This window comes from Camelus bactrianus, chromosome 12 (assembly GCF_048773025.1).
Source record: "Camelus bactrianus isolate YW-2024 breed Bactrian camel chromosome 12, ASM4877302v1, whole genome shotgun sequence".
In the NCBI taxonomy this organism is placed as follows: Eukaryota; Metazoa; Chordata; class Mammalia; order Artiodactyla; family Camelidae; genus Camelus; species Camelus bactrianus.
In genome coordinates, this window is record NC_133550.1 from 52,467,839 (window position 1) to 52,539,927 (window position 72,089).

At 41.2% G+C, this 72,089-nt stretch overlaps 1 protein-coding gene across 1 annotated transcript; it reads left to right on the plus strand.

Annotated features, from left to right (window-relative positions):
- Positions 1–25,837: 25,837 nt before the first annotated feature.
- Positions 25,838–60,380, plus strand: E2F7 (E2F transcription factor 7). The gene is made up of 13 exons (XM_010958833.3): positions 25,838–26,080; positions 26,786–26,878; positions 34,367–34,642; positions 37,151–37,319; positions 41,398–41,688; positions 42,930–43,088; positions 44,563–44,697; positions 48,904–49,089; positions 49,612–49,684; positions 51,901–52,399; positions 53,620–53,875; positions 55,427–55,848; positions 57,373–60,380. The coding sequence occupies exons 2-13, from the start codon at positions 26,786–26,788 to the stop codon at positions 57,541–57,543; spliced, it is 2,730 nt and encodes a 909-aa protein (XP_010957135.2). The 5' UTR covers positions 25,838–26,080; the 3' UTR covers positions 57,544–60,380.
- The last annotated feature ends 11,709 nt before the right edge of the window (positions 60,381–72,089 follow it).

Below are 72,089 nucleotides of genomic sequence, written 5' to 3' on the forward strand. Positions count from 1 at the left end.
TGTATTTTCTATGGAGAAATGTCTCTTTAACTCTTCTGCCCCTTTTTTTAATGGGTTCTCTGGTTTTTGATATTGAACTGTATGAGTTGTTTGTATATTTTGGAAATTAATCAATCCCTTGTCAGTCTCATCATTTGCAAATATTTTCTCCCATTCTGTAGGTTGTCTTTTCATTTTATTTATGGTTTCCTTTGCCATGCAAAAGCTTTTAAGTTTAATTAGGTCTCATTTGTCTATTTTTGTTTTTATTTATGTTACTCTAGGAGTCAAATCCAAAAAAAACATCGCTGCAATTTATGCCAAAGAGTGTTCTGCCTATGTTTTCCTCTAGGAGTTTTGCAGTATGTGGTCTTACATTTAGGTCTTTAATCTATTTTGAGTTTATTTTTGTATACGGTGTTAGAGAATGTTCTAATTTCATTCTTTTACATGTATCTATCCAGTTTTCCCAGCAACACTTATTGAAGAGACTGTCTTTTCTCCATTGTACATTCTTACCTCCTTTGTCATAGATTACTTGACCATAAGTGTGTGGGTTTATTTCTGGGCTTTCTATCCTGTTCCATTGATCTATTTGTCTGTTTCTGTGCCAGTACCATACTGTTTTGAGTACTGTAGCTTTGTAGTATAGCCTGAAGTTAGGGATCATGACTCATTCAGCTCTGTTCTTCTTTCTCAAGATTGTTTTGGCTTTTCAGGGTCTTTTTTGTTTCCATACAAATTTTAAAACATTTTGTTCCAGTTCTGTGAAAAATACCACTGGTAATTGGATAGAGATTACACTGATCTGTTGATTGCCTTTGGTAGTATGGTCATTTTAACAATATTTATTCTTCCAATCCAAGAACATAGTATATTGTTCCATATGTTTGTATCATCTTTCATTTCTTTCATCAGTGTCTTAGAGTTTTTGAAGTACAGGTCTTTTGCCTCCTTAGGTAGGTTTATTCCTAAGTATTTTATTCTTTTTGATGCGATAGTAAATGGGATTTTTCCTTAATTTCTCTTTCTTCTTTTTCATTGCAGATGAGATGTAATTCATATAGGAGGGAATAGTTGTGACCACCCCCAGTTATAGGCTTACATCACCCCCATTTAGCAACCAAGAAGAACAGAACTTTTCCCACAGATGTGAATACAAAATTACAGGAGAGCACTCTGATGAACTCTACTTGGGTCACATGCCCCATCCTGGATCATTATATACAAGAATATATTACATATGGTTTAACAGGATTGGTTTACCTGTGACCAGGAATCAGTGTACTGTAATATCCCACTATCATAATTATCATATAACTGATGTGGGGGAGGAGCCACCTCCAAAGGAGGGAGTGGTACTGACTGATAAAAGAAAAATGAGAGAGAAAGATAGAGGGACAAACATAATTATTAGGCAAAGCAAACAAACAAACAAACAAACAAAACACAGTAGGTATTCACTCCCCTCCAAAATGGGCTCAGATCTAGAGAGGAATTAATCTTTGGCGACCTTTTTCAATTCCCTCCATGGTCATTGGTCCATTTGGGTTTTCCTAACTCCACTTGAGTAAATTTTGATAATTTATATTTTTATTAGAAAAATTACTTATTTCATCAGATTTTCAAATGTGTTGGCAAAAATTGAACAGGTTTTTCCACGTAATGTCCATCAGAAGGAAAGCCAATGGCACAATGCCAAAGGCAATGTCATAAAAGCAATCCTCTGGGGAACTAAATCAAAAGTATTTCAGGCTGCAGCTCTCTCTTTGTTTGGTTAATCCAAAGACAAAATTGAGTGTGTCTAGAGAATGGATGGACTGCATATCCTTCAGAGAATTCTCCAAATACATTACCTTTCACAATGGAGCTTTTGCTAGGTACTGGGCAGCACAGATTTCTAGGTTATAACCTCTGACAAGACCTGGGAGTACAAATTATTTTACAACGTTCAATTGCATGTTCCATTGGTCAGTAAAAATGAATAGAGTTGACACTCTCCTGAGAAAGTTGAGACATCTAAACAGAACACACGTCTGAAGAGAAGACTCTTCAGGACCACATAAAGGTAGGTCCACGGAATAAGTGCTTGTGGAAAAGGGCCAGGCTTTTCTCAGAGCAACTGAGCAGCTGAACAAAACATAAGACAGGACGACAGAAGCATTCTGTGAAAGCTCAGGAAAAGCCAGTGTGCTGCTGGCAGCGGGTGTGGGTACAGCAGGTGAAATGGAAAACATCAGATGGGTTTCATCGTGGGGGTGGGAGTCGGGGTGGGCACTGTAGGATGGGAGGGGCTTCAAAGGGCAGAAGGTAAGCAGAGGGGCAAGAGAGAACCTCATGAATAAGCATGTCACGTGAAACACACAGCTTTACCGTTCAGGAAATGGATGAAGGGATAGAACAAAGGTTGGTTGAAGAGATGAACCAAACTATTGTCCAGAAACTGTGATGTAAGGAGGTCCAAGCCAAACACTGGACGATGTGGAAAGAGGCCCTGAGAGACAGAGGGCCTTACATGTCCCAGTGGAATTCAGCCACAAGTGACCCTAGACAAAATCACAGGAAGCAGAGGAAAAGTACATCTGAGCCCAGCCTGAATTCAAACCAACACTGAGAAATAATAAACTGTTGTGGTTTGAAGCCATTACATTAGGGCATGGCTGGTCCTATTAGGTCAGGTCTGGAACTGCTTGCCCGGTCTTGTGCTGTCCTTAATGTGAGCAGTGGAGCGGTCAGCATTCTGAATCTAAACCATCCTTTACAAAGGGCCATGAATTTATTCTTCTCTGAGAAGCAGAAGTCCAGAGGTCCGTGGGAATTGAAGGAAAAAGTCAATCCAACACCAGTGTTGTTACTTATACTGTGCCTATTAACATTCACCTTGTGTGTGCTTTCTTTTGTCCCACACGATACAATGCTTCCTTTTATTATGATTTCAACAGTGCTTTGCATTACTGTCTAGATGTTCTAAATCCAAGGCTCTACATTTTTCCCATTAAGATGTACAAGATGACTGACACTTGCATGAATGACACATTCACGAGGGGTAATTTCAGGGGCTCTGAAAGGCCACCTCACTAGCTGTATAATCCTCTTGCCTCCGTTCTTCAGCTTTTTTCTACTTCTTTTTTTTATTGAAGTATAGTCAGTTTACAATGTTGTATTAATTTCTGGTGTACAACATGGTGATTCAGTTATACATATATAAAAAATGGATTCCTTTTCATATTCTTTTTCATTATAGGCTATTACAAGGTATTGAGTACAGTTCCCTCAGCTATACAGTAGGGCCTTGCTGTTTATCGATTTCATAGATAGTAGTTAATATCTGCAAATCCTGAACTCCCAGTATATTCCTCCACCTTCCCTTTCCCCCTGATAACCACAAATTTGTTTTCTATGTCTGTGGTTCTTTTTCTGTTTTGTAAGTAAGTTCATTTGTCTCATTTTTTTGGATTATACATACAAGTGCTGTCATATGATATTTGTCTTTCTCTGTCTGACTTACTTCACTTAGTATGACAATCTCCAGGTCCATCCTGGCTGCTGCAAATCTCCCTTAGTGCAGCCAGTTCGAAGGTGTTGATTTTGTGAAACATTCATGAAATATTGGTGGAAATCTAAAAAGCAATTTGAAAATACCATGGGAAGTTTGTTGGAATAACTTATACCTTGATTCAACTTTCCCCAACAATGGGAGAAAAAAATACCCTGATTCTTGGTTTACACAATTCGCCTCTAGTAAGCGGCCCTTCCTTCTCTTTCACTTTTAGTAAGTCAGCCTTTGATAGCCACTTGCTCTCTCTAATACTCTCTCAAAAGGCAGAATCAATTGTTCCTTCACAGCCTTTTAAATGTACTTCTATAACTGCATTTTATTAAAATCCTCCTGTATGTGTCTCTCACTGTGAGGACAGGTCCAGTTATCACCTTGACTCTTCCAGGTCCAGTATCAGCGTGCAGCAAATAGCAGACACTTGGTAATTCTTGGCAGAACTGAAATTAAATGTCAAAACTAAAAATGTGATCTGTTAAACAAATTGTGAAAAAACCTAAATGGAAGAAAATATTCTCATGATTCGTTTTGGCAAGACCTTTTTAGAAAGACATGATTTTGAAATAGTGGTGAATAAAAGAAAAAATCAGAACCAGAACAGCTCAAATAAACATGTAACAATTGTGATGAATTCTAAAAAATAATTAATAATGCAGTGATAGCTCAGTTGCTTTTTCAGCTTTTTAGTATCCTCTGTTATTTCTAGAACTTTATATCTGGTTTATAATTTGACCTTAGAAACAATTACTATATTCCAAGTCAGTATATTATCTAAGACTACATGGGGATCCTTCTATATCATTAACCTCAGGGCAAGGTCTTAAATAGCCAGAGAATGGAGAAAAGGGAAAACAAAAATGCTACCTTTCACTTATCTTTATGACCACAGAGGGAATAGAGATAAATCAGAGACTGGAGAAAACTATTATAAAATTCCAATTAGTATCGGCAGATAATTTGGGAGCTATTACATTCACTGAAACAAGAACAGATGTCAATAAAAAGAGCAATCAGAGACATTTCTGGAATGGAGTAGCTCCACCAGTAATTTCATAGCCTTCCTGACTGTCGCACACAAATCAGAAGCCACGTTTCCAGGAACGCACTCTGGAAGAGCAGAACAGCCCTGTTAAACTAAGCTGAGGAGACCTGACATTGATTTCTCTGCCACCCATCTCTTTAATTCACTTTATTGAAGTACAACTTACAAATGACAAACTGCATTTATTTTAAGTATGCTGTTCGAAGAGTTTTGACAATTTATAACTACCACAATTTGTAACCACCGCCATAATCCAGATACAGAATATTTCCTCACCCAAAAATGTTCACTGTGGCTCTTTGTGGTCACCCCATCTCACTCCCAGCCCTAGGGAACCACTTATCTGCCTTCTGTCCCAATGGGTTACATTTTGCATTTTGTAGAATTTCATGTAAACAGAATCACACAGAATGTACTCTTCTTTGACTTCTTTGCTGTGTGTAATAGTTTTGATATTCTTCCATGTTGTTGGGTTCCTTTCTCTTTACCACTGAGCAATATTCCTCTGTTTCCCTATACCACAATTTGTTTATTCCCTCACTTCTTGATGGACTTTTGCACTGTGTCCAGTTTGGTGCTACTATGAATAAAACTGTGATGAAGTTCATGAATAAGGCTTTGTGCTTACATACATTTTCATTTATCTTAGGTAAATACTCACGCATGAGAATGCTAGATAATATAACTGCTTGTTTAACATAAATTACAAAACTGTTTTCCTAAGTGTGTGTATCATTTTATATTCCTTCCAGCAATTTATGAGTTACAGATGCTCCATATCTTTGCCAACACTTGATGTTGTTACTTTTTTTCATTTTTTAGGGATTATAGGGAGTGAGTAGTGGTATATCACTGCAGTTTTACTTTGCATTATTCTGATGACTAATAATTCTGAGCATCTTTTTATGTGTTTGTTGGCCATATGCATATCATTTTTTGCCAAGTATCTGTTCAAATCGTTTGCTCACTTACTACTGGGTTGTTTGTTTCCTGATTTTTCAGTTGTGAGAGTTCTTTATGTATTCTGGATGCCAAAAAAACCAAAACAAAACAGAAAAAGGATACAAGTAACTTTTTCATATGTAAGTATTGAGTATAATTTCTCCAAGTCTGTGGTATGCCTTCATGCCTTTCATTTCCTTAATGGTTTCTTTCAAAGAACAAAAGGTTTTAAGTTTGATGAAGTCTAATTTTTCCTTTTTAAAAATTTTACAGTTTGTGCTATCTAAAAAATTATTGCCTACTCCAAAGTTACATAGATTGTCCCTTATAGTTTCTTCTAAAGTTCTGTAGTTTTGGCTCTTACATTTAGGTCTATGATTCATTTCAAGATAATCTTTGTGTAGAGGGTGAAATACATGCTGAGATTCATTTTACTCCATGTAGACATCAACTTACCCCGACACCCTTCACTGAAAATATTACCACTAGAGCCACTGACTTACCGTGAAATCTTGTCAAAACTCAGTGAATTTGTATTTTTTTTCTGGACTGGACTCCATTCCATTTACCTGTATGTCTATTCTGATTCATAATCTTAACTCCTACAATTTTATGACATCTTAAATTTATATAGTGTAAATTTTCCAACTTGATTCTTACTTTTCAAATTGTGTTGTATATTCTAGATCTTTTGCATTTCTGTATAAATTTGCCAATACTACAACGGGAAGGCTATAGGAATTTTGATTGGGATTATGTTGAATCAATAGAACAGCTGGGGGAGTTGTGAAATTTTAATAGCGCTGATTCTTCTAATCCATGAACCTAATATATACCCCTCTTTGCGCAGATCTTCTTCAATTTCCCTCAGCAATATATGGTAATGTTCTATGTGCAGATACTGAAAATATTTTTAAACTTATTTTTAGGTATTTTATTTTTATGCTATGTGAATAGTGTATGATTCTTTTACTTTGATTCTCCAGTTGTTTGTTGCTAGCATAAAAAATTCACTAGAGTTGTATGTTGAACTTGTACATTGTCATTTGGCAAAATTCACTTAGTTTTAGTAGTTTTTTTGCTGATTCATTGAGTTTTTTTTACATATACTGTCTTATCTTCTACAAATAGAAAGTTTTACTTCTTTCTTTCCCCATATGCTTGTTCATTGTTTTTCTTGCCTGTTGCAACACCTATGATCTCCGGGAATATGTTGAATAAAAGTAGTGAAAGCACATACTCTTGTCTGTTCTCAGTCTTAGAGGGAAGGCATGCAGTTTTCCACTATTAAATACGATTATTAGTTGCGGGCTCTTCAGACTCCCTTTATTAGGTTGAAGAAATGTTCTATTTCTAATTTTCCAAAGATTTTTTAAATCATTAATTAATGTTGAGTTTTTAAAAGTACTTTTATTGTACTTATGGAGATAATAATCTGGAGGGTTTTTTTCCCTTTTATTCATTTAATTAATTTGAATTACATCGATTGATTGTTGAATGCTAAGCCAAACTTGCATGTCTGGGATAAATTTAATTTGGTCATGAGGTGTTATCCTATTTATATATTGCTGAATTTGATTTGCAAATACTTTGTTAAGAATTTTTCTGTCTGTAATCCTAAGGAATAATGGTCTTATCTTTTAATACCTTTGTTATCAGGGAAATTCTGGCCTCATAAAATGACTTGGGAAGGGTTCCTCTCTCTTTTATTTTCTGCAAGCTTTTATGTATGATTCATATTATTCTTTCTTAAATTTTTGGTAGAAGTCACTAGTAAGTCCATCTGAGACTAGAGTTTTCTTTGTGGAAAGACTGTTAATTATAAATTCAAATTATTCAAAAGATATAATGCTATTCAGATTTTATGTATTTTTGCATCCATTTGATTACTTATGACTTTTATTTATGTCCATTTTCATTTATCTCAATTTTAGTAATGTATTTCTGTCAGTTATGTCTATTTTACCCAATGTAAACATGTAAAACTTTCTGTAGCACATATACTTAAATGTGAAATTTGGGGCTTTATTTATCCTCTCCGTTGTATCTTAATTTTCTGTTACGCTAATCTCTGTTCTTATTTTTATATTTTGTTTTCTTTTTCTTTTGGCTTATTCCATTTTTCTCCCTAACTGTACACTTTGCTTCTTGATTTTCAATCTACATTCCTTTTCTTTAAAAAAAGCATTTATTACTATAAATTTCCTTCTAAATACCTTTCCTGCCCATCGCTGAACTTTTAGTATTTTACATTATCATTGAGTTCTAAATATATTTTAGTGTTCATTAATATTCCTTTGACTTATTTAGAAACATACTTTTAAATGTTCAAAAGTATGAGGTTTTGCATTTTTTTTTTATATTTTTGTTATTTTGATTGTATACCATATTGCACTCTTGACAGGAAAGTTGAGCTATATGATATTTAAACTTCAAAATCTGTTGAGGCTTGTTTCATGGTCCAGCACATAGTCAGGTTTGTTTGTTTATTTGTTTGTTTGTTTTAATGTTCCTTATATTCTCCAGTAGAATATACATCCTTTAATCATTGGTTCTAGAAACAGAGTTCAATACATATCTATTAACTCAAGGTTGTTAAATATATGATTTGCCTTCCATATATTCATTAAATATTTGATCTATATGACCATCAATAATTGAGAGTCCTGTGGAAATATTCCATTTGTCCACTTCTCATACACTTTTTTTTAACCTTGTTTTTATTGAACTATAGTTGATTTACAATGTATTAGTTTCTGGTGTACAGTATATTGATTCATTTACAGACATATATATATTCTTTTCCATCACAGGTTATTATAGGTTATTGAATATAGTTCCTTGTGCTATACAGTAGGACCTTGTTGTTTATCTATTTTATATATTGTAGCTTGTATCTGCTAATCCCAAATTCCTAATTTATCCCTCCCCACCTTTCCCCTTTGGTAACCATAAGTCTGTTTTCTATGTCTGTGAGTCTCTTTCTGCTTTGTAAATAAGTTCATTTGTGTCATACTTTTAGATTCCACATATAAGTGATATCATGTATTTGTCTTCCTCTGTCTGATTTATCTCACTTAGTATTATAATCTCTAGGTCCATCCATGTTGCCGCAAATGGCATCATTTCATTCTTTCTTATGGCTGAGTAGTATTCCATTGTGTGTGTGTGTGTACCACATCTTCCTTATCCAGTCATATGTCAATGGAGATTCTTCAAAAAACTAAAAATGGACTTACCAAATGATTCACTTCTCATATACTTTTAATAATTTTGTTCTATATATTTTGAGGCTTTACAAAGTATATATTGTATTTTATACATTTTATTGAGTTCTATAAATTTAGAATCTGTATAACTTCTTGGTGAAATAAACCTTTTATTATTATGTTATGACTCCCTTATCCCTAACAAATTTTTGTCTTAAAGTCTACTTTAACGAATATTACTACAGAAAGCTGAACTTTTTTTGGCTAGTTTTTTCCTAGTATATCTTTTAAAATTCTTTTCCTTCACCTTTCTTAGTCCTTGTGTTTCAGGTGTGTATCTTATAAACATGCAAATGGATTTTGCATTTTCATATCTAACCATCTCTGTCTTTTAGCTGGTAAGTTCAGCTGATTTACAGATATTGATACCTGGACTTGTTCCTACCATCTTGCTTGTGCTTCTTCCCTTTATTGTACATTTTTAATGTTTCTTTACCCTTTCTTTGAGCAAACTATTGGTTTGCTGTCATCTTTAAAAAAAATTTTATAGTAAAACATATATATAAAACATAAGTTTGACATTTTAACCTTTTCTTCTTATTGAGACATAGCTGATTTATGAATGTTGTACTAGATTTTAACCATTTTTAAGTGTACAATTCAGTTGCATCAGTTACATTTACAATGTTGTACAACCATCACCATTATCTATTTCCAAAAGTTTTTCATCATCTCAAACAGAAACTCTATAACAATCAAGCAATAATTCCCTCATTCCTCCCTTCCCCCAGCCCCGGTAACCTTAATCTATTTCTGTCACTATGAATTTACCTATTCTTGATATTTCACATAAGTACACTCATATAATTTTTGTCCTTTTGTCTTTAGCTTATTTTAGGTAGCATAAAATTGTCAAGATTCATCCATGTTGTAGCATGTATCAGAAACTCAACCTTTTTGTGGTTGAATAATATTCCATTGTATGTATATACCACAATTTGCTTATCCAGTCATCTGTTGATGAATATTTGGGTTGTTTGCACCTTTTGGCTACTCTAAAGAACTGTGTAATGAAAATGGGTGTGCAAATATCTGCTCAAGTCCCTGCTTTCAACTAATTTGGGTATATATCTAGGAGTGAGATTGTATATACATAGCGTGGGAAGGAATCTCCACCACCTCCAGAGCAGGGAGCCTGCACAGCGGCTGCCCAGCTGGATTTCTCATTGCTATGAACCAATGACTGCGACGGATCTCCCGGTCTGCCCTTTTCCAAATACAAGTTTCTACTGTAGTTATCCTATACCTGGTTGATATTTTTTATCTGAGGTTTGTCAAGGGGAAGGAGGTGGTGGGCGGACAATTTGTTTTTTAATTCATAGGTCTCTGGACCAAAGGAACACATTATTTACAGTGCTTGGACTTTATCACAGATGAGGCGCCTAGGTGGAACTTTGGGTTGTTTCCTTTAGGCAGGAGGTCACGCAGATATTTGGTGGCCAGAAGGCAGTCAGTGGCAGAAACGGCTAGCTGTCCCAGGAGTCCTTCCTCCCTGTCCACAGTGTTAGCTTCTCACCAGGACATGCTACAGAACCAGCGATTATGATCACAGCTGCCTTTGAGTCCAGTGTGGCCGTATGACTAGCTATTCTTTCAAGAGAATGTGAGTACAAGTAATGTATGCCCTGTCCACAGTCTGATTTCCCTTCCACTATCTAGAAACAGAGGCCTCGGGAGCTCGGCTAAAGAGACTGCAAAGCCACAAAGGGAAGGAGCTTGCATCCCAGAGATGCCACTTACAGGAAAGCCACCTGCCGTCCTGGACCACCATTATCAGCCATTACAGGAGCAAGAGGTAAACTTCCGCTTTGTTAAAGGCACTGTAAATTTAAAGTTTCTTTGCTATGGAAGCTAGCAGCACCCTAATTAGCATGCTCCTGAAAGAAGTGAAGGAGAGAGAGGTACCCAGCTCTCTAGGTAAAAAGACAAGGAGCCTTTGGCACTACCTTAAAGATCTATCCAGAATCCAAACACTGCTTCCCACCTCCACCACCACCACCTGATTCCAAGTCACCTTGTGTCCCCTCTGAATTATTTTAAAAGGAAGCAATATAAACAGACACAAATAACTTTATTTTTGCTTTTAAACATGCGATTTGTAAGCTTAGTTTGAGCTATTCACAAGCAGAGGGAACAGTAAAGGCACAGCCCTCAGGCAGTAGAATAACAAGTGTTTCCAGGGATTAACAAAGAGTAGAGTGTGGCTGAAGCCCAGCAAACAGAGGGAAAAGTTGAAGGTGATAAGATCAGAGCTGTAAAAGGAGGCCAGATCTGTAAGACCTTGTTGGCCATTGTAACGACCTTGGCGTGTACTTTGAATGAGCTGGGGAGCCACTAGAGTGTTTGGAGAACAGGGAAGACGTGACCTGACATTTTAGTTTGGGTCACTGTTCCTGGTGCTTAGGAGCAAATTACAGAGGGACAACATATAGAGAGGCTTATGAAAACAATCCAGGGGAGACACAAGGTGGCTTGGAGTCAGGTGGTGGTGGAGGTGGGAAGCAGTGTTTGGATTCTGGATAGATCTTTAAGGCAGTGCCAAAGGCTCCTTGTCTGAAATTCAGGCATAACTGATATTTATGCTCTGGCTGGCTCATGTCAGAGAACTCTATGTGCATTGAGAACAGAAGTTGGCTCCCAGCTGCTCATAAAGTACTCGGTGTCTTCTGCAGCGGAAAGGGTGCTGCCAATGCATAACGGCATTATTGTTTCCTTATATGTATTAATAATTGATGTGTAAAAAGTAAACAAAACTAACTGAAGGGCTTATGAATGCTTTCTGAGCTACTCAGCAGCTAAATACTTTTCATTGAGATTTAATGCTATTAAAATACATTCACCCTCAATGCATTCATTAATATTAACCATGAGACTGCCATTGGCCTGAGAGACAAGATTGCTTTGGGTTCTTTCAAACAGCCAACTGTCATGGTTCCAAAACAAACAAAAATGGCAGGCTACCACTTTCAATAGGAAAACTATCAAGATGTCAGTTTCATAGCCATGAAATTGAGTGACTGCGTGGAGGGTTACCCTCTCTTACTTCTAACTGCAGATTTAACAAGGGAATCATTAGATAATGGTGAGAGTAAAATTAATTTCTTACTATGGTGCAAATTTTAATTCAACTCTTGCTTTTCCTTTTTGAAGTTTAGTCCTATAGTTACAACATGTGACGCTTCTCACTGGCAATATTGTCTGCTTCCCTCTTGTTATAAGAGATTCTCAGTTATGCGTCAGTTGAGTTTGTACATTTTTACTCCTTTAGAAGAGTCACTGGAGAAAAGATAATCCATTTAAATTGTATTGCTCTTCAACTAGCAACTTTGCCTGGTTTAGGGTGACACTGACTGAGGTGCAATCTTTTTTTTTAAATTTTTAGTCATTAAAAGAAATCACAAGGTTCCAAAAAGTTCAGGAAGAAAGCAAATACAAACCACCCTAAGTGGGTACTCAGGATCATGTCACTGTAATTGCAAACATCAATATAGTATTTAACCATGAAGCAAGTAAAGAAATCTGTAAAATGGGAATACAAATTCGATTAAATTTCAGCAAACATAAGAAAATAGTAGAAGTGACCACATGGGAATATAATCAAACAATAAGAAGTCCAGTAAAACTGTGGTGTTGGACACAGGAAGAAATTCTCCCTGAGTCAAAAAGATAAGCAGAATTTAACTTCATCAGCTAAAAAAATGTTGACTGAGTGAACCAAAGAGGAATTAGAGACAGAAACACACACACAAAGGATATCAAGTTTACTAAATACATATAAGGCCCAAGAGGGGAGAAATAAATGCAACAAAATATTAGACATTATTTGCAAAAACAAAAAGAGGAATAAGAAAATATTCTCACTTAAACTACATAAAGTACAAGATAAAATAAAGAAAACTATGCTCTCTTACGAATAAGGACCTGCAACTTTTAAAAACAACATGAAACAAAAGAAACCATTTTGGGGGGCACACCTTTGCCCAAAACACAATCACTCTTGATGGGACTTTTATAACAGACAACATCTGGAGAGGAGAGAAAGAAAATGTAACTAAAGTATGTCATTAAAAATGCAGACCAGGCAGACGGAGAAGATGGCGGAGTAGAAGGACGCTCGCAGGTCACCCTCTCCCACAAATACACCAAGACCCACATCTACAGACCCACTCAGCCAACCAGAGCACCTGTGGAACTCCGACAGAACATCGCCCTCTTCAAAAGATAAAGACGCCAAAAATCTGGTAGGAGAAAAGTAAAAAGAAAGAACAAAAGGCAAAGCAGCGCAGGACGGGTCCTGCGGGGAGGGAGCGGCAAAGGAGGACTGGCGCTCGCTGGCTGGGTCTCCCCTCTCCAACTGAGAGGCCAGCGGGACGGAGGGGGAGCCTCCGAGGCTCGGATCTGTATAGAGCAGCCCTTGACTAACAGAACTAAGTTAAACCGGCACAGAGCGTCCCCCCGACACCCAGCCTGAGACGCGGGCAGGCAGCGGCGGGCAGGGCCAGGCTGCACAAGCCGGGCGGAGGACGGAAGTGGCTGCACGGAGGCAGCCCCGGGGGAACGCAAGGGGCTGCGCCGTGGCTGTGGGTGCACAGGGCAGAACAACCTGGGCCCTCCATAAAACAGCAAGGTTGATGTGCTCTCGGGGGAAGGGTGCACACCCCCATCTCTGAAAACCCGCGGAAAGTTTTTGGGGGAAGAGAGGCGGGGCTCAGGCACAGCCGCCATATCCTCCTCGCTGAGCACCCAGGCGGGGGCGAGGGCGAAACCTGCATCCGCACCGAAGGGCTTAGCAGCCTCAAAGGCCAGACTGAGACTGGCCCGCAGCCCGGGGCAGATAGGACCCTTCCATCCTGGTCCCTCAGAGGACTTGCTCCACAAAGACAAACAAGGAGCTGGGTTTTGGCTCGGAGCAGGGACAGGGCTGTCCCTCGGTCTTCCCCGAGCCCACCCGCGGAGCGCCGACCAGGGCGGAGCGCGCAGCCGCACAGAGCAGCGGAGCTACCCGCGGCAGCGCAGGTAGAGGGAGAGCGGCCCCCCGCCTTTCGGGCAGGAACACAGCCCCTGACCGAGGTGCTGGGAGGGGGCACGACCTGCCCTCCTACCCGGCCAGTCTGCAACATCTGACTGCGGCATCCGGAGGGGCAGCGACCCGCCCGCCCACAGCAGAGAGCTGCACCTGACCCAGTGTTAGGAGGCGCGATCTGCTTGCCGACAGGTGCTGAGAGCATCACAGAAGAGGGCGCCGACGGAGGGCCTCTGAAAACAGCAAGCTGAGCTTCCAAAACAGGAGGAAGACAGAAAGACTTCACATTAAAAGCACACAGACTCCAGGAGAACACTGACAAACCCCCCCCCCCCTTTTTTTTTAATCTGTTTTTACCTGTTCTATTTTCTATTACTCTCTTAATCTTTACTTCTTAATTCATTTCTATTTCTCTTGGGTTTTGATATCCTCCTATTGATTAGACACAGGTTTCAAATACATCTATTCATCTCCCCCCCACCCCTTTTTTTGTAAAGGTTTCAAAAGGACGTCTCAACCCGATTAATACTCTGCTTCAACTCACTCTTCTATTATTCATTATACACTGTTTTCAAACCCTCTTTCTCCCTTCTTTTAAAATTCTTTCTCTCTCTCTCTTATTTTTCTTTCTTTTTTTCCTAAGTTCTATTCCTAAATAGGCATCAGGTAGATAAAATCCTTAAGGACCAAAATAAACAACTGATACTCCATAAACCACAGTGCCAAAGAGGTATGAGCAAGATGAAGAAGCAGAAAAACCTTTCCCAATTAAAAGAACAAGAGAAATCCCCTGAAAGAAAGATCAACGAAATAGACATCGATAGCCTACTAGATCAAGATTTCAAAAAAGGAGTGATCGAATTGCTGAAGGAATTAAAAGAGATAGTGTTTAGAGATATAAAATATGTCAAAAATGAAATTGAAGCTATAAAGAAGAGCCAAGTAGAATGGGTAAACTCATTGACAGACATGAGGAATGATCTAATAGCTGTGCAAAGCCGACTAGATAATGCAGAGGAACGAATTAGTGATCTAGAAGACAAGGCAATAGAAAGCACCCATTCAGAAGAACTACAAGAGAAGCAAATAAAAAATAATGAAAATAGCATAAGGGACCTATGGGATCATATAAAGCGTCCCAATCTTCGCATAATAGGGGTCCCAGAAGGAGAAGAAAGATCAAAGGGGATTAAAAAGGTTTTTGAAGAAATCATGACTGAAAACTTCCCAAACTTAAAGAAGGAATCAGATATCCAAGTACAGGAAGCTCAGAGGGTCCCAAACAGGAAGAACCCAAATAGACCCACACCAAGACATATCATAATCAAGATGGCCAGAGTCAAGGATAAAGAAATGATTCTAAAGGCAGCAAGAGAAAAGCAAAGAGTAAGTTACAAAGGAACCCCCATAAGGCTCTCAGCTGATTTCTCTACACAAACACTACAGGCCAGAAGGGAGTGGCAAGATATATTCAAAGCCCTGAATGAAAAAAAGATGCAGCCTAGGATCCTTTATCCAGCAAGGCTATCCTTGAGGATAGAAGGAGAAATTAAGAGTTTCACAGACAAAAAAAGCTGCAGGAGTTTAGCAACACTAAACCCAAGCTAAAAGAAATATTGAAAGGGCTATTCTAAATAGAAAAGCAGCAGGATGCTACAGAAATGAGAAACACACAACTGGAAAGGTGATAACTCATGAATTACAAATAAAGTAAACATGAAATTATAAAAGAAGACATTCAAATCACTGAGAGTGGGAGAGGGAGGCAGGGAAATATAGAATATTTTTTTCTTTCTTTTTTAAATTTTTTTAACAGTAGGATGGGTTTGAGATCATGTTACTATCAGTTTAATAAAAACAGTTATAGTAATGGGTTGATAGATTTACAAAAAAAGGGTAACCACAAGCCAAAAATTTACAAAGGAGTCACAAAAATTAAATAAAATCCATGGTAATACAAAGGAAAATTACCAAACCACAAAAGGAAGAAGAAAGGAACAAAGAGGATATACCAATTCAACTGCAAAGATAAGTTCAAAATGGCAATAAACACACATCTATCATTAATTACTGTAAATGTTAATGGACTAAATGCTCCAGTCAAAAGACACAGAGTGGCAGACTGGATAATAAAGCAAGAGCCTTCAATATGCTGCATACAAGAGACCCACTTTAGGGAGAAGGACACATATAGATTGAGAGTGAAAGGATGGAAAAGGATATTCCATGCAAATGGAAAAGCCAAAAAAGCAGGTGTTGCAGTACTGATTTCAGACAAAATAGACTTTAAAACAAAGGCCATAAAGAAAGATAAAGAAGGACATTTTATAATGATTAAAGGAGTGATACAAGATGAGGATATTACACTCGTTAATATATATGCACCCAATATAGGAGCACCTAAGTACATACAAGAATTACTAACAGAGATAAAGGGGGATATTGATGGGAATACAATCATAGTTGGAGATTTTAACACTGCATTAACATCACTAGACAGATCTTCCAGACAGAAAATAAACAAGGCAACAGAGAAATTAAATACTACAATAGAAAAACTAGATTTGGTGGATATTTTCAGAGCATTACACCCCCCAAAAATAGGATATACATTCTTTTCAAGTGCACATGGAACATTTTCCAGGATCGATCATGTACTTGGGCACAAAAGAAACCTCAACAATTTTAAGAAGATAGAAATTATCTCAAGCATCTTTACTGACCACAATGCCATGAAACTGGAAATCAACAACGGAGAAACAAAGGAGAAAAAAAGGAAAGCATGGAGATTAAACAATATGTTATTGAAAAAACAATGGATCAATGAGGAAATCAAAGCTGAAATTAAAAAATACCTTGAGACAAATGATAATGAAAGCACAACCACTCAAAACCTATGGGACACAGCAAAGGCAGTGCTAAGAGGGAAGTTTATAGTGATACAGGCCTTCCTCAAAAAAGAAGAACAATCTCAAAGAAACAATTTAACCCACCACCTGAATGAATTAGAAAAAGAAGAACAAAAAAGCCCCAAAAAACAGCAGAAGGAAGGAAATAATAAAGATCAGAGAGGAATTAAATACAATGGAGATTAACAAGACCATAGAAAAAATCAACCAAACCAAAAGCTGGTTTTTTGAAAAAGTAAATAAAATCGACAAACCTCTGGCCAAAGTCACAAAGAAGAAAAAAGAGAGAGCACAAATTAGCAAAATAAGAAAGGAAAATGGAGAAATTACAACAAACAAAATAGAAATACAGAATATCATACGAGAATATTATGAAAAACAATACGGAACCAAACTGGATAACCTAGAGGAGATGGACAAGTTTCTGGAAACATACTGTCCACCAAAACTGAATCAAGAAGAATCTGAACGCTTGAACAATCCGATCACTAGAAAGGAAATAGAAATAGCAATTAAAAACCTCCCTACAAATAAAAGTCCAGGACCGGACGGCTTCACCGGGGAATTCTACCAAACATACAAAGAAGAACTCATACCAGTCCTTCTCAAACTCTTCCAGACGATTGAAAAGGAGGGAATACTCCCAAACTCATTCTATGAAGCCACCATCACCCTGATACCAAAACCAGGCAAAGACACTACAAAAAAAGAGAATTATAGGCCAATATCACTGATGAACATAGACGCCAAAATCCTCACCAAAATTTTAGCAAATAGAATCCAACAACACATAAAAAAGATTATACATCATGACCAAGTGGGGTTCATCCCAGGGACACAAGGCTGGTTCAACATATGAAAATAAATCAGTGTAATACATCACATCAACAAGAGAAAGGACAAAAACCACATGATCACCTCAATCGATGCAGAAAAAGCATTTGATAAAATTCAACACCCATTTATGATAAAAACTCTCGCCAAAGTGGGTATAGAGGGAACATATCTCAACATAATAAAAGCTATATATGACAAACCTACAGCCAGCATAGTACTCGACGGTGAAAAACTCAAAAGCTTCCCACTAAAATCTGGGACAAGACAAGGATGCCCACTATCACCACTCCTATTCAACATAGTCCTGGAAGTCCTAGCCACAGCAGTCAGGCAAGAGAAAGAAATAAAAGGGATCCAAATTGGAAAAGAAGAGGTAAAAGTGTTATTATATGCTGATGACATATTACTATATATAGAAAACCCTAAAAGGTCCACACAAAAGCTACTAGAGCTGAGTGAAGAATTCAGCAAGGTAGCAGGTTACAAAATTAACGTTCAAAAATCAGTTGCATTTCTTTACACTAATGATAAATCAACAGAAGAAGAAAGTAAAGAAACAATCCCCTTTAAAATAGCACCCAAAGTAATAAAATATCTGGGAATAAATCTAACCAAGGAGGTGAAAGAATTATACACAGAAAACTATAAACCATTGATGAAGGAAATTAAAGAAGACTTTAAAAAATGGAAAGATATTCCATGCTCTTGGATTGGAAGAATCAATATTGTTAAAATGGTCACACTGCCCAAGGCAATCTACAGATTTAATGCAATCCCTATCCAATTACCCAGGACATATTTCACAGAACTAGAAAAAATCATAATAAAATTCATATGGAACCATCAAAGACCTAGAATTGCCAAAGCGTTACTGAAGAGAAAGAAAGAGGCTGGAGGAATAACTCTCCCAGACTTCAGACAATACTATAGAGCTACAGTCATCAAGACAGCATGGTATTGGTACCAAAACAGACATATAGACCAATGGAACAGAATAGAGAGCCCAGAAATGAACCCACAAACTTTTGGTCAACTCATCTTTGACAAAGGAGGCAAGAATATACATTGGAATAAAGACAGTCTCTTCAGCAAATGGTGTTGGGAAAACTGGACAGCAGCATGTAAAACAATGAAGCTAGAACACTCCCTTACACCATATACAAAAATCAACTCAAAATGGATTAAAGACTTAAACATAAGACAAGATACAATAAACCTCCTAGAGGAAAACATAGGCAAAACATTATCTGAGATACGTTTAAAAAATTTTCTCCTAGAAGAAATAAAAGCAAGAATAAACAAATGGGACCTAATGAAACTTACAAGCTTCTGCACAGCAAAGGAAACCAGAAATAAAACAAGAAGAAAACCTACGGAATGGGAGAAAATTTTTGCAAGTGAAACCGACAAAGGCTTGATCTCCAGAATATATAAGCAGCTCATATGACTCAATAAGAAGAAAATAAACAACCCAATCCAAAAATGGGCAGAAGACCTAAACAAGCAATTCTCCAAGGAAGACATACAAATGATCAAAAAGCACATGAAAAAATGCTCAATATCACTAATTATCAGAGAAATGCAAATCAAAACTACAATGAGGTTATCACCTCACACCAGTCAGAATGGCCGTCATTCAAAAATGCACAAATGACAAATGCTGGAGAGGCTGTGGAGAAAGGGGAACCCTCCTACACTGCTGGTGGGAATGCAGTTTGGTGCAGCCACTATGGAAAACAGTGTGGAGATTCCTCAAAAGACTAGGAATAGACTTACCATATGACCCAGGAATCCCACTCCTGGGCTTGTATCCAGAAGGAAATCTACTTCAGGATGACACCTGCACCCCAATGTTCATAGCCGCACTATTTACCATAGCCAAAACATGGAAACAGCCTAAATGTCCATCAACAGGTGACTGGGTAAAGAAGAGGTGGTATATTTATACAATGGAATACTACTCAGCGATAAAAACCGACAACATAATGCCATTTGCAGCAACATGGATGCTCCTGGAGAATGTCATTCTAAGTTAAGTAAGCCAGAAAGAGAAAGAAAAATACCATATGAGATCGCTCATATGTGGAATCTAAAAAACAAAAACAAAAACAAACAAACAAACAAAAACAAAGCATAAATAAAGGACAGAAATAGACTCACAGACAGAGAATACAGACTTGTGGTTACCAGGGTGGTGGAGGGTGGGAAGGGATAGACTGGGATTTCAAAACTGTAGAATAGACTACACTGTATAGCACAGGGAAATATACACAAAATGTTATGATAACTCACAGAGAAAAAAATGTGACAATGAGTGTGTATATGTCCATGAATAACTGGAAAATTGTGCTGAACACTGGAATTTGACACAACATTGTAAAATGATTATAAATCAATAAAAAATGTTAAAAAAAAATGCAGACCAAAGAACACATCCTCATTTGGAGGGCCTTGTGGGTCCGTCTGCTAGACGGTACCGTTCTTTACCACGGGTGCAGCCAAATACAAGAACAAAACAAGTCTGCTCTACCATCATGGAAATGGCAGTTGGATAAAGCCTAGACATTTTATCCACTGCAGATTTTATTCATATCTTTTAAATAATTCAGGGATCCCAAATAATTCTATCAAGTTGGTCTTGCAAGCCTCCATTTTCTCACACTCCTTTCTGAATCTGTCTCCCTTTATCAGGAGATTCTTTCTCTTCCTACCCACCTAGGAATGTGGAGTCATCTCCATTCAAGCTTTCCTACTGGAACAACTCCTGCCCTCAGTCTTACCTGGTTCCACTCAAGTCTGCCCCATTCAACTACACCTGCCCTGAGCTCTCTCTCCTCGGGGCCTGGTACCTTCCAGGCCCAGTTATCTACGGCCACAATGATAAACTTCTCCAAGGGTAGTGAGGCCCTCAGTACATGCCCAAGAAGTGGCGTCTCACTTTGCAACCAGAGGGGAGAGGAGCATTTTGGAAAATAATTCATCCAAAGAGACCAAAATGTGGTCCATTTACAATGGCTCAGCCACTGGAGGCGGGGACGAATCATGAGTATAGCACACTGTCTACTGCCCAGACTTGGCCCCCAGCCCAGGCCTCATGACTGAATGCTTAGCAGTAAGGATAAGAAGTAAAAATTAACCACCAACAGAGAACCAGAGATTTTTCTCTGACTATTTCAGCACAGAAAGGCACTGGCCTGATATGACATCACTGGAAGGTTGGGAGAAGGGCGCAAGATGGGGGCCAAGTCCATCTCCCATACTTCTGGCAGCAACACCAGCAAAATCCAGATCTCGCTTCATGAGATGGTGCCCTTGATGGAGGACATGACAGCATCACAGAGCATCCCTGATCTCCTGAGTGCCGACAGCTTCATCGGCAGGAGGCAGCCAGGCTGCGTGGAGATACCTGATGTCTTGCATCCCCAGTGGGGCAGAAAGAAACCATCATATGGCAGCGGAGGCCTTGGAGGGGTGTCAGAGAAAGCTGAAAGGACTTGTTTGAGAGTATGTGTGACTGGGGACACCCAGAATTCACTGGGGAGGCAGAAGTGAGTCGTTGAATGAGGCCAGAAGATCCAGTGTTTTACAGAAGGTATTACACAGAAACAATGTTTTGTACTTTAAGGTTAACCCATTTTCACTGCCAGGTGTGGTCTGAGGACAGCTGTCTCAAAGTGCTCCACGGGTGATGTTGGTTAAGTGATTACTCTTTCCAGGAAATGTTTGCATTTTAAAAGGGGCTTTTTGTAGACAATACCCTACCCTTTGTAAATCAACACTTCCCCTGACTGTTTAGTGAAGTCATGGGCTAATGTACCTCCACCTGAGCTCAATACTCTGCTTGTCCAGTTCTCCCAAGGCAGGAGGCCACTGCATGTGATGAGGTGGCTCTGGATTAGAAGGTAATATCTGAAGTATTTAAAGTTAAGTTTCCAGTCCCTGAGCCCCTAATCCCAAACTCATCTTTCCACTTCACTATGAAAACATTTTCATTTGGTCTTACAAAGTACTATAATAAATAAATGCTATTAAAATAATGCTATTAGGGAGGTATAAAAAGTGACATTCAGCCATTTAATTCTAAGCTCAGAAAAATGAAAGGTCACTCTTCGGCCTGATATTTTTGTAACATTCTCATTATTAATGTACGTACCTACGTAATATAATATGATGAGCAGAGATCTGTTCAGTTTCACCAAACATGGAAATAAAAAAGTGATTTCCGTGACATCCTTACATATCCACACTAAGTGACTAGGCCTCAGTAGCAAACAGTTTTAAGAGGCAAACCTAAGTGTCCAATAAATACTTAATTGGAAGGTTCTTCAGAGGTCGTCCAAATCAGACCTACCATTTTAAAGAGAAAACTGAGGGCAAGGTAAGCAATACCTTTTCTTCCAGGCCACCCAGCAAGTTCCTGGCCAAGCCTGATCTAGAACCTGTGTCTCTCCACCACTCAAAGTGAATGCCTTCCCTTCTGGGTAAGGGTCTGGAGATTAAGTGGAAGCTTGTTCCCCATTTTCTCCAGAATCTCAGTTACAGGGCAGCAGTCAATCTCCATTTTTACTCTTTATATATTGTGGTCCCTCCAAACAACCATGCCCAAACCTGCAGCATAAATGTGGCATCATGTAAAGGGGTGTCCCATTATATATTCTCCATTATCATATTATTCCCAGAAACACCTAACCCCGCTCAAAATCCATCCTATCTGCTATGGTCTTAAATGTTTGTTACAAACACTCCCTGCATCCTTGCCTAAAGCATGCCCACACAAGTGCACGCACACACACATACACACATGCACAAAACATACGCTGTCTTTTCATTGAGTGAGAATGCCAATTACACAACCCTTCAGGGAACCGACCTTGCCCCACAGTGCCAAGAATGACAAGGAGTCTGTGAAGATAAAAAATGAACTCCCTCTGCTCACTATGGGACACTCAGTCACAGCTTAGGCACCTCCCTTTGAATAGCTAGACATCTGGGTGTCATTTGAGATGGCAGCTGTAGCTGCCCTTTGGTATTAATATGATCTTTTTTGTTGTTGTGGCTAAGGCCATGCATAGGAACCAATCACGGACTTATTCTCCTTCTGACATTGTTTGTGGTCAGCCAAGAATAAATGTTCTGCCTCCTCTGAACTTGCAAGCAGTTAGAGAAGCAAATGTATCACATTCCCAGGTCTGGAACAGCTGAAGACAAGGGCCATTTTACATGGCAGACCCTCAGTTTAAGAAGAACCGTTAAACTGATCCACTCAAAGAGATCTGAGAATCGCTAGGATGTGAAGCCAAGGTCCCTCTGTTATCCAGGTGGTGAAAAATCAGTTTCTAATTCCCTTCTGTGACTGTACTTTTGCAAACAGATGCTATACTGAGATGACTGTGCTTGCAGCAGTGGAAGAAAAGGAAAATATCAGAGGAAGCTGATACATGAAGTGGACAACTCATACCAAAGACATGAATTGTATTTCACTACAGTATATTCTTTCTGTAAAGGGTGACAAATCTTGAGATGTGGAACCCCGAAAGGGCAAAAGACTATTTGCAAATTTGACAAGCTGGAGAGTAATAAGTCTTGTGTGTACAGAGCAACGTCAGACATCATCTGTGTACATTATCATATCACAACCCTTGCTGCATGTTCCTCTGATATACCTCCACCCTGCCCATCAGATTTCTCATTTACAACCTCAGCTCCTTCCAAAAACCAATGACATAGCCACAAGCCAGCAAGAGCCAGTCCTTTGAAACCTCTGCACATATTCCAGAGGGTAACATACCCCCCCAACTCTTCCTATCCTCATTGATGGGAACTGTGGGTCTGTTTCTGAAACCACTGAGTAAGAAGCATTCAAAGGAATCAATGAAAAACCATACCATTAGCCTGATGCTAAGGAACAAGACACTAGGCATCGAAAAAATACTTAATATCCAAGTTCAATTCCAGATCAAGCAAGCCAGAAATCTCTGAGTGTGCAGTTCAGGTATTGGTATCTAAAAAAAAAAAAAATTCTCTCCAGGTGACTTTAAAGCATAGACAGAGTTGAGGACCACGGGCTTAGCAAAATACAGAACCCTGAGGGCTGTTGCCCCCTAGGTAATATTATACCATTCCAAAATCCATGACCTTTCAGATTGAAATGTAAAATACTTCAAGTAGCATGAAACCTGGTGTGGCAATTTTTAAATATGGCCCCAAGTTCTTTAACACGTCTCCCACTGAGAAGTAGGGTGTATGTCCTCACCTCTTGAATATGAGTGGATCTTTGACTGCTTCATTTTGGAAAGTATAGCAGAAGTATAGCAAACAGGGGAGATTAAATAGACAGAAGAAGAAGAGGCAATGTGACCAGCCAGGCAGAGATGTGAGTGAGGAACCCACAGATACGTCAAGGATTGCTTACGACCACCAACCTCAGAAGCTGGAAGAGGCAAGGAAAAGACTCCCCAGAGCACCAGAGGGAGTGAGGCCCTGCCAACAGCCAACTTTTAGACTTTCAGCCTCCAGAATTGTGAGAGAATAAACCTCTGCTTTACCCACCAGTTCGTGTTAAACAGTTACAATAGTCACAGGAAATTAATAGAGTTGAAGAAAATTTTTTCTTCATCTAATTTTCTACTTTCACATAAGTGTAAAATTTAACAAATCACAATTTTACTTTTTATACTTATCTCCTTATGCTTCTACCTACAAGAGAGATTTCAGTTCAAAATATCTGGATTATTAACGTGTCAAATTTTTATTACTATTTTTCTTTATGTTTAATGTTTCCCGCGCTTTTTTTTTTTTTTTGTCTTTTTAATGTATGACCTAGCAGTGATTTTTAGGCTGTATCTATCATCAATCTTAATAGAGCACAGATGAAGCACTTGACTAAGTGTTCTCATTTTTGCAGTTTGTTTAAATATTAAATGTTAAATATATTTGGGAGGTGAGCATGGAGCACATGGTACAGAAATAAGAAGAAGAAGAATGATAGCCTTGGAATCAAGTATACTGTTTGTAGGGGAATGTCTGTAGACGTGCTTTAAAGAAAGTTGGCAAATTCCAATAACGAGACATCCTACAAAATAACTTACCAGGACTCCTCCACACTGTCGAGGTCATCAAAAATGAGGAAAGTCTGAGAAATTGTCACAGCCAAGAGGAGCCTAAGGAGACACAAGGACTCAATGTAATGCTGTTATCCTGGAACAGAAAAAAGGACAGTGTACAATAATCTCGGAAATCTGAATCAAGTAATGACTTTAATTCAGAATAATATATCGATATTAGTTCACTAACTTTAACCAACGTACTGTGCAAATATAAAGATGTTAATGAACAGGTGGAAACTGCGTGCCAGATACATGGATTCTGTCCTCTCTCTTCAATTTTTCTGTAACTTTAAAACTATTCTTAACATTTGTTAAACACACACACACAGGGCTGTCTCTATCAACATTTCATATTCTAAGTAAAAAACTAAGGTTGAAGGAAGTGAAACATTTAATACAAATCAGCAATGTTGAGGAAATTTTCTCGACTGTTTCCCAGAACGCTAGTCCACATTGCAGTTACTTAATAAGACTAATTACCGACGACGTTCTGAAAAGGGGACACCACAAATAAACTTTCCTGGACTTGCAAAGAAAGAAAAAACAGCTGGTCCTGCCTGCAAACTAGTTACCAGGGCTAACTGGCGTGCCATCTGCTCGCGGCATGGAGTGGTAACCATGGTTCACGTGTCACACCAGCGTTCGTGTGAGGAAGTCTGCCCCAACAAGCCCGGACAACTCCGCTTCCGCGCAGGTTGCTGGGCGGAGGGGGTGGCGGCAGCAGCATCCAGGCTGTGTATATCGTTTTTCCAAACTCCATCTGCTTTGCCCTCCCCTGACTGTGCCCGCGGTCTCCCCGCGCGGCAAGCCGAGGGGACGGGAGCGGGTCTTTTTCGCATAACAAAAGGGCCCTCCTTCTCGTCCTCCTCCTCCTCCTCCTCCTCCCGCCGCCCCACGCCGCCCCGCACCGCCCCCACCTTGGCTTCCCGCGGCCGCCCGGGCCCGCGTCCCCGGCAGGAATAGGCTCCCGGGCCCGAGGTTTCCAGGTACCCGGAAGGGGGAGGGGGCCGAGGCGGCAACAATTGGGCGGGTGAGGGCGAAACGCGCGCCCAGGAGCGCCAAGACTCCGAGGGGCGGCGAGCCCGGGCCGTGCCGCCGCGCGATTGGCCGGGGCCGCACCACCGGCCGCCGCTGATTGGTGGATTCTCAAATTCGGTCTCAAGGCGCCAGAGGAGGTGTTTTAGCGGGGACTGCGATCCGGGACTGCAGTCGCGCTCGGCGGGTCGGAGCGCTGGCGCTTCCCGGACGCCGCGGGGTCCCCGCCAGCGCAGGGCACTCGGAGCGGGGAACTGAGCGCCTCGCTTTCCCCGCCAGATGTCTCCGCCCGGCTGCTGATCACCTCTCCCAGCTGATCCCGCGCCGGTGTGGGATCGTGGAGGTCCCGGTGGAGGCAGGAAGCCTCCTTCGCAAAGCGGGAGTAAGTAGCGTGCGGCCCCAGCACCGGCGAGGAGGCGGGAATTGGGGGGAAAGGGCACCCTCCCGCCCCGGCTGCCAGCCTGCCACCCGTCCCCTCCCCGACTGGCGGGGAATCGAGGCTTTTCTGCCTCGAGACCCGGCGCGCGTGGGGTGTCTTGGCTCCAGCTCTCCCTCCAGCCGGGCAGTAGAGAGAACTTGCCGTTCTTCGGGATTTGGGGGTTTCACTGCAAGAGTTTATCCTTGGGGTCTGCTGGGAGGCCTGGGAAGGGGCTGCGCTAAGCGCTGGGTGGGTTTGGTCTAGCGATCAGATTTCCTTTCCCCCTGATTCAAAACCCCCTCAAAGCCGAATTCCTCCTAGTTCTTTGCGCCAAAATTAACTGACCTAGGAGACCCTGTACTTTCTGGCAGATTTGTCCCACACCTTCTTGACTTGGAACTTAATTTTGTCCTACTGCTTTTCATTAAAAAATTACTATTTTTGTCGAAGCTTTTTTTCTTCCCAAGTTTTCAGTAATTAATAAGCACACTTTAAGTGTTTGTGTTTGTTCATGTGCGTTTTAGAGAGCTAGGGCAGATACAAGCCTGGAAATTCCCAGGATGAGTTAGGGAGGGGAAGTTCATGTTCATGAGCGAGTAGTAGATATTTCTGTTGAAAGAGAAAATATCCAATTGTAAAATCATTTTCCCATATAATTATGCATTACAGATGGAGGTGAATTGTTTAACACTACACGATCTGATCAACCCCAGGCAGTCCAGACTAGATTTTGCAATTGAAGATGGGGAAAATGCACAAAAGGTAAGTGGACTTAAATACCTTAAGTCCTGTCATATTCAGGATGGTGATATCTATTTCAATTAAGTTTTCCAATGTGCCACTTGTATTTGTATTAATAATTAATTTTGGTGAACCTTATGAAACTATACTTTTTTTTCTAAAGGAAGAGGCATCCAACTGTTGTTGAATTTCTCAGTCATTGTGCAGTGGAAAGAGGCTACATTGGATGTAATGTTGAAACCAATTTATATGAATCAAAAATATGCTGGACACTGCAATCAAAAGTTTGTAATACTCGTAGTGTTTGTAGTTTGTAATACAGCCACTCATAGTTGTCAGGAGTAGAGCTAGCTAATGCTGGGCAGAAATGTTAAGCCTCAGTTCCCAAGAAAACAGACTCTTTTACTATAAAAGCGGGATTATTAAAGTGCAGTGAAATGTTCTTTGTACCAATGAACCAGCTCTTAGAGGCTGCTCCATTCTCCCAAGAGCATGACCACTGCCTTCCATATAGGGAGAGAAAGCGGCTGAGCCCACCAACAGACACTTTGAATATTGTACAGTGCTACTGCTGGTTTTGCACTGAGCGCTCCCTTGAGGTTTTACACGCCTTGTGATTAGTAAGACAGTGGTGGTGTCTTGAAGAAACATTACAGAGTCAACCAGCCATAGTGATACGTAAGCGTCACCACCATACCCACATGGGCACAATGCTCGCGCCAGCCAGCGCCCTGCTGAAAAGGTCCAAGAGCTTGTTAGTAGAGAACATCTAAGCATTTCTAGGCAGAGGCAAGTAGATATGACAAACCTGGATTGAGAAACTGACTGTCTGTCTGAGCATAGCAGCTTCCTTAGGCACTGAATTTCTCTAGGTTCCTGGGCTTAATTCTGGGCTTACCATCCAACTGCCTGGTTGCGAGGCACCTGTTATATGGGCCTTTGAAGATTACTTGGCAACCATTAATTTTGGATAGGTGTGAAATTGTATGCTTTTTCATGTAGGGTTTTTTTTCCCCCTAGCATTCAATTTTTTATTTTTTTAGGAAAAGAAGTATACCAAAACATTATCATTTTAAAGAGGACTTTTAAAGACTTCCCTATGCCACATGAGGGTGGCAATGTCCAGACTTTATATATTCAGAGTATTTTGTCTTTGGGAATTTCAGAGCAGAACTTTTTGTTTTCCTTTATAATTTGGGTGGGACAGCCTTGAAAGAATGGGTATACTTTTATATATAGGGCAAGTTGGTGTCCACCTCTTTTTTTCCAGGTCAATGACTTTTTAGCAGGTGCCTTCAACAAGGGTACTTCTCCTGCTCAGGTTAGCCCAGTGAGTGCTGTGCGCAGTTGAGTTTTTGTATTTTAGTGGGTACAGAGAAAACGGCTCTCATAGAGACTGGGAAAATGGTTAAAATGCCTGAAATAGAATACTTAAGCAGGGATTATTTCAGAGGTAGCCAGGGAAGAGAACAGTGTTCCTCACTAGGAGGGGCTTTTGCCTCTCTTTCCACGTTGTTGTGAAGTAAAGGAAGGGGGCTATCTAGGGATGGTGAGAGTGTGGAATTTGGAGTCAGAGAGATCTAGGTTTAATCTCCTGTTCTACCATTTATTAGCTATGTAACCTTGAATAAATAATATTTATTCAGTCTTTCAACAAATATTTATGTTCCAGGTGCTGGGAGTGTACACTGGTCTAATAAGTCTCCTAGCCTCTCTAAGCCTATTTTTTTCCTTCCATAAATTGGAAGTCATAAATAGCTCCTCCTGCTTGGGTGTCTGCAAAGCACCCAGCAACACATACTGCTCACAGCTTACTCAGTTGAACTGACAGCCCAAAGATGAATATGATGCAGGCCTGGCCCTTGGTTACCTGATAGACTTTCGGGGAGTCACATGTAAAGCTTACCAACTAGACTATGATTTAGTAAGTACTGCAGTAGGAATAGAACAGTGTCCCGGCAGAACAGAGAAGTAAGGAGGAAATGCATGGGGAGTCTAGAGAGAGTTGGCAAGCTTCACAGAGATGGTAATATCTGGACTCAAGATGTTCAACCTACAAGGAAACAGGAGAGAGCAAAATGGACATTGGAGGCAGAGGAATCAACATGAAGTGTGGACGTTCAAGACATGTTCAAAGTTTCCAGAGTGGCCAGAAGTCTGTGGTGCTTCTGGAAACCCTCTGGGGGGGTGGGGGGTGCCTGGAACCATGTCCTGTGAGTTAGCTGGTGTTTAGAGAACTTATCTTTCTGGACTGTCTACACATTGGTCAAGTTCTGTAGGTACTATATTAAGCATGCAGCTTCCTGCCACTTGCAGAGAAACTTCTCTTTAAAACAAAGGAGTTTTCAACTTCATTACCCAATCTTACCGCACCCAGTTGTCAGATTATAAGCAAGACTCTCCTCTTAAGATGTCTATAGCGCATTTAAGAATGATATAAGTAGGAAAAGGGTGGTTGGGGATGAAGAGGTGAACAATAAGCCTGAGCTGTCGGGAAGGGCTTGTGAAGGAGATAACGCCTGAGCTAGGGCTTAAAGGAATGACTGCTGGGACTTGGGCAAGTGGAGAGGAAGGGAACTAGTAAAGAAGTAGAAATGAGGTTGGGACAACGTCTAGACATGGTGGGCATGGGTTTTCTTTAAAGGCCATTCATCTTTGTGGAGTGGTGAAGAAAGATGGTTAAGTTCAGACTTGAAGCATATAGTTGTACCTGTGTGATCAGAGGTAAATAAATATGTGAAAGAGGCCGTTGGTGGTGGCCAGATTTGGGGATTCATGGAAGATCCTGGCTAGCAACAGACTTGGGAATTATCAACATACAGGGTGGCTCTAAAGCCTTGTATATGAGTGGGTGAGCTGCCCCAGAGAGCAACAGAGAGGCATGGAGGGCTGAGGTCTGTAAGATTGGAAAAGAGGAACCAGTGAAGGAGGCTGAGGAGGAACAGTCAGAAGTAGGAAGAGAACCGAGAGAGAAAGAGAGTGAGCTCAGAAGGACTGAGAGTTTTATGGAGCAAAGAGCAGTCAACAGTCTTAACCCCTGCAGTGAGGTCAAGTGGGACATTCTGCCATTGATTTGTCAACCGAGAGGTGACTTGTGTCAGAGCAGGCTGTGGTGGTGTGAGGGACCCCTGGAGGACGGGCAGGGGAAAGCCCTCAGGGTGGACTACTCATTTCTAGAAAGTGTGCTCTGGGGAGAAGGAGAGTGGTTAGTCAGTAGCTAGAAGGAGACGCTTCCTGACCTGCCTGTTCAGGTGTGATCCACTGCGGGGCAAGGCTGAAGAAAAGCGAGTGGACTGTTTGGGCAAAATGTGGGACCTGCAGGAGACGGAACTGGAAAAGAGGTCAGCACAGTATCACCAAGGGCCTTGAATAGACTGACGGCTATGTAGTATCTGAGGTGACAAGATCAAAGCTGTATCTAAGACAGAAGCAAGACTAGAACCAAGAGCTTTTAACCACGAAGCCCTTTCTGTGGCTGCTGGCAGCTTACAGCATAGTCCTAATGCTGATATAATTAATAGTAATAATAATGGTCATTTGTATAGCACTCACAGATTACAAACCGCTTCCTCTCATTATCTGAGCTGATGCACAGGTTACCTGCCACGGTGTGTTACTTCCATTTGTATACAGGAACCAGAGAAACTGTTTCCTGGGCACCTCTCCAGGCCCTCTCTAACTGAAGGGGTGATTTCCAGGGTGTTGCACTGGATTTCCTCGCAGGCAGATCTGATGGGGAGTTTGGCATGTGGGAGGTTTAGTTAGGAGTACCCTGGGGATCCCTGCCCGTTGAAGGGAAGGGAAGGCAGCAGAATTGGAGGGAGAGTCAGAGCTGCAGAAGTCTCAGTGGAAGTCTGCATTTACCTTGTGGGGAGATCTGGGATGACCCCTCGGAATAGTCCTGAGTCTGAGTCTGGGCGGGGGGGCTGGGCTTTTTACACGTCTGTGCTGCTTCCCCTAGCAGTTGGGGACAGTATCAGCCTCTCGGGAAGGGGCATCATCCGGCTGAGTCAGCCCTCTTCGGCCAAAGCATGAAGACGTGTACTGTTGGCCTTCCTTCTGGCAGCTGGGGGAATGAGTCAATCATTCCTGAAGAGAGCCAGGTGCATTCCAGTGTCCACCACACGGCTGGGCAGCCTTGCGGGAAAGCCTTATAGATACTTCCAACCTGAACCCCTTAGTTTATAGATCCAGAAACGTCAGCCCAGACAGAATGAACAATTTGCCCAGTACCAAAAAGATACAGAGCTGAGACCAAAACCAGGTTTCCGAATGCTCATTTGAATCCCCTTTCCACTGCCTTCTACAGTGTCAGGATAGCAGGATAGACAGATAGATGGAGCAGGGTGTGATTAGATTACAGCTGACTTTCTGCCCACCTGAGATCTCAGAAAACAATTTGCTTGGCACTTTTTTTCTTTTGATGTAGAGGTGTGATACAGTCATAAACCTACCACATGACCTAATTCCCCTCCTACTTTAAGTGTTACTTAGATTGTAGTGAAAATATATCAAAGTGGTGGGGGAGGGTATAGCTCAGTGGTAAAGCACATGCCTAGCATGCATGAGGTCCTAGGATCAATCCCCAGTACTTCCATTAAAAATTTTAAATATATATATTTATTTATTTATCAAAGTGCTAGAGGAAATAATCCATCTGAATTGCTCCTCTGGGGGAAAAAGTGGGAGCTCATTGTTCCTGGGAGGACAGGTACCACGGAGGCAGTAGAGAAGGGTGAATCTCTGCATCTTCTCAAACCTGGGCCACACACTCTACCATGGGAATATCGTTTGGAATAGATAATCAAGGCACAGTATTCCTTAAGACCCTGTGAGGGACAAGGCATTGTGCCAAAATTTGTGAGGGATGAGAGCTGTGGAACTCACTCCCTGACCTCCAGAAGTGCACAGTCTCTTAACAAGACAAGACACACGCCCAGGAAGTGAAATAGTGATATGATGTGCTGTGTTATGTTAGCTCCGAGTGCCAGGATGGATGGTAATAAAGAAGGGGAAGGGGAAGAGAACAGCTCAGTTTTATTGAGTGCGCACTGTATGCCAGGAACTCTTCTCATAACTCTTGAGGCTGGTGTTTTTATGAATTTCATTTTCAGTGGAGAGAATTAAAGCACAGTGCGGAGGAAGAAATTGCCCGCGCTCGCCCTGCGGCTAAGAAGCGGAGGCAGGTGAGCTGGCCCTCATGGCCTTCGTGCAGAGCCGCCTCGGCCCGCTGGGTACCTTTTGTTGGAACTGCGAGAAAGCTAACTTCCAATTCACACCCAGGACAAGCTTCTTGCTAGATGCAGAATTTCAGAAACTTCTGCTATCAGCTGTTTCTTGCATACCAATTGCTATTTTTTTTTAAGTTTCAATGTCATTTCTTACTGACGCATAGAGTCCGTTTACAATGTTGTGTCAATTTCTGGTGTACAACATAATGTTTCAGGCATACATATACAAACATATATTCCTTTTCATATTCTTTTTCATTATAGGTTATTACAAGATACCGAATATAGTTCCCTGTGCTATACAGTATGAACTTGTTGTTTATGTATTATATGTGTTAGTTAGCATCTGCAAATCTCGAACTCCTGATTTATCCCTTCCCACCCTCTTTCCCCCTTGGTGACTATGAGTTTCTTTTCTATGCCTGTGAGTCTGTTTCTGTTTTGTAAATTAGTTCATCTGTGTCTTTTTTTAATTTTTTTTTTTTTAGATTCCACATATGAGTGATATCATATAGTATTTTTCTACCAATGACTTTTATACTTAATGAGGTTGCATGTGACCTGAGGCAAGGCACCCTCCTTGGGCCTCAGTTTCTTTTTTTTTTTTTTTTTTTTTTGGTGGGAGGAGGTAATTAGGTTTATTCATTTATTTATTTTTAGAGGAAGTACTGGGGATTGAACCTAGGACCTCATGCATGCTAAGCATGCGCTCTATCACTTGAGCTAATCCTCCTGTACCTCAGTTTCTTCATCTGTAGGCTAGAAAAATAATTGGATGAAGAGTTAATAGGTGTAAAATACACAGAACAGGTACTATGTGTAGCACATGGTCAACACTCAGTACTTCCTCTTGTAGAAGACTTCATCAGAGTTGCACACTCGCAGGGACTTAAGAGACGTGAGCAGCTGCACTGCCCCAGGCGAGATGCCTACAGCTGCAGTGGCATGAGAAATTGTCACCCCCCAAATCTCCACTCCCTCCCTATTACGCCAGGACAGAACCTCACCGTGGCTGGCTGGCAGCTTTGGATCCACAAAACAAGAGTCAGCCTGCTAACACAAACTCCAGTTTCTCCCAAACAGTTCTTTTTCCCTCTTCACATCTTGCTCATTTGTAGGAAAGTACTTGTTTTAAACCACTGCTCAGCCAAAATCCAAGCATGCATAAGCTGTAGAGTGATACTATGTGTGCAGGAAAGGGAGTGACAAATATTTAACTCATCCACCTTCATAATTATGTAAGGCACTATTGCCTGGAGGTGAACTTAACTTTGGGAAGAGCAGAAGCTTTCTGGTTTTAAATGGCAAAAACTCATTTAAGGGGAAAGAAATTTGTTTTAGTAATTTAGTCATTCCAAATGTAAGGTCTGTATACTCAGTCCTTTTGGCTTAATGGATTAATGGACCCATCGTTAACTTTTCCTTACAATTATCTGAGACAGTCTACTCAAAGGGTGGTCAGGGGCAGGTGCTAGTCCACGAACTATTACCAAGCAGCAAAAAATTAAGAACAGAATTTGAGAGTTTAGCACTTAGAAACCTCTACAGAAATTTGACCTTCCCCCTGTGACATCTAAGCCTGCGATCAGTGGTCTCTTCTTGTCGAACAAGCTGTAGGTCAGGGTGAATGGCAAACTCAAGTTGAAAGTCACATGTGATTGGAGTTGCATGAGCCCTAGGAAGTAAGATCATGTATCAGTCTGTGGGAGTTTAGAAATAAAAAACCCTGGTCCTTCACCATGGATAGTTTGAGCAGCACTGCTCTGGGGGAGTGACATCCAACAGCTAGTTGGTTTGAAATCTGGCTTTTTGTTGGATACTCTTCCATTCATTGGTCCTGCTAATTCCTATATTAGCACTGGTGAACCTTGAACAAAAGCTTAATTGCTCTTCACTAGTTAGTGCAAACCTGTAAATAGCGCTTTAAAAAATACGTCACTCAGAAGCAATATGGACTCAATCCACATTTGCCCTTATTGTCATCCCCGACTAGTACAAGCATGCACCAGGGACAGATATCCTCGTGACTTCTTTCACAGAGATGCCATGAAAAATATGTTTCAAAGGAGTAGCACATCATAATTGTTTTCTCATTGGAGCCACGCTTTGATTCCCACGAATCCTTCTATTTTCATGAGTCCTATCCTGATATTTTTTCAGCCCTGAACATATGGTCTGTTTGTATTTTCACGTCTTAGTGAATGATGGGAACAAAGTGTACTCTTAGCTGATACCTGCCCTTCCTCGTTTTTGCTAAAAGGTCTTTTTATTTAAATAGGAAAACATATTTGTGGATCGCTCAAGGATGGCCCCCAAGACGCCAATAAAAAATGAACCAATTGACTTATCGAAGCAAAAGATCTTCACTCCAGAAAGAAATCCCATTACCCCAGTTAAGCTCGTGGACCGACAGCAGGCGGAACCGTGGACGCCCACAGCTAACCTGAAGATACTCATCAGTGCTGCCAGCCCGGACATCAGAGACCGAGAGAAGAAAAAGGGGCTGTTCAGGCCCATTGAGAACAAGGACGATGTGTTTACAGACTCCCTGCAGGTAAAGAGGCTGTGCTCCTAAGGCTGTTCATAGAATTTTAACATTTTTAGTTGACTATTAAAAACTCATACAATTCTCAACTTTTTGGTTACTATTGAGTCAAAAGCAGTACTCGACTTAATCTTTTTATTTATTTACAAGTGAAATGGAATTCTCATCCTCTGTTTCATTTTTCATAATGAATGCTCTCTTTTCTTCCATGTTGATACTCTCTTGACCAGCATACATTTTTAAATGATACATTTTTTTAAGCAATTATATTTAATAATTTTGATGTAACGAAAAATTTGGATTTTTTTAACTCTGCCATGAATTATAATTCTTGCTCCAATTTTAAGGGTAATAGTAACCTACAGATTTTTGAGTTGGGAAATTTTGTGATTCTCAAGTATGTTCAGTTCATTGGTTTGGGGCTTTATGGTTAAGTCATCTTTAAATTAGCTGTCCTGTAGGGAACCAGGCCTACTGAATAAGTAGCATATCTATACTTTTTTGTTTAAAAAATCAGTGGTCAATAATTTTCACTCCCCCATCGAACTCTTTCCCAGACTTGCTAACGAAAGTCACTCACAGATCAGAGTGTTGTCTCCCATTTTTTTCTCCTCTTGGCAGATTTTTTAAGCTATAAAAATGACCAAAATGAAGGAATTGGGAAGGAAGATTTAAAAAGTCCCAAATTACAACTTGAAATCAATAGAACAAAATGAACTGAATCTTCTACACACTTCATTGTGGTGATAGAACCAACAGACTCTTTCATGTAACTAAATACAAATCATAGTTTTAAGAGTAGTTCCTATGTGCTTAAAGCCAAAAATATTTCAGTTTGTCTTTTAAGTCTGGACTGTTCTTTGGCTTTTTGTCCATTTTATATTTGATGTGGAATGCATAAGGGGGCTTTGTTTCAGAGGCCCTGGGTTTAAATCACTACCCAGGTGAGTGGGGGGAATCACTGAAGGTCTCTGCACCTCAGTTTACTTATCTGGAAAAAGGGGTCGTGGTACCTGCCCTAGTTCCATGAGGGCAATAAGAATTACATAACATTAAGTATGCTTTTTGCATCAAAGGTATATAAATATTAGTTGTTTTTTTCACTTTCTTGACAAAATAACAAAGTGAATATCACGCAATAGGAATTGTTAGTGACTTCTTTCACGAGAGAACACTGTTGGTATCTTACTTTAATAGAACTAGTTGTTTATTTGCCCCTAAAACAAGTAAATTGTTGTTTTTCTACCCTAGATTTATTGGGAGATTTTTAACTGATCAGTCATTAGAATTGTTCCCTGGGACTGGGAAGTAAATGCCTAAAATTTGAGTGGCTTTAAAACAATGTTTTAATATCTTTTTTAAATGAATTCTTCATTACCTTTTGCTAGACTGGTCATATAAAATCTACTTATGTATGTAATATCTTTAATACTCTTGAATTTGCCCCCCAACCCAAAAACCAGAGTAATACTCAATTTATATTTACTTCTCCCACAAGGTAACCTCTCCACAATGTGTATTTATTATTTCATTGCCTACTACAATTTCCATTTTGTATAAGAGACTTAAGCATCCACAGATTGTGATGTCAATGGCAGGGGTGGTCCTGGAACCAATTTCTTGTGGATACTAAGGGATGACCATAGTATGTACTCTTCTGGGACTTGCCTTTTCAATCAACACACACCTTTAAGATGCATCTGTGTTCTTGCATGTAGCTATAGTTTTCTCATTTTCATTGCTGTATGATATTCTATTACATGAATATACCACGACTTTTTTATCCATTTTCCAGTTTGTAGCCATTTGGGTTGTTTCCAGTTTGGGCTAAGAAGAACTACAGTTGTGTTGAAGCTGTTGAGATAATCATGTTGCTTTTCTCCTTGAATATGTTCATGGAAAAATCTTTTACTTTCCTGGGGCTTGAATTGAGCTTTTTTTAAAAGTGGGCTAGTAAGACAAGGGTACTAGTTTAATGTACTTAGAATAAGAAAGAAAAAGGAATAATAAGATTTAGCCGCCCTTGTTCAGTTCCATCCACCCTTGGTCCATTGTGAAAAATAAGATTTTGGTGACACTGCAGGCTGGTACATCTCAGACTTCCATGTTAAGAGGACTTAACGCAGGATCTTAGGAAAAGATAGGCTCTGATACACCTGGTCTGAGATGAAGCCTGAGGTTTTACATCTCTTAACGTGCTCCCAGTGGTGCTGATCTCCAGTGTAATGAACACACTAGGAGCACAGGTGTAACAGCCTACAAATGACCGCATTGTTCATTCATTTTTTCATTTAACCCCTAGACTCGGCCTCAGATTGCCAAAGAGGAAAGGTTCAGTTCAGAGAAAGCAGTAGGTAAAATGTTAAGAAAATTGGATTAGGAAATGTATTTTTACCGGGATCTAGGACAGTACAGATGGGGATACTGCCCTCAACTCGCCAGTACCACCCACCGCAGTTTCTCCACTGGGATGTTAACAGTGACATCTCCCCCCTCCCTTCTGTCTGCTTTCTGTAGCTTGATGTCCTTGGGGACAGTGCTGTGGACGAATTTGAAAAGCAAAGGCCAAGCAGGAAACAGAAAAGCTTAGGACTCCTGTGCCAGAAGTTTCTAGCTCGCTATCCAAGTTATCCACTGTCAACTGAGAAAACTACCATCTCCTTAGATGAAGTTGCTGTCAGTCTCGGTATGTATCACCAGATCCCCTGGAGGCCTGTCTCCAGTTACAGCGGGAAACCGATTTCCTCTGGCAGGCCAAAGTCTCCAGATCGCCTCCTCTATTAAGTAAAGAGGGGCCCCCCTAAAAGAGTCAGGACAGAGGAGCAGGTAGAGCTTTCTTCTGTTATCATAATGTTTCTCATCATTATGCACAGAATTCCAGGGAGCCTTCTACGCCTGGAGGTCAGACAAAAGTTTGGTTTTCCTAACCTTGAAATTTTTTTTTACAAAAGACTCACATTACAATTGAATATCTAGTATCTTAATTCCACCCTATTTAAATAGACTAAAAGGACATTTAGAAATATCCTGCATTTTTTAAAAGCAAGATAGAGTTCAGAACTGGTGTTATTTCTGTTATAAAGCAAGGGCATTATATTTGAAGCCCTCCACTGTGATATTCACAGCAAGTCTGCCAAACTAGAAAGAGCACATCTGGATATAACTCAGACAACTAAGCCTTTTAACAAAGAGGAATACGTGGATTCACATGGATTCACATGGCGTGGGTGGGTGGAATGAGCAAGGGTGTCCAGGCTATAAATATGTAGACAGCTGATTCAGAACAGAGACCCCTGGTGGACACGGACTGCAATTGGTTTCAGGATGAACATACTGTTGACAATCAGTAAATAAGGAGAAATCATGATGATTTCAAGGTGACAGTGTCCCCTTAAGAAACAAGGAGGGTTTACATAAAGGGGAAAAAAAGTCTCGAAGAAATCAGCCCAATAGGCTTTGTGATAGATTACGTTTTTAGTTTGTTTATTAGTTCTGTATCTTCCCATAGCCCAGAGAATGTGACTCAGTAGATGACTGTCAACCTGAATTATTCAAACTGATGGCTAAAAAGATTTTATTTGCTGGAAATTGAAATAATGAGGATCTAATGTATTATGATAGGAAGACCACAGGCTGGACTTCGGGTCAGAGAGAGCTGGATTTGAAGCCCAGCTATCTAACTTATAAGCTTTAAAAAGTTATTAATCTTTTCTCATCCAGAGCATAGGGACTATAGCACCTACCGTACAGAAACTTAGCAAAACTGGGGACAATGTCCGTAACGTGCCCGACTCAGGGCCTGTCATGGGTAACTCTTCTGCTATGTGGCATGGTTTCTGCTCAGCTTTTATTAGAGGCACCCTCCCCCATCCCCATCCTGTCAACCTCTACAGCTAGGAAGAGGGAGCAGAGGGCTTGGACGGGGGAGCCGTTTTGGAACCCAGAAGTAGAATACAGCATTTTGTCATCGGTGGCAATGAAACAAGAAGGGGAAGCGAGCCAGCTGGACAGAGGCTTGGTATAGACACAGTGGAGGCACAGCGTCCTGGAAACTAGCCTTAAGAGGATGAAGGTGAAACGTCAGATCATATAATCTTTCTCATTGGGGTTTATGAAGCCAACTTCCTGCATATACGCAGCCTTCATCAAGAGGCCTTGCACTGATGTCAGTGCAGAAGACAGAAGATGAGATGCGGGAAGGCTACATTACAGGTCCCCGGGAGGGCAGGAGCCTATTCTCATATGGGCTGTAGATCCCCGCATTATAACCGCCCAGGGCAGAACTCCAAGGATTTTTGCAGCAGCTTCCTATCTCATGATTACCCAGAAATGCCAGGTGAACCTGCCATCTCTCTTCATGTAAGATCAAAAAACAAGCTATTTCAGGGGTGACTATCTCAGGATTAAGTCTGAACTCCCTGCTACATTTCAGGTCACAAGCTATAAGCCACATTTTAACCATGGCTGTGCAGAGCATTCAAATTGCACGTTTTCCAGCTTCTGGTCTCATGTAGATTTGATACTGATATTGTAGGTAAGAAGTTCAAAGAACTGGGAGTGACTTTAGTAAGTGGAAAATTACACAACCTAGGAAACTTATTGGGCTGAGATGTTCTTGGTAAGTTCAGTCGGGGCACAAGGGAAGCATGGTAACAAAGGCTCGTAGGTATAACTAACGCCATAACTAGGACTAACAGGATTGTGCTGAATACAAAAGAAAAAGAAGGCTGAATGCCAGGGAAAACCTTCCTGAGCAGGCAAGCCCCAGAGTAACCTACAGGTCACGAGACCTGTGAAATGGAACTTTTTAGTGCACCCAGCAGGTGGATGGTTATACTCAGTATGGTTATACTCAGTCCGGGTTGCAAAGGTGAGTGAGTGACTATTCAGGCCAATAGCTACACAGTGGCTGCTGCCAGCGCCGCCTACTAAACACCCATTGTGCATATCAGGCATCATCTTACTCTCCAAGTGGTCTGAATCTTCCTTTATTGCTTATCTGTTATTTCTTCCTTTCTTGGGGTGTCCAGCCACTAGATGGAGACTCAACAGCTTGTATCAAATACAAAATAGCACAACAGCCAGGCAGATGGCTGGCCCTGGGGTGTCTCAGTTGCATTCACATGACATTTCTAATGGGAAGGTTTATAGAATGTTACGCTCTAAACAAGACGTGTTAATATATGAAAACAGACTGGAATAAGGAACCAGGCGGATCTGGACAAGGGGCCGCTGACTGCTCCTGCCAGCACCTTCCAGCCGGCATTTGGCACCGCAAAAGCCTGAGCTTTTGAGGGTGAAGAGCCTTTCACGGTCATGAGCCGAAATGTCCTGATGGACTGCAAAATGCCCCTTCATGCATGTGACAGAACCTCCTCTCAGCTCCACAGTTTTCACTGTAATTTGGTCTATTTCTCATGTTAAATCTTTGAAGGGCCAAGAGCTGCCCTGATTATATAACAGCTCCTGGCAAATGAAGAGAAAGGAGGCATTTTTGTAGCTGGGCCAGTTTTCTGGGAGATGCCTGGAGGCTTCTGTTACAGATACTTAGACAAGAGCAAAAGGAGCCAGTGGGTTCCAAAAGCCTACAGGCCAGCCTGTTGCATAACAGGATGAGACACAGATGGGAGACCTTAAAAATCTGCTTCTACCGTCACCTCTTCTGTTAGTAGGGATTTTAGGTGTCCAATACCACGCAGGAAGTATCTAAAAATAATACACAAACAGTAGATAAATTAACACCTATCGTGAACCCTTATAAGTGTACGGTCACATGTAATCCTCATCACTTTATGAGATAAATACTAAGGCACCGAATGATTAAAGAACTTCGCAGGCTCACCCAACTGCTCAGGGATAATGCAGGAATTCAAATCCAGGCAGTCTGACCCTGAAGCCCCTACACTTAACCACTGTAAATATTTTTAGTAAATTAAATGGACTGCTCACAATCCTAGCTATTTGGGGAACGTTGGGAAAGTGGATAGGGAATTGATGAACTTGACGGTCGGCCTGTGATAGTTTCTCCGCGCTTTACCGGTGGGCTGTTTGGTGGGATGTGGTGGACGGGAGCCCAAGGTGACTTGTCAGTAGCTGTGATGAGCAGGGGGAGACTCGTCTGTGGCTCCAGCCCTGGAAATAGCTTCCTCCAGCAACTTGAGAAGCGGGTGCCCAAGCTCTTGACTCCTGAGTTTCCAGGGCAAAATCAGAAACAGTATTTACTATCTGTTTTCCTCACTGGCCATTAAGAGAATTAACAAGGTAATTTTTTTCACATCATTCAAACTCCAGGAAAGGCTAGGATTGTCCAATAACAAGATAACAGTTACTGGGCACAGTTTTAGATATAATTCCTGTGTAATTAGGAATACACGTCAGAATCAACCGTCCAGCATTCATCAGGCACTCATTCCTGTGATGTGTGTTGCTCAGTCCAGTCAGCTTTAGCACGCTGAAATGTTTATGTGGTTTGCCCAACGGATCCAAAGAAGAGTTGCCCTACTATTTATGTAATAGAGATGGACCTATCACTCATCTCAGGGTGGATGTTTATCCCAATCCTATCGAGAGTTGAATCCCAAGAAGGAAAAAGAAACACAATTTTTGTTGGCTTGCATTCTTACAGGGTGAATTTGTTGAGCATTCAGATGTGCTGGGCAAAGGATCCTACAAAATCGTTCACAGACAAGGCTTAGGCCCTCGAGAAACGTGGACTCAGACATGTTCATTGGCATGATGATGGCTGGCTTCTGTTTCTCAAACAGGCGTTGAAAGGAGGCGCATTTATGACATTGTCAACGTGCTGGAGTCTCTGCGTCTGGTCAGCCGGGTGGCCAAGAACCAGTATGGCTGGCACGGCCGGCACAGCCTGCCACGCACCCTGCGGGACCTCCAAAGACTAGGAGAGGAGCAGAAGTATGAAGAGCAGATGGCCCACCTCCAGCAGAAAGAGCTAGACCTGATGGATTATAAATTTGGAGAACAGAAGAAAGACGGCTGTCCAGACTCCCAAGACCATCAGTTACTGGACTTCTCTGAACCGGATTATCCCTCCTGTAAGTCCACTGTAGCCACCAGAGTAACGGCAGAGGGGGTGATGGTCTCTTCCGAGAGATTCCCTGGTGAGGGGGGAAGGGCCAGACCGACAACCCCGGAGGGAGGGGTCCTCTCATTCTGTCTGCTGAGGACAGGGAGGCAGACGGCTTCGCGCCTGGGCTGCCCACACGACCTCACTCAAAGCCCGTCTGGTGGCAGTTCACTTGGTACTGGGTGTGTGTGGACTGTCAGTCACCAACAGAGTTCCCAGGTCAGATTGACAGCCCCGTGCTGATGCCTACTTGTGGGCCTTTCGGGAAAATTTACTTGGAAAGAATGTGTCTTTTCCAAGGGTTCTATTTTTAAAATTATATATTGGAGTAGATGACTTAGAGAAGAACCCCATTAGCACAAAATGCTGATTAGAAAGATAGCCAACCTGCTTTCACTGGAGCAGATTTTTGTTTTTCGTTTATATCACATTGCTCTTCCCCTCTCAGCTCAGTCATGCTGTTTCTCCTTCAACCTCTGATCTTCATTCTCCCCCTGCTCCTCATTGCTAAGATGATAAAGAGCAAGTATCCCCCACATTTCACGTGCAAATGTTAAGAAACAGGAGAGGAATAGCTGGCTTGGTTTCCACTCCATTGACGGCCTTTTAATTCCACCCCGTGAACCAGCTCTCCTAATAACCAGAGGAGACAGTCATCTACCAGGGATGGTTTGCCATCTGTGGCAACACACATCTCGTCCGTGTCTCCTATTTCCTTATTGTTTATTTCTTCGCTTATTTCTGAAAAGCAGTGGAAGAGGTGGGCACTACTAGGTAGATAGACTCGGGTGCATTCTAGCTTTTGTGGGCTCAGAGAAACCAAATTGGGGTCCTTGCCTTGGAGGGAACAGTTGATGTTCTGGAAAAAGTTCCTGATCCCTACCCTACCCTTTTATCCTTCAACTTTAATCTTTTCCAAAAGTTGCTTCAGGAAAACTATCTCATCGATTCAAGTCTAAGAAGTATGAGTATAAGGCATTTCAGGACATATACCTACTATCAAGTAATTTTATGACCCACAAGAAAATCCGTCTTCTTTCTTTCTGAACCATCCTTTTGGGATGTTTGTCCAGTAGGCTTCTGCTGATCCCTGAAACAAGAGTCACCTTTCTGCCTGCTGGTAGAGTTAGGTGGTTCTGGCAAATGTTAAGAACAGTCTTTCTTGGGGTAAATTACATGTTTGATGCTTTGATTTCATTCCCTTTGTAGCATCTGCAAACAGTAGAAAGGACAAATCTCTTAGAATCATGAGCCAGAAGTTTGTCATGCTCTTCCTAGTCTCCAAAACGAAGATTGTTACTCTTGATGTGGCTGCCAAAATACTGATAGAGGAAAGCCAAGATACGCCGGACCACAGTAAATTTAAAAGTAAGCATCTTCACCTAAATCCATTTATCCGCACAGCAAGGGTGGAATTTCCCAGTTCACTATTTTCTGCCTCTGAGATTGAAAAAATTACTTTTTTTTGAGAAGTGCACTCCTTCCTACCTTCACAAGGGTTCCTGGAGCTGTGACAGGTAAGGCAGTCACATACTAGGATTCCTGTGAAAGTTTTGTGCGACGCCATTTCCTTGGCAGAGTGGATGGTGGATGCAGAACAGCGTCCCACGCACGCAGGTCAGGGAGGGTGTGCGAGGCTTTGCATTTCTCGTTAGTGTCACTGCATCCAAGACGGAATGTCTGAGTTTTCTTTCCCTTTTTTCCCTGCCCCCTGCATACTCTTCTGATGGGTGGACATGAAAGTTGTCTACAGGTAAGAACCAGAGGAATGCGCAGGGTAGGGTAGGGGTGGTGGGTCGCGGTTGCCGGACAAGGAGACTGCAAGTTTCATTCACACCCAGTGCATCTTCCTTTTCCATCAAGCCTGGGTCCTGAGCCAGGGGCCCTTGGCTGCTGGTAGCTCTTTCAAGCCCTGGGAAACCATCAGCTCAACATTCTCTAGCCTTTTTTTTGTTAGTTTCCAGCTAGCAGTGTAGCTGCTCTGTGGGAGAAATGACTGGGTAAAATCCAGCTGTATCAGGATTGGAAAAAATATTGCATGTGGGGTGAATGCTTCATGTTTCTGGATGAGACTCAAAGCCTTTTGCTTGATCTTAGCCCTGAGTTCAAGTTGGTATCCTACCTGTAAATTGATTTCTTGAATAGAAATTACTCTGTGGGTACCATCATGCCCATTTAATGTGTGACCAAACCTCTGGATTTCTCCTCCAATACATGCATGTTCAAATGTCTCTCCCCAAACATTTCAGGCTCAGGGAGTGCCCATCCCATCCCTTCCCCACTGGATGGTCCGAACACCAGGATTAAGGGGAAGGCGCTGTCTGTCTTTAGCACAGTCCTACCTTGTAACCTTGAGCCCTAGACAGACTGTGTGCCCAGCAGTGCAGCCTTGCAGGAAGCTCTGGGGAATCCCTGTCATTTTCACAGCCCAGCTGCCTGGAGAAGCTGGTGCCATCTCCTCCTGCTGGGAGAAACTCAGAGCAGCTTCTGACGTGCCACAGATCAGAAAGATATTTCCTAAGCCTTTAATTACAGCCCATTTCCCTCCCTCGGTGTTTTTGCAATCACAGCCTTCCCTGCGTGTCACCAGGTGCCTCTTGCAAGAAGTGTGAAGTTGTGGAAATGGAAGGACACACTGACCTTCCCTGAGTAGTGTCATCAGACACATAAATCCCTGGTGATTTCACGCCAGATCCATTGGTTTCCTCATCCGACACCCCTGCTTCCTGCTGGAGGTTTATGTGGTGGCTGAGAAAAGTGACCCGTCACAGAAACTAAAACGTAATGGTGTCGCGGACCAATCGATGTATAGTGTGACCACAATTGTTTTTGTGTCTTCAAGCAAAGGTACGACGCCTCTATGACATAGCCAACGTTCTGACCAGCTTGGCTCTGATAAAGAAAGTGCACGTAACAGAAGAGCGAGGCCGTAAACCCGCCTTCAAGTGGATCGGACCTGTGGACTTCAGCTCCAGCGGTAAGGCATGGCTTTGCTTGGGACCATTTTGTTTATAATCCCCAGGTCCTTTTCCACGTCACACATCTATACTACACAGTGAGTCTGATCTTCCCCTTCACTTCCCATCACCCACGTCACATCCAACATTAGACTCATGACATCACTCTTGGAACAACGAGACTTAGTCTGCAAATGCTTACGCTGGTCCAGTCACATACAGTAGGAAGGGAAATCCTGAGAGCTTAGAACCTGGCAGTTTCTGTAACTACTAAATCATAGCTCTTTCGCATTTTTTATTTTATTCCAAAGTTCCTGGAAGTTTGGGACTGAGGATTAAACATGACACTTCGGATGAACTCTGGTTGTTTCTGCATTAGCAGAATAAAACATTGTTTTTCCTTGAAATTCCAGGTAATGTAAAAATTATACCAGTTAGCATCACAAAACTAACATGTGGTAAGAGGGCGTCTAAATATAGTGTGGCCGTAAAGAGCACCTTTTTGCGATTTATTTAAAAGGTTGCAAATGTCATAATTTCACAAAGCCAGAGCAAACAGGGTATTATCTCCTGCTTCTTTCACAGGTAATATGTGAGCAGTTGGGACTGAATCCTTCTGCTGCCGACTGCTTTACATATAGCTATGCTGCCTGGAAAAAAAGCCATTAAAGTGATTTTTAAATTACCCTTCCAATTTTAGTCTTAGTAGTATAAATTCCTGCCACTTAACCCAGGCTTATAAAAGATACAGTTCTCCACCTCGCTTGTAACACATTATTCACTTAGGATCTAGATGAAACCACTAATAACCAAGTGTAATTAATTCAACCCAGCAGGTACTTACTGCATGGACTATGTGTGATTACTATGCAGACATACTTGGTTTTATTGCACTTTGCAGATAATGAGTTTTTTACAAACTGAACATTTTGGCAACCCTGTGTTGTCAGATTACGCTTAGCGTTTTTTTTTTAGCAATAAAGTGTTTTTAAGGTATGTGCATTGTTTGTTTAGATACAATGCCATTGCACACTACAATACAGTGTAAACATAACGTTTATATGTACTGGGAAACCAAAAAATTCGTGCAACTCGCTTCATTGCAGTGGTCTGGAACCAAACCTGCAATCTCTCTGAGGTCTGCCTATTCTCATGCCGTGAGAGATTCAAAGATGGCACACATTTGAAAATCAGAGAACTACTGAACACTGCACATGGTAGTACTGACTCTGTAGAAGTTCAGAGAAGAAATGGGTTAAGTGCTGATGGACTATTACGTTTTGGAGGAATGGGGAGGTTTTTGGTGGAAGGAACAGATACCTGAGAACATATCTGGTTTGTGTTGGAGAAAACAGCCACCCTGATTTAAGTGGAGGGCATAGGATAGGAATAATGAGAAATAAAATGTGATCACTTGGGACCACATTTTGGAAGTCCTCAAAAATTAAGCCCAGGAATTTGTAGCAGATGTAACAGGCACAAGCGACGAGGGGTCTTTAGATAAAAAGACTGAAAAAGAGGAGGAATTCAAAGGTGGTGGTATCGTCAAGGAGAATAAGATAATCAGAGGAATGAGCTGGCGTTGAGGAGCCATAACCAGTCTTTGGAAGAAGACGTTGTTCCACTGTCTTAAATCTTGCATTCTTTCTGACAAAGAATCTGTTGTTATCCTGTTCTTCTATATGTAATGTGTCTTTTTTCTCTGGTTACTTTCAATATTTTCTTTAAGACTGATTTTTAAAAAGCAATTTGATTATGTTAGCCTTGTTACAGTTTTCTTAATCTCATTTACTTGGTTTTGTTGAGCTTCTTGGATCTATGGATTTAAAATTTTCATCAGATTTGGCAAATCTTCAGTCATTATTTCTTCTGTCCCCTCCTGTCCTTTGGAGACCCTGGTTGCTTGGCTGCTTGACGTGGTCGCACAGCTCACTGACGTTTTGTTCATTTGTCTCTTTTTCTCTTAATGTATCCTTCTGGATAGGGTTTATTGCTTTTTCTTCAAGTTCACAATTTTTTTTTTTTGCAGCCATGAATTTTTTCCCTAATCTGCCATGAATTTCATCCACTGTGTTTTTCCATCTCCAACATTGTAGTTTTTATTGCTAGAAGTTTGACTTGAGTCTTTAGTTATGATGTCTTGACCTAACATGTTCAGTTTGTTGAATTTATAGAAGGTACTTATAACATCTATTTGAATGTGTGCTTGTCTACTAATTCTGTCATCTGTGTGTTACTTTTGGGTCCACTTCAGTTGATTTTTTTACTCCTCGTCATGGTTATATTTCCCTGCTTCTTTGTGTGTAAGGTAATCTTTAATTGTATGCCGGACACTGCGAATTATAAATTGTTAGGTGCTAGATAATTCTCTTTTCCTAAAAATGTTCTTGAGCTTTGTTCTGGGATGCAACAAAGTTCCTTGGAAACAGGTCTTGCTTTTAAGCTTTTGCAGGCAGGATGCTATCATACTTAGCCTTGAGTACATTGTCTCCCCTACTGAGGCAACACCCTTTTCAGCCTTCTAACCAGTGACCCGTGAGTTATGACATTTTTCCACTCTGACTGTCGGCAGTAGGCACTATTCTCAGACACTTTCCTCCTCCTCCTTGTGAGGGCTCCTTCCCTGGCCTTGGGCAGTGTCCTCACATGCATGAGTACTCCACTGAATACAGTCAGCCCTCCACATCTGTGGGTTCCACATATGGGGACTCAGCCCACCATGGATCAAAAATATTCAGTTCAGAAAATTTCAGATAGTTCCAAAAAGCATAAGTTAAATTTGCTGCACACCAGCAACTATTTACATAACATTTACATTGTATTAGTTATTGTAAATAATCTAGAGATGTTTTAGAGGATGTACATAGATTACATGAAAATACTGTGCCATTTTATATAAGGATCTTGAGCATCTGCAGATTTTGGTACCCATGGGGGGACCTGAAACCAATCTGCTGTGTATCAAGGGACAACTATACTCAAGGGGGGAGACCCTCTGCAGACGTCCAGCGTGCTTTCTGTGTGACTGCTCTTTGGTATTGCGCCCTTCAAACTCTAGCTGCCTTGGCTTTCCTGGACTCCCAGCTCCTGCCTCAACTTATGAAGACTTCTAGGCTCTGCCTAGGTCTCCCTCTCTGTCCCCTAACCTGAAAACATTTTCTAGGCAGGAAGCCGGGGCAATCACAGAGCTCTCCTCGTTTGATTCCTGTCTCTGAGGGATCCCTGTCCTTCAGGTCTTGGTGTCCAGTGTCCTGAGAGCCATTGCTTTATATATTTTGTCCAGTATTTTATTTGTTTCAGGAAAGAGGCTAAATACGATCCCTATCACTGTCTTGACCCATTTTCTTCTTTTTGATTCTATACGTTCCAATTTTCCAAACAGAGCAGTTGTTAGGTTTTTTTGTTATAAGGAAAAGAAAACCATAAAGGTGATTTTCTTTTTCAATTTTTCTGTATTTTAGAAAGTGTAAGTCTAGCTAGCTAGGCCTTTCATGCTTTGAACTTAGGGGAAAAAATAGCACAGATGAGCAGGGTAGGAATAACTATCTGAGCAATGGGGACTATTTCTCTATTAGAAATATAGACCTGGTTCTATATACGAATTTCTGTCCTAATTTCACACAGGCTCGTTTAGGCATAAAATGGGCCTCCAAGGCCCAGCCTCCTATTATCCTCATTGTTTCACATGAGGTTTCTGCTGACTTTATTCCTTTGGTCACTTAGCTCAGCCTCCTACTGCATAACAAAGAAATATTAAACCATAATAATAGAAAATAGAGATTCTTACTCTCATCGCCCTAGAGCTGCAGTGTAAGAGGCTGATCTCAATTAATGTGAAAATCTCTACATATGCACGTTGGGCTGAGTATGGCTGGGTTTTTCCTTTGATATCTCTGCCCAATGAAAGCATCTGAAATGTCAGGTCCATTCTAATTTGGGTTGAAGAACATCTTGTTCTACTTCTGTCGAAGTTTAGATAATTTTAGAATATGTATGGATGCAATTTACTTTAAAGTCACCCATTCCACTTTAAAAAAAAAATTAGTACCTCAAAAGAAATTGGGGTTTGAGACAAGGCTTATAAAATTCCTTTGATTTGTCTTAGTTTTTAATGTATACGGTAGATCCCCTACAATTATAGGTTCTCAAAGCCATATCTGAAAAAGGCTAAAATTACCCTGAATTATAGGTATATAACAACACTACCAGTTCTCTTATTTATTTAGATGAAGAACTAGTGGATGTTTCTGCGTCCGTCCTACCAGAATTGAAAAGAGAAACATATGGCCACATTCAGTTCTGTGCAAAACAGAAGCTCGCTCGGCATGGTTCTTTTAACTCAGTTCAGGCTTCTGAGAAGATCCAGAGGAAAGTGAACTCAGAGCCCAGCAGCCCTTACAGAGAAAAACAAGGTACCTGCCTCTACTCAATCCATGGAACCCATCAGTCACTATGTAACTGCAGCCCTCTCCGTGCACTGGCATTTTGAAATGAGCTGACTCTAGACTCTGCCTGTTTTGTTATTGTTTTTTGGGTTTTTTTTTCACTTACCTAAAGTGAAATGATTTGGGACGGGTAAAAGAGTTGGTGACTTCACGGGGTGTAAACATGGCCCCATGCCTGAAATTGATCATAGTCGGCCTTGAGGGTTGAAGATCAATTGGTTTGCCATCTTTGGCCTGTCTGATGCATCTCAGAAATTCATCAGACATACAAAGCAATACTTGTTTTGTTTTGTTTTCTTACTCATTCTTGATGAGACCTGAATTCACCATGAAGAGCTAGCTTCTGGGCGTGTCTCTCTTTGAATCAAAACCAGAATGGAGCTGAGGTAGTCTTATAATCCCTCAGCTGTGAATAATGAACCCCGCTGTGTATAACTGGTGTGGTTAAGTCCCTTGCTGTATTTGTCAGACTTTCATTTGCCTTTTTAGGACCAGGGGGCTACTCCTTAGAGATTGGAAGTCTGGCAGCTGTCTACAGGCAGAAAATAGGAGATAAGTCACAGTAAGTAGTCTTTTTAAAACACCAAGTGTGCTTTTTTCTATTTCCTAGTCTTAACTTTGACTAAATTGAAATGCCACCCATCAAAAAGTAAAATGTAGTGGTCTTGCCCAAGTCGGCCGTTTGTTTATAAAGAATTTTGTAAGTTCCCCCCTTATGCTCCACACTGTGCAGAATTTGGCATCAGGGACACAAAAGTATGAAAAATGTATCCCCTAGGCAATGAAAGCTTACAAAGAAAAAATAAAAAGACAAATACACTGAGGAAAGGCAGTTCACTGATGTGACGCTGAGAAATGGTGCATCATAGTCCCACGAAGCGCTTTGTCATCCTCGTAGCTAACTTTGTTTATGAACTACCAGGCACTGTTCCGAAAGTTCTACATGTATCTCATCTAATCATAACAGCCTTTTGAGGTTGGCCCTCTTGTCCTCATTTTACAGAGAGGAAACTGAAACCCAGAGAGGTTAAGTAACTGGCCCAAGGTCACAATGCTCATCAGTGACAGACTGAGATTTAAACCTAGGCTGTCTGAGTCACATTTGGGGTTTGATTTTGAAGGAAATCAAATTATCAGAGGAAGTGCTAAAGAGAACAGGAGAGGTTTATAATGACAGATGTGGGAAGAAGCAGGTTGTTGGGTCAGGGAGTATGTGGGAAATTGGCTGGCAAGTTTAGCCATAAAGATTTGTCCAAATAGGATAGTGCAAGGAAATAGTTATAAGAAGAGCTTGGGGTGTTGGGGGTAAGTAGGTCAAGCTGGCAAAAGGCTTTGAAAGCCAGGGAAGGGGGTAGGGTATAGCTCAAGTGGTAGAGCGCATGCTTAGCATGCACGAGGTCCTGGGTTCGATCCCCAGTAGTTCCTCTGAATAAAAATAAATAAGTAAACCTAATTACCTCCCCCTCATAAAACAAAGAAACAAACGAACAAACAAAGCAAAACATGAAAGCCAGGAAGAAGAGTTTGGATTTTTCAGACGCACGGTAGAGAGCTATCATAGGTTCACTGGAGGAGACTGTGGCTACTTTAAGCAGGTGGAATTGGAAGTCGAGAAGGGCTCCCAGATCAGGAGATCACAGAACATTCACAGTCTAAGCCATGTCCACTGAAGATGGAAAGAGATGAGGATCAGCGTAAGACTCACCGAAGTAGAAAGAGGCATCACCAAGAGCCCCTGGGTCTCAGGTGATGGTGATCTTATTGGTGGAGACGGGGAGGTTGAAGGTGAGGGGCCAGAGGGCAGGGGGTGGGCGCTACAGTCAGTGCGGGCACGTGGTTTCACAGAGCTGAGTGACGGCGCCTACTCATCCAGGGAGCCTGTGGTTGGAGAGATTTACTCATCTCTGCAGCCCCGTGCACTCCATTTACTCCCCACAGTGAGAGGACGAAACTGTGGGTAAAATTGCTCTCAGTGATTCCATCACAAAGGTTGAGAGAGATCCCTGACCTCTTTACTGATTCTCAAAGGACTCTTAAAGGATTTTCCTCATCAATTCCAGAAATATACTAAAAATAGAAACATGTTCTCTAGTATTTGGAAATGTTTCTATATAAAAGGCCCAGACATTGTTTATCTTGTATATTGATGGGACTTAATTTTGAACATGTGCTACATACAAATTCTGTAGTAATACGGAGCAGAATGGGACAGAATGACAGAAAATAATTTTGTGGATAAATTGATTTCCTCACGCACTGCCCACTTCATTTATCTCACAGTGGAGTTGAGACAAACTATATGTGTCCTTTAAACTGAAGTTTGGTCCAGTCTGTTATGAGCCAGGGCCTCTCACGGCGGCTGGGTGACCTTCTGTAGGTTGAGTAGCCTCGGAGCTTCAGTTTTCCTCCCAGCTGGGGGGAGCAAGCGTTATCATAATAATTACGTAAAATCACTGCAATATTATGCCAGTCATTATAGCATCTCTGTGCCTGGGAAGGGGTGCCTGCTGGGTGACATGACAATGGTTGGCTGTGGAAGGGACCGAGGAGGAGCCAGTATTAGCCCGCATCTGAGATACCCCTACCCCATCCCTAACCACCCATTCAGATGGCATGGTCGCCTCCCTCTGGGATTGGCTAACAGATGCTCAGGAGTGTGCTTTACTGTCGGCCTGAGCTGTCTGCTCTCACCCCTGCCTTGGTACCTCTCTAGGAAAGCAGAGAAGAGTTGGTAGAAGGTGGTAACTTGATGGGGCCCCTTTTGTATCTTTATTACAGGGGAGAATCTCTTGCCAGTCAGAGAGTGATGCCTCCATCAAGCTGCCTGGACACCTCCGCTCCTTTCCCCGGCCTCTCTGTTGACTCCGCATACCGTGTTAACCCTCTCGGCCACCAAGTAGTTTCTGTGGCTCCAATGGACATGCAGGCCTTCTCCGCACAGAATGGTGTCAGTGGACAAGGAGGGCTCCCCCTGGCTTCTGCGGCCTCAGATGCAGAGAGCTTGAAGCCGGCCCTGCTGGCCGGCCAGCCCTTGGTGTACGTGCCCTCCCCCTCGCTGTTCATGCTGTGCGGGAGCCTGCAGGAGGGACCGTCCCCGGGGCCGGGGGCAGAGAGAGACAGCAGAGGCCCGGAAGTCACAGTGGCGGAGCAGTCCACCCCACCCTCGGTTCAGAAGCGCCTCGGCGAGGAGAGGAAGCCCCAGGAGGAGGAGGAACCGGCCACGAAGAGACAAAGTAGGGACTGCGAGGACGGCCCCTTCTCCCTCGTCATGTCCAAGGTAGGGGAGCTTGGGCGGATGTGCTCACGGATGTCCATGAGCCCAGACTTCCTCCCTAAGAAACACACACAGGTCGACCAGTACGTCTCAGAAAGCAGAAGCACTGTCGTTACAGCCGTTTGGAGAGGTCGGCAAGGCACACTTCATGGAACCCAGTCCATGAATTAGGACCCTCCCTCCTCTGTTCCTTTCTCTTGCCGGAATGAATGTTTCTAATTCTGTATATAGCCTGGGGTCACAGAACAGCAGGGAAAGACTATAGTCCAGGACTTGCTTGCTCCAAAAATCCCACCATGAAGTAGTACTGTCATAAAAGTGATTTTTATAAAAGTCACACTTTGCATGAAGTGCTAAAAAATATAAAGACAAACAAAACAGACAAACATAATCCCAGCAGAGAGGCAATCACAGTTAACATGTTTGTATGTTCTTCCCCCGTCTTTATTGCTATACTGTTTTTTTTTTTTAACATGTTGATGACATAGTCATGCTAATCCAGGGAGCACCTCGGTTCCAGAGTCAGGCATGCTGGTGCCATTTGACAGCTCTCGGGTCTGCTCAGAGGGCCCATTTCCCCAACTACGAAATAAAAAGAACAAAAATCTGGCTTTTCTGTGTCTCCGCTTAGTAGCCATTCGGAGGTTAATGAGACATGACCAGTAAAAGTCTCAGAAAGCAGAAGCACTGTCGTTACAGCCATTTGGAGAGGGTCAGCAAGGCACATGGAACTCAGTCCATTAATTAGGACCCTTCCTCCTCTGTTCTTTTCTCTTGCCAGAATGAATTTTTCTAATTTTGTATATAGCCTGGGGTCACAGAACAGAAGGGAACGACTGACTGGTATACCTATATATATATATATATATGTGTCTCAGATAACCAAAACTCCTAAAAGCCTGTAGCATCAAAGCCCTTTATATGGTCTAGCTCAGAAATTTATCTCCCAGTCTTAACACCATGGCCAGTTTTCCATCATCAAAATCTCCATAAAATTTCTATGCCTGAGAATCATAAGCCTGCAGAAGCATATGACATGACACTGACCTTCAGACCATCCCTATAATGTGACAGGAACAAGTGACATATACAAGTCAGGGTGGCGCACAGCTGTGTCTGACCTTTTTGTGTGTGTGTGAGCTATTTTGAGAGAGCTGTTACTGCAATTTCCTGCCAGGATTTTGACTTGCCTTTCTTCTGGCCCCTGGTTGGGTTGTGCATAGAAACCCTCCGATTCCACAGACGTGGCTGCTCCCAAGGCTGTGGGTAACAGGGGATCCGCACCCCACGAAGACATTCACGTGGATGGCCAACTTCCTGCTGCAAAGGAGGTTTCGGGAAAGGCTACCGCACCCTGCCTCATTTCTTCTGAGTGGGGAAATACTTCAAGAAATACAGAGATCGAAAAGCCTGTGAAAGAAAACGAAAGCGCCAAAGAGCCGTCTTTGCTGCAGTATCTTTATGTGCAGTCGCCAGCCGGTAAGGGATGTCATCACATCTTCCAGTCCCTGGGGGCGGTCGGGTCATAAAGCGGGTTTTTAAATTTTTGTTCACGTCACCTGACCCAGCTGGTGCACTTAGGAGCTGCTTCTGAGCCATTTCACCCCGGCCCCGTTGCTTTCTCCGTTGATGAAATGTAGTTAGGGGCTGTTTTCACTTTCCCCCATCTCAAGGACAATGAGAAAGTAACTAGGGCGGGGAATTTATTTTTAATGCGTTCAACTTTACTTGGTGGAAAAGCACTACACACTCCAAAGGCGATTCTGTTTTTATCGTTCAGCTGAATCTGGCGTTGGTGCCATTTAACGACAGGAACCTACTGGCCATGTGCGGGTAGCGTGCTGATCTCATAAACACCCGCAAGTGTGACATGTCGTTGTGGTCAAGTGCCAGGTCTGGAGTGAGAGGGCTGGACCTTCAAACCACTCATGATCTGCGTGAACTTAAGTATTCAGCCCTCCTCATTGGTAAAACGAATAATAATAGCGCCTGCTTCATAGGGGTGCTGTGAAAATTGCATTAAATTTAATAAGATAATACATCTGAAGCACTTAGGATAATAGTGCCTGACACCTGGTAAGACTCAGTAAATGCTAAACTTGTTGGAAATAAAACTGAAATATAACAGATACCTAATTTTTAAAATATGCACTATGTACACGGAGTGGCTCTCCATGCAAAGAGACAAGGAGATTTTCTTCAATTCCTTGTTTGCTTCATAGGTTAGGTAGGTATTTGTCATCATTTATCTAGAAAACATCCTTTATTCCTTCAGCAAATATTTTGGGAGGGCTCAATCTAAGAATGATACTCAGTGTTGCGGATACATTGATTAACAAAAAACAGACTTGGCTTCTTCAGAATGAAAATGACAGCCCAGCACAGGCCATGGACCCTTGGACCATGATGAAGCCTGTGGAATCCTCCTCAGAATGTTTACAAATGCACAGAATTAAATACATAGGATTATACAGGAAGCCATTTATATTGAAATACAGTTAGAAAATGAATTTTTTAAATTATAGTAATAAAAGGATCTGACAGCATGTCCAGTCCTCTCATAACTTCAAAGTTGTGGTGAGCTTAACACTCTCTTAAGAAACCTGCCGTCACTGTAATGTTACATGAATACACCCAGGCCTTTTACTTGTGATAAAGTCAAGGTCCTGTTATGCTGTTGTGATTTGTGGCTGGTGATGTTAACTGAGGGAAATAGAAATTTCAGTTAGAAGTTTGTAAAAAGAAACATTATTTTCCCCATCCAAATTCACTTTCCTCAACTTGGATTCAGTGGAGCTCATATTAATAAACTCCCTCAGGAGACACGCGCATCCACCCAGCTGTCATACAGGTGGATGTGGGATTTCAGTCATGGCCAGTGCTGCAGAGAGTGGTGTAAGGCTGGGAGGGCGCGGAGAGGGCTGGCCTGCCCTGGGCGGGGCGGGGATTTGGTTTATTGTGGGTTCCCGTTGAAAGGACCCTGAAGGATGGAAGCTCGTTGACTTTCACCTTGTTCTGCTTCTGTTTCAGGATTAAATGGCTTCAATGTGCTCTTACCTGGCACTCAGACCCCCCATGCTGTGGGACCACCTTCAGGCCAGCTGCCCCCGCTCGGTGTCCCATGCATGGTCTTACCATCGCCGACACTGGGCCCTTTCCCTGTTCTCTATTCTCCCACGATGCCCGGGCCAGTTTCCTCCGCTCCCAGCGCTCTCCCAAGCACGGGACCTGTGAATTTTGGCTTGCCTGGCCTTGGATCAACAGCTCATCTTCTCATCGGCCCTCCCACCATGGTTAACCCCAAATCGTCGGCACTCCCCTCCGCAGATCCTCAGCTTCACGGTCCGTGCTCACTTAACCTGAGTCCAGTGATGTCTAGATCACACAGCGTCATCCAGCCTGAATCCCCCGTTTATGGAGGACATTCGGTCTCTGTGGTAAAATTACAACAGGTGAGCCCTGAAGTTTCATTTCAGTTCAGCACAAGAAGGCACATCACTCCCGGATGAGATTTGCCTGCATTTAATCAGATTTCAGTCAAACAACATAGGACAAGGGCTCTAGGTCAGATTCTGCCAGGCTTCCATTGTAGACCCAGAGTTATCTGCTTGTTTTAAAAGCACTGAGACCTCAGGCGGGAAAGCGTATGCTTTAAAGGCAAAGATAGTTTTAGTTGTCAGTCTGTTTCTTACAATCAGAAGGGACTTACAGCACAGTTCAGGGGGATTTTGGATGAATGCTGAATATTCAGATGATTTCTTCAGGCTTTCATTTGATTAGGTCAGTAAAGGAAACCACCCTGAATTTTAATTGTGCAGCTATAGAAACAATCAAGGGAAACAAAAGTCTTGATACTAGCTCAAAGTATTTTTAGCATCTATCATTTCTTAAAATGTAGTGTTTAAAAGGCCGTGGATATATATCCAGTTTACCTTGATGTGTATGTATGTGTGTGTGTGTACACACTCACATGAAATATTTACAAATGGACATATATAAGTGTATAGAATCAATATAAATTAATCAGCACTATATTTGTTCCCTAAACTCCATCTGTAGTTCAGTCAATAAGCATTTGTTGAATTCTGATTATGTATTAGACATTGTTCAGGAGTAATTACTTTCACTCCCAGAAAAAGTTATGTTATAGCCAAAACTACTTTTGACAAATAATTCAAAGTCTCAAAGATTTGCTAGACATTGAAATAAACATGTTAGTTTTTAAACAAGGCAATTATAACATAAGCTTTTTGATCACCACTTAAGAGCCAGGCACTGATCTAGGCAGTAAAAATATAACAGTAAACAGGATGATACCTGCCCTTTTAGGGCACATTAAGGGAATAAATATATAACATAAGAGGGGGGCAGGTGCTCAATGGTAGTGCACATGTCTAGCATGCGTGAGGTCCTGGCTTTAATCCCCAGTTCCTCCATTAAGAATAAATAAATAAACCTAATTACCTCTCCCCCGAAAAAAATTAAAATTAAAAAAAGTAATAACATGAGAGGATAAATATTAGCAAGTAAACAAAAAGAGCAAAGACACATATACTTACACTTTGCCCAGCATAATCTAAAGCACTTAATAGATATCTCATTTAATTCTTACAGCCCTGTGAAGTTTTATCATCCCATTGTACAATGCAGAAACTGAGGGACAGACTGGTTAAGTAATTTGCCCGAGGTCACACAGCTAGTTTGGCAAAGCCCAGACCCTGGCTCCAGGCGCCAGTGCCACACGTGTACCCTCTTCACGAGGCTGCCTTTCTGTACACAAAATAAGTCAGTTTCCAACTGTGCTAAATGTTTTGAAGGAGATAAATCAGATGAGTGTGACAGAAAAGCAAAGAGGATGGAACACCTGCAGAGGGGTCACAAGGACATAGGTTAAGAAGGGGCTTCCAGTTCAGAGATTGGGAACAATTTGACTTCACTTCTGTTTTTATTTACTTTTTTTTTCCCTCTAATTTCAGTCACCAGTTCCAGTGACCCCCAAGAGCACGCGACGCACACATCGAGAGACGTTTTTCAAGACACCTGGCAGCCTCGGGGACCCCGTCCTTAGGAGAAGAGAAAGGAATCAGTCACGAAACACCAGCTCAGCGCAGAGGAGACTCGAGATACCCAGCGGTGGGGCCGACTGACCTGACGCTTTGCCCGGCGGGGGTGGGACAGAGCCCCCTGAATGTCCTCTGTGTTGCAGGTCACGTCCTAATGCAGAACAGAAACCAGGATGCAAACCACCCGGACTTCAGCACGCATCCTTCCTCTCTCCCACATCACCGCTTCCAATGTTATCTCCCTGTCATCATGAAGCATCTGTTTTCCTGAAAATCATTGTTATTAATCATGCATTTAATACCAGTGCGAGTCCAGACTCTGTGCATGGTGTCACCGTGAAAGCACCAACTGACTTTTGTGGTTTTGATTCAAGATTCACCTTATTGCTGGAAGTCGATCAGAACAACCTCCTGAACCCTTGTGGGTTTTGTAAAGGTGGCAGGGGCAGGGTGCGTCTAGCACTTAACTAGGGTGAGCGTTCTGGGCACATATTTCCCCTCACCGAGTAGATGTGTGGTGAGAGGAGCTTCCTCTCTGCAGTTTAAGAAAGCTACTGCTTCCTTTGGCTTCATCAGGAAGCCAACTTCAGTTGTGAATCCTATGGTATTATTTATTTTGTTCCTGAAATGGGATCGAGTGCAAAAAAGTTTACAACTACAGCAAAAAAACACATGTGTTTCAGGGTGTGACGACATGAATGTTGATACTTTTTTCCTGTAATTTGCCCTGCACTTATTTTACAACCTAGTAATAATGTGGATAAATGTCTACACATGACCAATGTCAAGACCAAAATACCTGTGAAGGATACACTTTGCTCTAATATAATGAACTGTGCTCACCCTCTCTGGGCATGAGACCACGACGAACTCTAGCAGCCAGATAGCTGCTTCTCATTAACTATGTGAGTGGTGAAGTCTTACTGTTCATTTGTAAAACTCCGACGATGATCAGTTTCCTTCACTACGTGCCCCTGTGGGTTTTTTATTTAAATGTTAACTGTAGAGTATCGGGTATGGGGTGCCTTCTAACAGTTGTTTATTGAATTAATCAGGATGGTAGAAAGGAATTATCTGGAAAATTGGAACCTGGTCGAGACTTCTGGGTAGGATTGTCAAGAGTGACGATGTAGAAAATGCTATAGGGTGATAGGTGACATTTTAATTTTTTTTCTTTTACTTTTTTTCTTCCTGTTCGGAAGGGTAAGAGGGAAGATGGACATGTTATGTTCAGTATCCAAGAGTGGTATTCAAACTAGAGTTATTTTTCAGAGTACTTCTACAAAATAAGAACCAGGAGTGCAGGGGTTCATTGTTCTAGCATGAATACAGTTCTGCAGACTTACGCAATACCCCTCTGTTAAACTGTGTGACTTTAGGGTTTCATGAAGTTGCCAGATTAGATCTTTGTGTCCCTAGATGTACTGCTGTGTTCTTCATTGTCTCTTCAGAGCAAATGGCTTCCTCCCTCCCTCTCTCCCTTCCTGGTTTCCTTCTTTCCTTCACGCTTTCCTTTCTTTATGCCTTTCTCCTTTTTTAAACTTCTTAGATGTGGAATCTCAGTGCAGGATTTTATTTTATTTTTATTTGGGGACCCAATAAAATGTTCTATGAAAGAATGAAAATATTAATTTAAGAGACTCCGGGAGTCTGAGTAAAGTAGCTTTATATTAACTACAGGATAATATTAGCCTTATTACCCCCACAAGGTTTTTTTGAAGACTTGAGGTAGGTAGCCAGATTAAATAAATTTGCTATTATATACAATGTTTATCAACACTAAACTTTTAAAGTTTACAAGATGGTATTTTTTTCTCCCTTTTTCACAGTCTTCTCTAGAGTTAAACAGATAAAAAGGGTGATTCTTATTATCAGCTAATCTAATCTAACTGCATGATAAAGATTACCCTGAAATGATATGATGGGTTCCCGATCAAAACAAAGACATGCCTTTTTCAAGTAGATTATAAGACATGCAGCGTGTAAATCTACACAGGGTATGTGCATTTTAAATGTATCATGCTTAAGCCCTTCCACAAAATATTTTCACTTGAGAGGTCTACATTTAGATGAAAACAGATTGATTTTCTCCTCACTGTCATGGGAAGCCCACCGATTTAACTTCTCTGCTGTCTTTTTTTTTTTTAAACTCGGTTCGCAATATGACCACATAAACCTCAGAGAATTCACAGTTCTTGAGGGGTGTTAAGAGGCAAACCCATAAACGAGACTATGATTCTGCGAGCAATAGAAAACCAAGAACAAATTCCTTTTGTATTCAGTCCTTACTTCTTCATGTGGCTCTGTGATGTGTGAAAATAAAATCGTAATGTAGTGGCTGTTTCCGTCAGGAAAGTCAGTCTGTTTGTTACAGAGCAACTGACGGTACTGGAGCAGTTAAGCTAGATTTGGATATTGGGGTAGTGAAGAAGCCGTGGCAATCTTCAGTCCGTTGCTGTACAATTTAGTAAAAGAAAAAGAAAAAAAAAAAGATTGTTGGTGATTGTGCTAAGGAAATGCAGCTTTGAGTTAGCACTGAGGGAGGCGTGGGTGCCCCACACCGTCCAGGGTTTTTGAAACCCTTTCATTCTGGTACAAGAGTTGGGGGTGTAACTTTTATACTTGAACCTACCTACCAAGTTTACATTTCTCAATCCCTTTTTGTAAGGTGCTATTTCTGTATTTAAATAATTTTTTCCCCTAATGTAAAGCTGCTTTCTGCTTTATCTTATTGCACTGCTAGTTTTATGTAGGTATTAATTTTATTGCTGCTTACTGCTTTTTTCACATTACTCAGCTCTGCTATTTCTTCTAATGGCTATATTATCTACATAATTTTTCTTTTAGAAGAATTGTTTTTCTTTTAGAAAAGTATTAAGCTTTATAAAATAGCAATAAAAGTTAATTCTTTTCACAAGTGATGTTGGTTGCATTTGTTGGTCGGCTTTCTGTGGGGACCAATTTCAGTAAAACCATTCATAGTTGCAACACAGCTAGCCAAGCCTTCATAAATCCAAGTCAGAATTTTTTTGCTGAGAACTTCCGGTGGTTCCCAAACGCCAAAACTTACTGTATCAGAATCACGTGAGAGCTTGGGAGGGTTGAGAGTTTATGCTATTGAGCTTCAGATTTCTACTGGAGTTAGAATCACTGGAGGTTTGGTGCTTCCAAATGATCCTGATGCGATTCCAACATGAGAATCACAGGTGAATGCAGACCACCACCCTGACTTCCCATCATATCTGCAACGTTAAATGCTTCTCAGTCTAGCAAATGCCCACGTTTAGTTCAAAGCCAGATTCTGCTGTTAACCCTCACTTAAATAAACCTCCAGGCCGACTTAGTCTGACTTTCCTTAGCTCGCTGTTATCTCCAGAGTCAGTCAGATTGCACAGTTGTCAGTCTCCCCTGCTAAATTGTGAAGTGCTGGGGAAGATAACAGCTTTGAAACCCCGGTATCAAGCCCGAAGCTTGAGACTCAGTAAATGAACCCAAAATGATGCATGGAGGCACCATAGGACACCCACCCCCGCCAACAGAGCTTACCCCTTCGCCAGCCTCCAGCGGGCTTTCCGTGGGTACCAGTTTCAGCTAAAAGATGCACAAGCCTTCCTCATTCTGTGACCTCTTTCTCCCATCACATCACTTCTTGTCCCAGTCTTCAGCCTTCATCTTAAGATGTATATAAAATAACCCAAGGTAAATTTGCTGCTGCACATACACCAGGATTAGGATTTTACCAGCAAATATTTAGTGGCATGTTGTAACGGCCCAGCTGTATTGCAGGCATCCACCATTATCTTCTCACACATGCCTGTCTTTGTTGTCTTTTAACGGTGTAAGCGGCACATTGAACAAACAGGAAACAGGACCCATGGAGTAACTGTGAAAGCAACTTGGTTTTGTCTCCCAGTGTCCCTTGAAATCTGGTCAACGAGGGTAACCCACTCACCCTTGTAAAACAGTAGGTCAGGTGCTGTGACCTCCCTGTTACTGTAAATAATAGAAGATCTATAGTCGTTTTAAATTACTAGGACGGTCCTGGTTCATTACGCAGAATAAGCATGTAAAACTTCTTCCGCTAGGGCTTTCTACAGCCTGGTCACTGCTGATGGCCCTTTGTCTCTTCTCTGCTGGGCGTCTCTCCTCTCGCAGTGTGCTGGCCTAGACTTCTGTGCCCAGCAAGGTCAAAGCAGGGGCGGTGGGAGAGGTGAAGACAGCGGGACATCAATGGTTTAACTGGCACTGTTGTAAGCAGGCTTCCATACAGTGGGACTTGGCAGATGTTGGAGTTGTTTTGTGCGGACAGATCCTCAGAAGCCTCAGCCTGGGGACACTTGCCTGAACTTCCTTGGATGCAAGCAACACATTTCCTCCAGCTGCTCTTCCCCCCGCCATCTCTGGTTTTCCTGCCATCCACTCCACATAGCCAGCTGATGGGGCAGGATTTAGAATGGTGCCAGGCTGGCTCTATCTGCCATTAGCCTCCATCCAATGCCCTTTGACTTGATTCTTGGAGAGAAGGCCCAGCCAAACTCACTGTAGCTTCTCCCTTCTCCCTTCTCCCTCCCTGCCACAGCTGCTACCCACCCAGATCCGCCAGCCAGAGTCATTCATGGGAACACGTCTCCAACTGCAGGCGAGAGGTGAGGCAGGCAACACCCCACACCTCCTCTTAGTGGCTCTAGGGGGACAAAGATGAGGAACCACAGCAAAACTGTCCAAAGAATCTCTACCAAGCAACAAGGTCCTACTGTATAGCACAGGGAACTATATTCAATACCTTATAATAGTCTATAATGAAAAAGGTATATATATGTATTTATATAACTGAATCATTATGCCGTACACCAGAAATTAACACATTATAAACTGACTATACTTCAATTAAAAAAAAAATTTCACCAAATCCATTTCTATTTCCATTTGTTCAACCCTTTCAAGGCTCTTTCAAGGCCTTGTGGGTGAAGGAGTTCCATAGTGTGTAACTGGCTTGCAAAAACCTCCTCTGTCCATTTTTTGGAATATTTACTGTAATCCACTGCTGCAGCCAAGCTCACCATTTAACATCCTGTTAAACTAGTTATAAACTTCCACTGTCCAAGATTTGCATTTTCCTAGATGACTGTTATGGCACTTAATATCTCACCCTGCAGAAATTAATTCTGGATAGCTGTTAATTTGTTTTTTTGTATTAAGATCAGTTTGATTAGTTCAATGTCCTTTCTGCCATGAAAATGCTTCTGAAATGAGGAAGTCCTGTTCAAAGCTCAAATATTTTTCTTCTTTTCATTCTCTCGTATTGATGAGTCACTGAAGAAGACACCACCAAATGGTCAGAGATCACATTCTGGTGAAATGGAAGAATTATAATTGTCAAAGTGTCTGTTCTGCCCAAGGCACTGTATCCAAATCTTTGTTGGTAAATAGCACCATGGTAGTCTTCAATTTGGGACCCTCTTCTATACCAGCAGCCAATCTCTCCCCAACTGTGCCCCGAAGAACTAAACTATTGAGATACTAGGAGTCAAATAAAGGTGGGCAATTATGGTAAAACAAAATTAAACGGTTAACTTTTTTTAACTACAGGATTTGTTAGGGCCTTAAATTTGCGAGAGGAAATACAGTAGATAAACAAATTCTTTAAAATGGGTTTGAGAGAGGGATGCTTTTTTTTTTTTCCTTAGAGCACCTTACAAGAATAAGGTTCAGCAGAAGTTACTTTGAGAAGCAATGAATTAATCTACCACATAACCCTCTAAAACTTTCTTAGTCTTCACTGAAAAGAAAAAGGATATTAGCTTCTTAGAGACCATAGATACTTCATATCTGTAACCACAATGCCTGCTACAAAATGTGCACAGAGTAAAAAACTGGGGGGAGGCACACTGGATGGATGAGTTAACACAACTGCCATGGACCTGTGAATCAGCTGGACAACAAGCATGCCGACCCCCGACACAGCTGAAAATTCACATATAACTTAGGGTCCGCCCCTTACACTCAGTTGCTCCGTATTTGAAGTTCCTCCACATCCTGGTTCTGCATCCACATATTCAATTGATCCCAGATTGTGTAGCAGTACTGTAGTGTCTATTATTAAAAAAAGAAAATAATGTGTGTCTAAGTGAATCCACACAGTTCAAGCCTGTGTTGTTCAAGGGTCAACCATACATAATATTTTTAAAAACCCTTAAAGGACTTTCTCACTGCATGATTCTACGTACATAACAGTTATTTAATAAATCATTGTGGTATAGCTTGTTTTTTGTTTTTAGTTTAGACGAATGACCTCCACTGTGCCATCAACACATATAAAAATGGATGGAATTGTGACAATCCTGCTTCTAAACCTCCAGTGAAATTCCAGGCAGCATCTCCCTGACTCTTAGCATCCCTTCCCGTTCCTTTCACAGTCTGGTCCCAACTCGCCTCCCCAGCTGTGCTAGATATTGTCTACTGACAGCAGCCTTTTCCATTCCCCTTCTGAGTCCTTCATCACAGGATGTGGAAGCCTGGGAACCACTTTTCCAATTCCCCTGGCTATCAGGTTCTAGATGAGCTTCCGTCAGTTAAATGCACTCATTGGAGATTTGGTATAGAGAAAGGAAGCTAAAGCTCTTCTTCCTCTTCCCCTGGAGCAACTCATGAACAGATCGCAGCAGACTGAGTTTTTGTAGCAGCCATTCTTTATTCTACTGTCTAGTCCAAGACTATGTATCAGTTGTGATATTGGCGGTGGGTTTCACACTGGTCCCAACCATCAGGAAGAAACGGCATCCCCCTCCAACCTGTAGCAGCCGTGGTGACATAACCTAAGCACTTCACAACAACCCCTATTTCTGCTTTCCGTCCCTTCTAGCAATTTTGTAAGCACTTAATTCTCCCTATTAAAACCACAGTCCCGTTCCTGGGCATATATCCTGAGGGAACCTTAATTCAAAAAAGATACATGCACCCCAATGTTCATAGCAGCAATATTTACAATAGCCCAAACAAGGAAACAACCTAATTGTCCATCAACAAATGACTTGATAAAGAAGCTATGGCATATTTACACAATGGAATACTACTCAGCCATAAAAAAATAAAATAATGCTGTCTGCAGCAACATGGATGGACCTGGAGATTGTCATTCTAAGTGAAGTAAGCCAGAAAGAGAAAGAAAAAGACCACATGATATTACTTATATGTGGAATCTAAAAAAAAAAAAAAAAGACAAATGAACCTATTTATAAAACAAAAACAGACTCACAGACATAGAAAACAAACTTAAAGTTACCAGGGTGGGAAGAGGGTAATAAGGGATAAACTGGGAGTTTGAGATTTGTAGATACTAACTAATATATATAAAATAGATAAACAAGGTCATACCATATAGCACAGGGAACTATATTCAATATCTTCTAGGTAAAAAAGAATATGAAAATGAATATATGTATATTCATGTATGACTGAAGCATTATGCTGTACACCAGAAATTGACACAACATTGTAAACTGACTATACTTCAATTAAAAAAAATATATATATTTAAAAAAAAAACTTCCTATGAGAAATGCCTCTAATTTCAACACAAAGCCCAGCAATCTCACCCCACCATGCCTCCCTCCTTCTCCTCCACCCACTCTGTCAAGCACGCCACTCTCCGGGCTTACATTCTTCATGTTCTTTTCTGCATCTGTGCCTTTGCACCAACCATCCTCTCTTCCCATAATGCCCTCCTCCCAACCCATTTCTCTTACCCTATCAGACTAACTCTATGCATCTTCCAAAATCCAATTTAAATGTCCCTCCCTTGGGAAGAATGAGTTGTTTTCCCCACCACGCTGGGAGATCCTCCAAAGCAGGAACTGAGTTTTTCTCATCTAGTGCCTAGCACTGTGCCCAGTGAGTACATGAATAAATGGTCAACCAAGCTGACCGATACATATTAATGCACCCTAAGTTATCAGGACAGCTGTTGCTTAACATGCAAGGGCAACATGAAAATAGTGAGTACAATAAGCAGTATTTTCTCACCAGAATCAAATTATGCATAGCTCCACCTACCCCACCCAAATCACGCTAATCATTTATTCACTCCATAAACATTTACTGTTACTATGCAAATGGCAGTAGTCTCGGGGAGGGGGTGCAGTTTTCTTATCTCTCCCTTCCTTTTTCTTTTTCTAATAATAACAGAGAATTATAGATATATAGTGCCAAAAGGAACCTTGAAAATGATCATATTCACTCTATTAAACAGAGGGGACATAGAAAGGACATAAGTGACTTGGCCTGGATCACACAGCTACTTAATCACAAAGCCGGACCAGAACACTAGATTCCGAGTAACGCAGTCCAGCACCCTTGTCCTACACAATGCCACTTATCAAGTGAACACAAAATCTTTTAAGGAGTGGTCCATACAAATCTATCCAATTTTCAGGATTTTTTTTAGACCCAGAAACTTGGGTTTGCAAAAAGTTGTGACTTTATTTCCCAGGCAGCCCTCTCTTTGCAAAGCAAGCTGAAATTGTGCAAAGCAATCCTACCATCTGACATGGGTTTTGGGAAATGCAAATGAGATCTCCAGGTAGAGAAATGGAGGTGGGAGGAGGGCATTTTAGGCAGAAGGAATGTCTGGTGCAGAGGCACAGATACATTATTACAACTGTTCTGTGATCTTTAAAATTTTTTATCAAAATATTACAAACTTTTACTGTTGACTATAAATATCTAGAGAAATAATAAAATAATAAAACTAATTTTGACTATGTGATTTGAAATATTATAAACATTGAGAATTAAAGTGTTTTATTTCTTTATAAAAAACTTATGAAGAATAGTTTGAGCACCATTTAGCTTCTCATCCTTAAATTACAAGGAGAACTGACCATTTGTTCTATGTCTTGATGGATTATCACACTCCTTTCTAAGTTTAGATCAGCTTCCAAATTTTATCCTTTGTACTTTCAATTCCATGAAATATCTCCACGAGTTCATTTAACATGATGTTCTTGCAGGCATCACTCTCTCTGGGGACATCTTTATCCTTTTCATCCCAGTCACTCTCCTCACTTACATTGATAAATTCACTTTCATTAAGTTTCTCTAACTGCATATCTAGAGTCTCTCAGACGGTGGTCAATGTCCCCACTCAACTATTTCTTCCTAACTACATTTATATTCAATTCAAATTTCCCCTCTAGGATTGTTGCTTTTTTCCCTTCTTGGCTTCACTTTCATCTTTCTTGGCCAATGCTTTTCTCTAAGTAATTAATTTTATTAGAATATCATGTGCTTGTATCATGGGGAAACACAGAGGAAACTTGGCGCATGAACAAGAGACTTTGAAAGAAATGACATGATTGGGCATTGGTCACAACGGGATCTGTTGTTTATGTACTGATTTATGGACTGAAACAGGGAATTTGCACTTTTATGCAACTGCTCACAGTGAATATATCATATCACAGTAACGGAAACTGGAACCATGTTACCAAGGGGCTAATGTTATTTAACTAAACTGTGGTAACTGACACGCCTGCATAACAGAACCATACAAACCAAGGAACTACTTGCATATATTCTGTGATTGAAACTCATTTCTAATTTACTCCTTCATTCAAACCTCTGGCAGAAATTAATCTCAGTTAATTCAGAATAATATCAGTCAATTCAGCGCTCCCTCAACATACACTTCCTGCCACTCTCTGGAAGCAGTACTTTTAATGACAAGTATTTAAAAATGTAATTCAAACAGGCTTAAACAAGAAAGGGCCTTGTTTGCTTATAGCACTAAAGGCACAGAGGTAGGACCATGATTCCAGCTCATTTTTACTTCCGTTCCTTCGGTCCTGCGTTACTTCTTGCAACGTGTGTCTGTTCTATGTACAGGCTGCAGCAATCACAGTTCCACTCGAGCCAAGTACAAAGGAAGAAAAAAAGAAACCCTTCAGAAGTTCTTCCAGAGGAGTAAGAAAGAACTTTCTCAGAGTTTCCCAGAAGATCTCTCCTCAGTTCTTATTGGCTCAAATTGTGTTACATGTCCATTTCTAGGCCAATTACTGACAAGGGATATAGGATTACCTTCATTCCACTGAGACCTGTCTTTGAAACTGAAGTACATGGGCTCCTTAGGGACACTTGAACAAAATTTGGGTTCTATTAGAATGGAAAAAAGCAGGAAATAGATGCTAGCTAGCAAAAGCAATTTCACTACAGCCCCACCCCTTCTCCCTGCAGGGACACATGGCATCAGGGCATGGGGAAGGACAAACTGGTTCTCAGTCCTGATCTGTTCAAACTGACATCAGCTCAAATGGACATTTTTCCTTCCACTCTTTGGTCCCTATTACCCTTGTGGCATCCACTGTGACTTCCTTGGACACCAAGTCCATCCCCCCTGGCACTCTCTCTGCTGGGCCTTCCTCATCCCACCACAAGGCATCTCCAAGTCTGCTGGTTCTCAAGCCCACGTTCATTCACCACACCACTCACAGCCCCTAGGAAAACCGCTAGTCTTCTAGGATGGTGATCTTTCATCTGCTTTGAGCACAACTCAGAGGCCCAGGAGGGGCCTGTGCGGCTGTCTCTGAGTCTCTCTGCTAAGACAGTTTCTGCTAAGACGGTTTCAGCTAAGACTGGGTCATGGTGTCATTTTTTGTTGAGTCTGCCCCTTTGAAGCCACCATTTGTAAAGCTTCAACTTGATGTGCAAAATAATTAGCTTTACAACCCTGCAAGGCCACTCTGGTACAGTGTTTCAATCCTTTAGAGGGCAGAAATCTTGGAGAAACTCTTTGTCTTATTCACAGAGACACATATGAAGGTGTTTACAGTTCCATTGTTTGCAACAACAAGAAGCTATTAATGGACTAAAGTTCCACGACATGGATAAAGTGTGATCTAATCATATCCCATGCTACTATTGAACACTTTAAATGTTATAACCAGATCTAAATGCATCAACATGGATACAACTGAAAAACATAATGTTGAGTGGGAAAAGTAAGTTGTCAAAAAATATACATTTTACATATGCATAGTGTAAACATATACATATGTATACGTTTAAAGTCCGTTGTAATAAATGTATGAAAGAATAGATACAGGGAATATACACTAGCACCAGAATAGGGTTACGTCTAGAAAGGCATGGGTTTAAAGGGGAATGAGATGGGATTGGTGGAGGTGCTTCAACTGCAGCTGTGATTTTGTTTTTTTTCTTTTTTAACAAAGGGCCCTGAGGTTAATATGGCAAATATTAACAGCTGGTATTTCTGGGATATAGGAACTCATGTCTTTGTTATATTAATCTCTGTACTTTTCTGTATGTTGGAAATATTTTATAATTTTTAAATTAAAATACTTATTTTTAATATAATAATTTTAGAAAATGATTACCATCTGTTGACTCCAACAGTTCCTAGATTTGGGGGTTTTATGGGCGTGGGAGGCTGTATTATCGGTCAGAATATCTGCTGCTTTTTCCTGGAGGAAGTTTGTACTTCCTCGCTGTATTGAACTCAGCAAAGGCCATGAACTTACTTTTTCCAAAGAAATGTAGATGGAAGTGATGCGTGGCCCTGGGAGCAGAAGTTTTAAAAGAATGCTTGTGGTCTTCTATGTCTGCTTTTTCATCTGCCAAAAATCCAGGTGTCCTGGAGAGGGGCTGCTCTCTCACTGTCTTAAGGAAGCAGCAGAGACATAGCCAACCTGCAGTGAACATGTAGTACGGGCAGAAATAAAACTCTGTTCTCAAAGCACTGAGATTTGAGGTTGTTTACTACCTTAGCCTGATTTAGGCTAGCCTAACTTGCACAGTTTAAAAGGCACTATAAATAATGAGGGACCAACACAGCATGGGTTTTCAAAATCACTACTGATATCGCCTAGCACGGTCTTTTTTTTGTTTGTTTTTCCCAATGCAGAAGACATTATAGCAAAATAAGGAAGTTATTTAAACTCAGTAAATTTAACACTTTGAAAACTTAACCATGCCCCCCCTCAGCCGCTACCACCACAGTCCAACTTGGTATCAGACTTGTGGAGAGCTTCGCCATAGACTGGCTGTAGGGCTAAACCAGTTATTTTAATCTGGGATGTGGAAAGACTTTGCAAGGGATAGGTACGTATTCAAATAATTTAAAGGGAATCAACTTTTCTTGTATCTTCAAATTCCATTTATACTCACTTCTAAAACTGATAATCAGTAATTTCTAAAAATGATAAACTCCATAGCCCCAGTAATCTCTAGCCAACTGTTGTGCTGGTATAGCTGTGATGTTATGTCATACTCTGTTGTGTTGTATCATATTGTACATTATATTGTATGTTACTCTGTTCCTATCTCCACCTTCTCCCATTAAAAAAGAATTTACTTTCCACACAACCAAAGGTTACAAAGGTACACTACTTGGGATATAGAAATCCATGAGACATCCATCACAGGGGAAATTTTAAATACTGGTATCTGTGCTGAGAAAGTAAATGATTCTAATGACTGGATTTCTAATCCTTTTGCAGGTCAGGTAGCTTCCAATTCTTTTTCTCTTAATAGCATTGAAGCAAAACTAAGCCAGCTACCCAGTGATCAAAATTAAAATGATTAAAAAATATATCTTGAAAGAGTCCTAGGTCACATTTAGCAAGTAACTTAGAAATCATTCAAAGAATTGAGTTACATCGTCTAATAAAATTTCTTCCAGTCCCATTGCTTATTGCTATGAATGAAGTTTCTTGAAGTTTAAAACTAGAAAAAAATGATAACTACAGAGAATATTGATACTGACCCTTCTCTCATTCTAGCAAAACTGAATATTCACCATAGGTAATTGAACTAATTTTTAGCAATCCCTATATATCTCACTAAGAGGCAAATTGCCAAATAAAACACTTGCTCTTTAATTTTTAATAATTATTAATCAACATTTATAATATATTTGTGTTTTAATCAATTGTGTGCTAAAAAATACAGATAACTAAAGCTTATAGTCACAGAAATATTTTGTAATTTAAATTCTAATGTACATAATTATTTTTGTTACAGAGAAATATATATGTATAAAATGTAATATATATAGCATTATACGTATAACATAGACTCATATAAGATACATATGCACATAACATTGCAATATAAATCTTTTGGAAAAGTGGAATTCAAATATAAGTTTAAGGTCGGGGAGGGTATAGCTCAAGTGGTAGAGCTTAGCATGCATGAGGTGCACCTATGAGGTGCTGGGTCAACCCCCAGTACCTCCTCTAAAAATAAATAAACCTTATTACCTCTCTCCCCAACCCCTCACCAAAATAAAATAATTAAAGAATACAGTAATAAATAAATAAATAAATAAATAAATATTTTAAATATATACAAGTTTAAGGATGAAAAGGAACTATGTGAAAATTACTTATTTAAAATTTCTTGCTCATGTAATATTAAAATGGCTGGTGATGTATATTAAATCCCTTTGGCATTTAGATTCCATTGTATACATTTAAAAGAGTGAGTGATGACACAGTTTTATTTTAAAATGTCGATCTCCACAACCACAGGAAATTATATTCGTTACAATCATTTTAAACGTATAATTAAAAATTTTACCTACAAACTTAAAAATATACTCTAAATTTGTTCTAGGAGGTCATGAGCAAAGCCGTGCACAGATCACTGTCATACTCTCAGAAGATGGACCCTCTCACGCCCATCCTTCAGCCTCCAGTAGGCTCCCAGCATTGTCCACATGGTGGCAGTAGTGTCCATGCAGAAGGATGGATTTCCAAATCTAGATGACTTCTAAATCATTCCCATATTTCATTTGCAATCAGCATGTTAAGTAAACAGTTTACATATTGCATTAGGGCAATAAAATGTCCACTGTGACCTACCACTGCTGAATTTCAAAATATTTCATTAAATTTTCCAGTCATGTAACAAATAACAAACAAACAAATAGGAAAACTATCCTATAAATACCAGGGCTATGTAAATCTCTTTTCACCCACCTGGGAATGACCCGGACATTAAATTCATCTTTTACACTCCTCTTTGCTTTTCTCTTCCCCACTGCTTACGCAGTCTCTGCCCACCCCCACCCCCAGCTTCAGTTGCTAAGCAACTAAAAGAGCTTCGTTGTTTTTGAACACTAACCATTAGTTGCCCTCATTTTCTCTAATGAGAACATGGCTGCAGCCCAAATTACCTCCTTTTCCTGAAAGACAGAGCAGGATGCTTATGACTTATGCTAATAGAAAGGCAAATCACATCCCAAAAGATAAACGCCGGAAAAGGAAACCCAGAGTGCTCGAGCAACTCTGAACACAATACCCAAACACTGTACTAATGGTTCAGTTTGCCTTGTTAAAGAATCATATTATTGAGCACCTATTATATGCTAGGCACTGTGCTAAGTGTTTGAGGTTTATTATTTCTTTTAATCTTCAAAATATAATTTCTTGTATACACAACTGTGTTTTGGAAGGTTTTTACAACATAGGACAGAGTAACTTCATAAGATTTGGTTGGGTGCAGGTTCACTGGGTTTTTTTTTTTTTTTGAAAGGACTATTGCTAAAAGGAAAGTGGGAATAGAAAGTTTTGACAGATATCCATTCACCAGTCATCCTTAGGCAAATCTGGTTT

Excerpts from the sequence above, each read along its gene's own strand:
- E2F7 (XM_010958833.3), top strand. The coding sequence starts at position 26,786 with ATGGAGGTGAATTGTTTAACACTACACGATCTGATCAACCCCAGGCAG. Across the intron at positions 41,689-42,929 it reads TGAACCGGATTATCCCTCCT|CATCTGCAAACAGTAGAAAG; the intron begins GTAAGTCCACTG and ends TTCCCTTTGTAG. Across the intron at positions 53,876-55,426 it reads TTATGTGCAGTCGCCAGCCG|GATTAAATGGCTTCAATGTG; the intron begins GTAAGGGATGTC and ends CTTCTGTTTCAG.